This window comes from Sorex fumeus, unplaced genomic scaffold, assembly GCF_029834395.1.
Source record: "Sorex fumeus unplaced genomic scaffold, SorFum_2.1 ptg000080l, whole genome shotgun sequence".
Taxonomy (NCBI): Eukaryota; Metazoa; Chordata; class Mammalia; order Eulipotyphla; family Soricidae; genus Sorex; species Sorex fumeus.
Window position 1 is genome coordinate 662,562 of NW_026606137.1, and position 72,089 is coordinate 734,650.

Sequence of the window (72,089 nt, forward strand, 5' to 3'; positions counted from 1 at the left end):
ATGTGTGACTCCATATGAGACCTTAAATAAGGAATGAGTTGAAGCTCATTTTGTTTAATTCCTGAAACAAAAGGGAAAACAGACTGTTAGTATATGACTGTCATTTTTGAATACCATTAAGTTCTATTGACAAACGTTTGACTTATAATATCTAATTCACTGTGTATTTTGCTGTCAAACTATTATTTCTAAAGCATAATTGTTACGCTTCTTTTCTGCTTAAAACTCTTTGTACAGCTTTTCTTTTTGTATAATTAAACTTTTTAGTTTGATATGTTGTGACTTCTCAAGTCGATCATGAACTACGTTTCGAGCTGTTTATCTTCCCAGAGCAGAATAATGCTATTCTAAAAGATTCCCTAAAAATAAGCGTCATTTCTTCTTGCTGTAGTGCCCCAGGCTGTCTCATTTGCCAAGACATCAAAAATCAGATGGGCTGGACACGTAATGAGGTTTACAGACAACCGCTGGACTAGAGCCATTACTGATTGGATTCCACGGGACATCAAAAGATCACGTGGACGCCCACCTAGAAGATGGCCAGACTTCTTCGTCAAGACCCTGAATTATCGGTTTGAGGCTCTGCATGTTCCTAGAACGAACAGATACCATTGGGCTACGCTAGCACGCAACCGGGATGAATGGAGACGTTACTGGCACCCGCTCGAATAAATCGATGAATAACGGGGATTAAGTGATAAGTGATTAAGTAGTGCCCCAGGCTATACCACTTCATGTCTGAAAGGAAAGACGTGATGCTTTAGCTTCTTTTTAGAAGCAATCTCAGAAGAGTAAAACATAGCTTGTATTTAGTACATACCAGTGACTATCTCACTTAGACATTTTAGTAAAAAAGCTCTCAGGACACTGAGCACCCTCACAAAGGCATTTTTGTGAGAGCTCTCATGATTTTCAGGAAGGAATTGGTAGCAAAATTTCTGTCACTTTTCAGTAAATTGAGTTTGAAAAAAAAAAAGAAAATATGAAATGAATTGTCCAAGTCATCATTTAACACATACAACCAATGACCTTCAGTCTACATTTTTTTAACAGCAAGGTGTGCTTTTTGGTTTTGATTCTGGAAGTGCTCAGTGTTTATTCCTGGCTCTGTACCCAGGGATTTCTCCTTGACAGGCTCAGGAATTACTTGGCATGCCTGGGATTAAACGTGCTTCAATGGTGTATAAGACAATCACTCAACCTGCTATGCTGTCATTCTTCCCCCAAGATGTGCTTATTTTGATGAAATACTGACCATAACTTTAAAAAGCATGAGTTTGCTTGTTTTTAAAAGTACACAAAATAGGCCGCTATCGCGGCCGCGCGACATCATTTTATTCTTAAACCAAGTTGTAGAAAGCAAATCATTTCACAAAGCTGTTTCAGCATGTCTGATTGTGGGGGGTGGGTCGAAAACTCTAAACAATAATTGTGCATCTTCTATCGAAATAATCTATCTAGTCAAAGTAGATAGAGTATTAACTAGAACTCATCTGCCTCACAAGAATTGGGAGGGGTGGGAGGTGGGGGTCTATTGGGGTTCGGGGTTAAAAATGAGTATTGGTAAAGGGAAATGTGTTTGGTATCTACATGACTGAGACCTAAACCCGAAAGCTCTGTAACTTTTCCCACAGTGATTCAATAAATAAATAAATTATAAAAAAAAATAAAAAAATAAAAGTACACAAAATCATATACCTCTTAAATCTGAGATATGTTGCAGAGATAACCTATACATTTCCTAACATAATTAGAGCATATAATTTCAACATAGATATTTTAATTAATGTATTCATTTTATTAATATCAATGAAATCTTGTATCAACCATTTAATATATGCTATACTTTTATGTGTATATATATGCAAGACCAGACTTTTAAATTTTGTTTACTTCATTAACAAATTTCATTATTTCATTCACTCAGCAAATATTTATTCCAATATATATTTAGTGCTTTTATGTGTCAGACACTGTTACCAACTCTAAAAAATTGTAAATATTGATTATATTTTGTATATAATTTATTTTACTTAAAATCCATTAAAAGCAAAATATATTTGATTGTATTTTGTATATATTTTGTATAAAAACATGTACACAAAAATACCCCTTTAGAGCTAATATTCTAATGGAGAAAGACAAACAATTATGGAGCTAAATTAGGAAAATATAGGCTGTATTTCACAGTACAGAGCTGTAAGTTGAGTTAACACCGTGGCAAGTAGAAGAAATGAGAACAGAGACATAAAGGGTAGGAAGAAACCACCTTGGGTCATGTGGGCTTTGACTTATTTCAAGAATGAGATGAAAGCTAGCAGAATTATTGTTGGAGGTGTTAGTGGGATGTTTGAGAAGGACAATCTGTTATTCTAAACAGAAGCTAAAGCATCAACCATATATAAATATCTAGTGATATTTAATTAAATGCAGGCAACAGCTGGAGACAGAAAATAGTAAACTAGTAAATATTGTAAGTGAGATGAAAATAGCTAGACAAAGATGGTTATTGTGTAATGATGAGAAAGTTAAATATTCTGAATATATTTTGAATGAACGACATCAATATTTCATGATGGGCATAATACAGAAAGAAAGTAAGAGAATGGAAGAATCATGGGTCTCAGTGAAGTTTTATTATATCACTATAGCAAACTTTGAATAGTATGATTTGTCACGACCTCTGTCATGAGTTTTACAAATTACAAAGTATTACTAAAAAAATCTTCTAGATTTTATATGACATAAACAAATTATTGAACTTCACCGATAACTAAGAAACTGCATGTATGCTTTGCACATAAGAAGCCCCACCCAGTTCAATCCCTGGCACCTAATGGTCCCAGAGCAACACAGGACAATCCCTGACCACAGAGCCAGGAAAACCTCTTAGCACGATCAGGTGTACCATCATACACACACAAAAACTGACAACCATATATAAATTATTCCATAGAAGGAAAATAATACTAGTAATACTAGTTTCTCTGGTGGTTATTTTCACCCTTCTTTGGATTTTAGGCATCCATCTAATAAACATTATATATATACATATATATATATATGTTTTTTCTTCCATGTATACTACTTGTCAACAAGTTCACCATTCCTGAACCCAGAAGCTTCTATTATAATTATGATTATTGATTCATGTCTCCTGAAATTGAAAATATTTAGACTTGGTCAAAATTCTAACAAACACAGGATTTTAAAACAGAAAGGTTAAAAGTTAACATTTCACATGAAAACATAAAGGTTACATCATCAAAGCAGTAAATGATTATAATAAAAATATCTAATATTTTCCAAGAGTTGGTGGAGATACCATCTTTCAAGGGACGTATTATTGGTAGTGTTGATAGTATAGTGGAGAGCATAGCTGCCTTCCAAGAGAAGTACTAAGTAATAATTCACCAGATAATTAACAAATTGAATGATGCATTTAGTTACTCTGTGAGCGTCTTCATTTATGAACTTTCCTGATTTCCTTTTTTTTTTTTTTTTTGCTTTTTGGGTCATACCCAGCAATGCTCAGGGGTTACTCCTGGCTTTGCACTCAGGAATTACTCCTGGCAGTTCTTGGGGGACCATATGGGATACCAGGGATCGAACCCGGGTCGGCTGTGTGAAAGGCAGACACCCTACCTGCTGTGCTATCGCTCCGGCCCCATCCTGATTTCCTTTATCTAACCCTAACACAGAGTTAGGCATAGCTGAATGACAGTTATTATTTCTTTATAACATACATTTTGCCATAAAAGATATATGAGTCAGTAGATTTTGCATAAAATCTAGATTTTAGTGTTCGATAACATGAAAGTTTTGTTATAAAGAATTTGTTCCAAGTTATTAAAACTAGTTTAAAAGATATTAAAAGAATCAATGTTATAATATTTCCATTATTTACTTTATTTACTTCCTTCAACATAAAGCTTAGTTATCTTTCCATTTACTGTCTCTGGGCTGGAGCGATAGCACAGCGGTAGGGCGTTTGCCTTGCACGCAGCCAACATGGCCGACCCGAGTTCGATTCCTCCGCCCCTCTCTGAGAGCCCTGCAAGCTACTGAGAGTATCTTGCTTGCACGGCAGAGCCTGGCAAGCCGCCCGTGATGTATTCGATATGCCAAACACAGTAACAACAAAATCTCCAGTGGAGACGTTACTGGGCCCGCTCGAGCAAATCGATGAACAACAGGAAGGCCTTTACCCTTTTTTACTGTCTCTATTTCACATTATTCACCCTTTGTCCGTAAGGTGACTTTTTCAGAACTGTCTGCTGCTCCTATCTTTGAAATAATTCCCCTCTAATAACACCTCCTACAACTTTTTTCTAGTATCACAGTAATTTTCTTGTTTTCTACCTAATTCTTCTCCAGATTCGCTAAAGTATAACTCATCTAAGAATGCGTTGATTAATATAAGAAAACCATCTTCACATTTGCATCTATAACACAATGCTACTTCTTTTATATTTACTATTTTCATTTTGGGCTGGAGCGATAGCACAGTGGGTAGGGCGTTTGCCTTGCACGCAGCCACCGTGGTTGACCTGAGTTCGATTCCTCTGCCCCTCTCAGAGAGCCTGGCAAGCTACAGAGAGTATCTCGCCCGATATGCCAAACACAGTAACACATTTCACAATGTTACAGGGCCCGCTCAAATTTTCATTTTAAAAGTTTAGATCTCAAACCAAGGTTTAATTCTGTCAAAGTATCAAAAGCAGGAGGCAGTGGGGAAGGCACTTAACTTGCATATTGCTGACTAAGGATTCTGATCCCAGTACCACATAGAGTCTCTTGAGCAGACCAGGAGTGATCCCCAACCACAGGGCTATGAGTAGGCCCTGAGCACAGATGTGGATGGCTCTTCCTGAGGACATCTCACTATACATCCCAGACTACAGCCCTCAGGCCAAGTTTAGTTTTTCCTAACCCCAACAGGGTTATTTCTTTTGGGTTATTTCTTTTGGGTTATTTCTTTTGGGGTCAGTCAGAATTTGTTCCATGACCATCACTAGTGTTTTTGAAGTAAAATTATGTTTAGTCACCCCAGCCTTTATGTAATGACAGCATTTTTTCACATCCTCAAGTGAGAATTTATTGATATTTTCAATAAATATTGAGGAATGAATGATCTATTATTTAATCATAAGCAGCACATGCATATAATGTGAGAAAGCCATATATAGATGGAGTTAGTGAAAGAAGGACCATGTCCTCAAAATCATTCAAGAACTCGAAAGAGGGGCCAGAGCAATAGTACAGCAGGTAGGGCATTTGCCTTGCATGTGGCAGATCCGGGTTCCATTCCCGGCATCCCTAATGGTGCCCCAGCTCCGCCAGGAGTAATTCCTGAGTGCAGAGCCAGGAATAACCCCTGAGCATCGCTGGATGTGACCCAAACAGAAAAAAAAAAAACCACCCAAAAACCAAAAAAACAAAACAAAAACCTCCAAAGAAAGGAACCAAAGAGTATAGGGGTTTGTGTGTCACTGAGTTACTGATACTGGTTTAATCTCTGGCACCACATAGACTCTCATTCTTGTTTCCTTGTGGCGTAAATCACCATGCAAGGAAGCCACGGAATTTTTAATCATCTCCATGACTCATACAGATGCTTCTGAAACAGATATTTCAAGACATTGAGATGTCCATGGTCCATCATGATTTTCAAAGTTGTTCTTACTCATTGGGGCAAGCATGTAGATCCACATTGATTATTTGATATGTACATCATTTTCTACTAGCCTTTCTCTTAATAGAGAAAGTGATTATCCAAAGGTTGGGAAGTTGTTCAGTAGCAGAGCTCCTGCCTCATGCTAAGAGCCCTAGGTTGGAAAATTAAATAAATAATAAATGTATTTTGGCTTCTCTTCTAATTTTGTATTTCTTTGAACCCTCATCAAGCTATCTAGGATACCTAGTAAATTAATAAACAAAGACAAACTCAACATTCTCAGTTCTTTCTGTTGTGCAAACTGTTTAAGATGAGACCATCTTAAACACTTAAACACTGTTTAAACATCTTAAACACTGTCCCTGAACTTTCTAAAGACTGGGTGAAAGTCATCATTTTGGAAATGGTTACCAAACATCGTTTAGCTGCTTATTTTTTGGATAGGGTGAGAAGTGGTATAAGACCTGACTGAAAAATTGAGTCTGTATCATCATTGGTATATTGTATCAGAGATAGTAGAAAGTCACTCACTTACTTGTGTTAGTTCACTGATAAAAAGCAGTGGTAGTTACCCTCCCCACAGCAACCAAAATATACCTTCCAGCCTCCTCCCTTAGGAAGAAACTGTCTGAACTGAGTTTTAATCATTTCTTTAACTCACATTTCACATACAGGCTAACAAATTATGTTGGCTTTCCCTGCAAACTATTACCCCGGTTTAATTAGTTTCACTCCATTTCTGTTATCATAAACTGAGTAAGCCAACATTATCTCTTGAACGGTGATTAGAAAAATAATTTATTGGGGATGGCTCAGTGCCATGAGAGCATGAGGTAATGAATTCAATCCCTAGTGCCACCCACATGAGCCAAGTCTAGACTTTGCTGTCTAGAACTTCCCTATTCCCAACATGGTGTCCAAAGTCCACACTTAAGCAATTTCCTTGCCTCAGAAACCAGTTAGTCATTTTATTCAAATTATTATGGATCATTTTTATGGAGTTCTGATTATTCATGCAGTAAAGTTTTAAGAGACCAAAATGAGAGCTAAATTGGAAAAACTTGCTTAAAATATTAGGCATTAAATGTTTAAGCAATCACATTTTAAAGTAATTGATTATTATCATCATGACCAAATATAATATCCATAAAGCAAGTGATTTACACTGTGCTTTCATCTGAACTACAATTTTCTCTGTCTTTGGGGTTTTTGTTTTTTGTTTTTGTTCTTTTTTTTGGTCTTTCCCCTCTTTAGTTTATTTCAAAAATCTATTGTCCTTTTCTTTATTACTTAATAACAGCATTATGACAATATATTTCCAATAATTTGTATCCATACTTATTTATTCCAACAGTATAAATAACTTTTTACTCAGTGCCAAGTAATCTAAATGTTTAGCATTACCACATGTGGTCTGCAAGTAAGGTATGGTGATACTACATTTTATCAAATAAATTCGAGCACTAACAATTACTTACTGCAGTGTCAATATATTTTTCTTAGGTAAGAAGACTCTGTCCACGTGTTTGCTCTATCAACCTTATTACCAAGCATCGTATCTTACTGAAATTAGACTGCCTAAAGACCTGTAAGCTTCAAATCAATGTAAGGAGTAGCAATTTATGACCAAAGAGAATGAGACACTGAAGTAGAAATCACATAGCCCTGAATCAAAGAGCATTAAAAGGGTATGCAAAAATTTAAATACCAAAGGAATCCTAGGATTTGGTCAGTAGCGCTGTACCATTGTTGTTCATCGATTTGCTCAAGCAGGCACCAGTAATGTCTCCATTGTGAGACTTGTTGTTACTGTTTTTGGGATAGGAACGATAGCACAGCGGTAGGGCGTTCGCCTTACACGCAGCCAACATGGCCGACCCGAGTTCGATTCCTCCGACCCTCTCGGAGAGCCCGGCAAGCTACCGAGAGTATCTCGCCTGCACGGCAGAGCCTGGCAAGCTCCCCGTGACGTATTCCATATGCCAGACACAGTAACAACAAAGTCTCCAGTGGAGATGTTACTGGGCCCGCTTGAGCAAATCGATGATCAACGGGAGGGCCTTTACTTTTTACTTACTTAAATACAGCACGGGGAGCTTGCCAGACTCTGCCATGTGGGCGGGATACTCTCGGTGGCTTGCCGGGCTCTCTGAGAGTGGATCTTAGCGCACTGACCCAGAAGTCCTGGAAGACGCCACAGAGTCAGAGATATCTCTGGGCTCCACACCAAGTCAATTTCACCAGGGAAGCCCAGATAGTGCAGAGGCAGTCTCCCTGCTTATTCCAGATGAAATGCTGGTGGCCAAGAGCTTCCACAAGCAAGGCCCAGGTATGCGGGTTCCAGGACTAAATCTCCAGGCTATATGGTGACAGAGGACGTGGGGTATCTCTCCCCAGCCCACCACCTGCCTAGCAGACTAGATGTCACTACCACAATTTGTCTCCAGGAGTCATCTTAGCGCACCAACAGCCCTGGCCCAGATACACAGCAGCAAGTCCCTGAAGACACTACAGCACCAGAGATTTCTCTGTGCCCCAAACCAAGTCGATTTCACCGAGGCACCCCAGATGTAGCAGGTTCAATCTCCCCGTCTACTCCAGATGGAATCCTGGTGACCAAGAGCTTCCACAAGTAAGCACCACCCACTCTGGTATGTGGGTTCCAGGACTAAATATCCAGGCCACATAGCAGAGGACCTGGGTTATCCCTCCCCGGGTCCCCACTCTCCCAGCAGACTGACTGTCATGCCCACAATTTGCCTCCAAATGCCATCTTAGTGAACCAACAGCCCTGGCCCAGAAACTCCCATTGAATTCCAAAATGTATTAGTGCCATACAGAGATGTCTCCGGAACCCAATCATTTATAATCTAGAAATTTACACTTAAAATCGCTGCTGTGTGAGCTCTCATGATATTCAAAATAAAAACAAACAAACAAACAAACAAACAAAAAACCTGTCCTCCCGTTGTTCATCGATTTGTTCGAGCCGGCCCAGTAACGTCTCCATTTTGAGACTTGTTGTTACTGTGTTTGGTATATTGAATACGTCATGAGGAGCTTACCAGGTCTTTGTCTTGCGGGCAAAATACTCTTGGTACCTTGCTGAGCTCTCCAAGAGGGGCGGAGGAATCGAACCCGGCTCAGCCAGGCTGGCTGCACACAAGGCAAACGCCCTACTGCTGTGCTAAGCAATGGAAAATAAATTATCTGCCCTTGGGAGGTAGGCTTGAATGATCGTGGGGAATTTTGAACTAAACATAAAAAAAGGCCCTCCTGTTGATCATCGATTTGCTCAAGCGGGCCCAGTAACATCTCCATTGGAGACATTGTTGTTACTGTGTTTGGCATATCGAATACGTCACGGGGAGCTTGCCAGGCTCTGGCGTGCGGGCGAGATACTCTGGTAGCTTGCCAGGCTCTCCGAGAGGGGCGGAGGAATCAAACTCGGGTTGGCCATGTTGGCTGCGTGCAAGGCAAATGCCCTACCGCTGTGCTATAATGCCCAAAATTAAAGAGAGAGCATTGAGGAAATTGCCTGTCAAAGAGGCAGGATGAGGACTGGGATGTGTAGGGAGGTGGGGAGAAATACTAGGGATATTGGTGGTGGAAAATGTGCGCTTGTGGAGGGATGGGTTTTCCATCATTATATGGCGTAATCTCAAACATGAAGGTTTTGTAACTATCTCACTGTGAAACAATAAAATAATAAATAAATAAATAGATAAATGTCGATCCTGGGTACTGCATGATCCCTAGAGTTGGAGGTTGTCACGAGTAGTCCCGCTGCCCATGGGAAAAAGCACCCTCATCACCCCCATTCAGAGAATTGTTAATCTGCTAACCTTCGGGATTGGATAGAAGCCATTGTAATGAGGTCTGCAGTGAACCCTGGGCCTTCTTATTATTCCCTGCAAACAACAATGGAACACCCCAAGGGAAGCAGCTGATCACTTCCCTGTGAAAATCTATAGGACGGACTTTATAATAGCAGGGATATTTATTCTTAAATATACTCCTTCTTCAGGACATGGTAAATGCTGTGATTAAGGAGTTCCCATTCCACATGGGCCCTGTAAATAAAACCCTTATTCCAGGGGCCTGAGAGATATTAGAACATGTAGTAGGGGTCTTGCATTGCATGCAACCTAAAAGAATTTGATTCCTGGCACCACAGGATTCTTGCTTTAAGAATGCCATCAACTCTAGCACCATCACTCAATAGTGAAGATATGACTGAGGTTGTTATTAGATTGAGAGAACATAAAAGTACAGTTGTTTATATGATCACTAAAATTAGGGAATTCATATAAAAAAAGTTGGATTATCTTTTCCTGGATGTTTTATAGAAATGGAAATGGAAATGCAGGAGAACAATGGAAACCTGTCCTATTAAAGAAATACCTCCAGGGGGCATGACCCAGTGGAATGGCTCATTCATGGTTCCTGACAGAGTCCTATTGAAATCAAAGTACTTTAAACCTAGACATTTGGATTCCCATTAAAGTACCCTCCCTAGTTGTAAAGGTAACTAAGGTCACAAAACAGATATCCTGGTGTACTTGTTAGCAATGACCACATGGATACATACAATGAGTGGCCATTGCAATGCAGAGATGGGCTGAATCAAGACAGATTCCTACATCCTAAGGTACAAAAATACCAATTAAAAATTATCCTGAACATGATTGCCACGCAATGTCTCTTTTGCAAACCACAGCAACCAAAAAGAGAGAGAGAACAAAAGGGAATGCCCTGCCACAGTGGCAGAGTGGAATGGGGTGGAAGGGGGGTGGGAGGGATACTGGGATCCGTGGTGGTGGGAAATGGGCACTGGTGGAGGGATAGGTACTCAATCATTGTATAACTGAAACCCAAGCACAAAAATTTGTACCTCATGGTGTTTCACTAATAAAAATTTAAGGGAAAAAAAACAAAACAAAACAAAACAAAAATTATCCTGAGGAGACACACACAAAAATCTTGGACCCAAGCACCTTGAGGCAGAGATGGCCCGGGACTTTGCAATAGGCCTTCTCCGCTGGGCCGCTCCAGACGGGGTCAGATGCTGCCCCTCCTCCTACCCTCTAAGAGCTCCAGCAGTCACCATTTTCTAGAAGCCAGCAAGAAGCAGCAGGTACAAGCAGTGGTGCCGGTAAATCCCAAATCTCTTGGGACAGGGGAGTAATAGGTCGTCCTTCCCTATGCCCTGATGGGACACAGAGATGATACCACATCCGTCCACCGTCTACTTAAGCTTCCACGTGGCCACGATCCAGAGACACACACAGGAATCTCGGACCCGAGCAACCTGAGGCAGAAATTTCTTCTGACCCTAATTATTCAAATCTTAGAATTTTAATAATTTATTCAGGCCCTGCACTGCACTGTAGTACTGTCCTCCCCGATGTTCATCCATTTGCTTGAGCGGGCACCAGTAACGTCTCCATTGTGAGACTTGCTGTTACTGTTTTTGGCATATCGAATACACCACGGGGAGCTTGCAGGCTCTGCGAGAGGGACAGAGGAATAGAACCCCGGTCGGCCTCATGCAAGGCAAATGTCCTACCCACTGTGCTATCTCTCCAGACTCTAATTATTAAAATCTTAGAATTCCTAGAGCGAGAGCAGCAGTGTGACTTTATATTATATCCATAACAAGCAATACAAAACACATTGTTTAGCAATTGTATTTTCGGCAGGTATGAGGGAGATAGGACTGGCATCGAAATATTAAAGGTAACTAAAGTAGAAAAAGTACTGTCACAGTCACTGTCCTCCCGTTGTTCATTGATTTGCTTGAGTGGGCCCAGTAATGTCTCCACTGTGACAATTGTTACTGTGTTTGGCATATCGAATACGTCACGGGGACCTTGCCAGGGTGAGATACTCTTGGTAGCTTGCCAGACTCTCGGAGAGGGGCGGAGGAATTGAACTCAGGTCAGCCAGGTTGGCCGCTTGCAAGGCGAACACCCTATCCGTTGTGCTATCGCTTCAGCCTAAAGTAGAGAAAGAATACTTTGCAAATTGTCTGACACACAGGCAGTGAGAGAAATGGGGCTGGGCGGGGGGAAATACTGGGAATTATGGTGGTGGAAAATGTGTACTGGTGAAAGGATGGGTGTTTGATGACTGTATGATCAAAGTTCAACCATGAAATTTTTGGTACTGTGTCTCACAGTGAATTAATAAAAAATTTTAAAGGCGGGAACAATTATCCTGAGGTTTGCTCCATGGTTTGGAAGCCTGCCTCATGCACTGGGGAAGAAGGTAGTTGAACTAGAGAAGGACTAAGTACCTTCTTAGAAGGGACTAAGCCAATGATGGTTGGAGGGATCCCTCAGGATGGGAGACTTTTGCTGAAAGTGGACAAAGGACCAAACATGATGTCCTCTCAGTATCTGTATTGCAAACACCTAATTCCCAAAAGTAGAGAGTAGGAAGGAAGGTGCCTGTCATAGAGACAGGGGGTGGGGTAAATTAGGGGTGGCAGAGGGATTCTTGGGACATTGGTGGTTGGAAATGTACACTGGTGGAGGGATGAATGTTCAATCATTGTCTGACTGAAACTCAATCATGAAAGCTTTGTAACTGTACCTCATGGTGATTCAAGAACAAACAAAACAAACACTGTCCTCCTGTTGTTCATCGATTTGCTCGAGCGGGCCCAGTAACGACTCCATTCTGAGACTTCTTGTTACTGTGTTTGGCATATTGAGTACGTCACAGGGAGCTTGCCAGGCTTTGCTGTGCGGGTAATTCAATAAATAAATAAATAAATATATAAAAAGAAAAATTATTCTGAGGAGCTGTAGCGACAGTAGAGCTGGTAGGGCATTTGCCTTGCACCTTTCTAAACCCAGTTCCATCCCAGGCATCGCATATGGTCCCCCAAGCATCACTAGGAGTAATTTCTGAGTGCAGGATCAGGAGTAACCCCTTGAGCATTGCCGGATGTGACGCCATCCTCCCCCCGTGTGTAAACACACAAAAAATAAAAGGCCGGCGGTCTTGCCGTTTCCCCACTCCAGGGAGGTCGATGGCGATGGTCAGGTGAAGGAAGGAAACGAGGCCAAGCTAGTTGGTCTTAGTAGCCGTTTATTACATGGAAGAGATGTATGTCATGGAGGCCTCAGGAATCCTCGAGCACGTGCGCCTTTGTTCTCTCTGCTTCTGTCCTCAGCCCCATCTTCCCAGGTTCTCTGATGCACGTGTCCCCCCAGAGAGCCCTGAAATCTCCCTTATATAGATCATAGTACCTCTAAAAGGCGCAATATAATGATGTCATCAAAAGGAGTTACAGAAAGAACACTGAGGCAAACATACATTGTTTCCTTACATCCGCAGGCCAGTAATCCTGGCCTCACCTTTTCACAAGCTACAAGCACTTAGATTAGCACAACAAAGACCAGTCTGCTAGAGCTTGGAATCTACATCTCCAAAAAAGCGGTCTCATCCAAGCTAGTCAGGACACACAGAAAACTGCTTCTAGGACGGGTTTCTCCTCTCCTTGTCCAAACAACATATAAGCATACATAATATTAATCATTTCGTATGGACACAGTAAGAAATACTTTGAGCTTATAGAATTGCTCTCCTAGGGCCATCTCAATCTCAGACTGCAGTGCTCAGGCCAGATATCTTTCCTATTCCTAGCAGCAGGGCCCTAGTCTCGTCGTTACTTTTGGATCATGACATCATTTGCCTATGATCAAACTCTTAACTTATAGTTAAGAATCGTGGCACCTTGGCCTGGCCCATCGCGATGCCAGGGTAGCACATAACTTACCGGCTTGCCCTGGTTCCATACAGTCCCACATCGGGACCCTGCCCTTGGGGTGCTAGGAAGTGAGGGCAACTGAGGCTTAAGTTGAGAAGGCAGATGCCCAGGAGTGAATAACATTCAAAGCCAATCAATTCCTAAGTTACAGAGCATATTAATTAATTGTCTTCCTGTATCTATACAAAGGACATTGCATTAAAGTAAACTGCTCAAAAGACATAAGGAGAGGAGAAAGACAATATTAACTTACAGTACAGCTTCAGTGTCTAAGAAGGATGAGACCTTACAAATTGGTTGGGGAAGAGAGCATAGAAGTGGTTACAAGCAGACAAAGTAATGGGAGTGACTCGGGAGCATGTGATGAGTACAATCTGATAAACCCAAGCTCCGTGTACTCCAACACCCCCGGGCCCGCGCACACACACACAAAGCAGGAAAACAAAATAAATAAAAAAATAAAATAAAAATTATCCTGAATGCAAGTACAAGAGACAGAGAGTACAAGGAATATGCGGCCAGTTCCTTGATAGGAAGGCCTTGAACAAACAGGCATGTGGTCCTGGAAGGTGAGAAATGTGTCCTGATGAGAACAGTTCTGACCTCTCGTGACTGGGCTCTTCTTACCTATGATCACTGCACATGTTCAGTGTTACGAAAGAATCAGAATAGAATACACTGCATCAGTTTGAAAACCAGTGACGGATGTTTACAAACACAAAACACAGCTGATTATCCGTAATATTGAATGATGGACAGAAGGAGATGATCCTTAGAGTAACAGTTTAATAGAGAATTAGACTGGGCACTTAAAATATTTTTTGCCCAAAACAAGGCAGGAAAAGCTTGAAGGGATGATTTGGGCACCTTCATAAATGTGTACTTCCAGTCCGAGAGTGGGTCTGCAGGAAGTCTCTGTAGGTTTCTGATTTTTCTAGTGTATCTGGTGAAGATGGATGGGGAAGGATGTTTGTTCACTTTTTTATGCGAATCTTGTCAAGAAGGTAGAACACTGCTCTCAAAGACTGTGCTGTTGTTTTTGTTGTTGCATGGTTGTTGTTTTTTTTTTTTTTTTTTGCTTTTTGGGTCACACCCAGCCGATGCTCAGGGGTTACTCCTGGCTCTGCACTCAGGAACTACTCCTGGTGGTGCTTGAGGGACCATATGGGATGCTGGGAATCGAACCTTGGTCAGCCACGTGCAAGGCAAACGCCCTACTCGCTGTGCTATTGCTCCAGCCCCTGTTGTTTTGTTTTTAACTTTTTTACATATCACCTCAGCCTCTCCCCTCTACCAGATGCAGTGATATTGGACCAGAACTGCAAACCGCAACTGAATTAAAAGATACATCCTGAGAACGAAATGAATGGATTATATAATGAGAGACATACAATATTAATTTATTTCTCCAAAAAGGGTGACAACAATCGATGATTTTTTACTATAGTCGACAAAAACTATAGCAAAGTAAGCCCATATGTTATCAAGTACATTCTTTTTTTTTGTATTTTTATTTTTTAATTAATTTATTTATTAGTGAAACACCACGAGGTACAGTTATAGACTTACAGATGTTTGTGCTTGGGTTTCAGTTATACAATGATCAAGTACCCATCCCTCCACCAGCGCCCATCCTCCATCACCACGGGTCCCAGAATCCCTTCCACCCCCCATCCCCCCATCCCACTCTGCCTCTCTGGCCGGGCATTCCCTTTTGTTCTCTCTCTCTTGCATTTAGAAATTGACAAGATAAATAGTCTATGTGTGTTTATAGACATACACACTTGTTTCTATTTCTCTGAATGGTAGCTCAGAGTCTAAGAACACCAAATTGCATTTACCAAAGAAAAAAGCATAACAGTTGCAGAATTGGAGAATCTCTGCATTTTAATTTGAGAGAAAAAAAATTGTCCTGTTGGTAGGGATAACCTCGGATGTTATGTAACATAACTCTGGCTGTCAGGTGGTTTCTGGGCATTCTCAGTTGTAAAGTAACAATAAGAAACACATCACCTTGCTAGACAGTTTGAAAGATCCTAAGTAGCACGGGTAAAGAGCTAGCCGGTGTCAGAAGCCCATGGGCATTCGAACCGCCACCAAACACTCCAAAGGCACAGCAGAGTCTAAAGATCAGCAAGCTGACGGGGGCTGATAAGCAGAATGATAACAAGTGGTGCTGCAGAAACGCATCAAGCTCTGGAAGGGAAAACGGGGAGCTGTCTCGCTTTCTGTGAGGCCCTTCAGCTCTGACCTTATCTGTGGAAAGCAGCTTGCTCTAGGCTGCTAGTCCAGGAGACTTACTTCCCATTTCTTTCAGCCTGGTACTCCCAGGGGCCCAACTGCCAGAAACTAATCTGGTGGGCGGGATCTCCCTGCAACCCAGAAGCCACCTTCTGCTCCTAAAATTCCTCCTCAATGACTCCCCCTTTTTTTAAAAAAAAATCTTTATTGTAATTGAGTAAAAACGGTTTAGCAATTAATAGTGAATTTAGGGCATACTACCCAAACACAGTAACAACAAGTCTCACAATGGAGATGTTACTGGTGCCCACGCGAGCAAATCGATGAACAACGGGAGGACAGTGCTATAGGACAGTGCTACTTTTCTTGAAGTGACATAGTTATAGGTGTAAAATTTTGTGCTTTTGCTGGCCAAGTTACTGCACCTCCAGAGCCACCCAAACGTCCAAGATTTCCATCACTGCTCTGTGTCAGTTCTAGTTGGGGCCCTCCCACGGTTGGAACGCCTCTCCTTCCCTGCCATTTTGCAGTCTCAGTTCCAGAATCCATCTCTATTTGCACTGATTCGATTCATTCTCTTGGATTTTTTTTTTCTTAAAATGTGCCACTTATGAGTGAGACCTCTCAAACTTATTTTACTTAATGATACACTCGGGTTCCATCCAAATTATAGCACAAGCAAGATGGTATTCCATTGTGTATATCACAATTCAGTGTTGAGAATGTTGTAAATAAAAGTATTATTAGAAGGACTTAGGATCTTTTCCGCCAAATAGAAACCACAAAATTTGGTCCTTTTATTATATCTCGAGTGGGCCCAGTAACGTCTCCATTGGAGACTTTGTTGTTACTGTGTCTGGCATATCGAATACTCTCGGTAGCTTGCCGGGCTCTCCGAGAGGGGCGGAGGAATCGAACTCGGGTCGGCCATGTTGGCTGCGCGCAAGGCAAACGCCCTACCGCTGTGCTATGGCTCCAGCCATTATATCTGTTCATATCTCTCACAGTGAGTCATGATTGACTATATTCACGGTTCCTACTTTAATGATACTATTTATTATCCTACACCTTTCTCTTTTATTATATTGTATCAACTTTCAACTGGTTTCCTGAATATTTTTATGTATTTTTATTTTGTATATTATAAGCTCTTTTGAGAATATTCAGGGGCTTTAACAGGCTGACCAAGTATCCAGGTTACAAAAATGGTTACAAACGCTGTTTAAGCAATGGCCTTAGCTTTAATTTTTTTTTTTTTTTGGCTTTTTGGGTCACATCCAGCAAGGCACAGTGGTTACTCCTGGCTCTGCACTCAGAAATTACTCCTGGCGGTGCTCAGAAGACCATATGGGATGCTGGGAATCGAACCTGGGTCGGCGGTGTGCAAGGCAAACGCCCTCCCCGCTGTGCTATCACTCCAGCCCCACGGCCTAAGCTTTAAACAGTTGCTTGGGGTTTGCTGGTGCTCATCGTTCAGCTCTTGTAACCAAGCCGGAGGTGGGCGGGGGGTGGGGAGGGCTGGAGTACTACCAACCGTGAAAGTCGAAGGGTCAAATCCTGAAGGGGAACAGTGGAAGGCCCAGAGCATTCAAAGACAGATTTGAGAAGTGGAAAAAGACTTTGTGATCATGCAGAAGGTATTATTCTTCACGAGATAACTAAATGACAACAGAAAATGTTCTGATCTTTCTATGTCTTGGGAAACAAAGGTCGACAGAGAATTACTCCAAATAAAATAAAACCCAATGTCTCTTTTATAAAGAAAACATTAAAGAGGGCCAAAAGGAGGGTGCTGGAATGGATACCCAATATGGCAGCTGCTAGATGAGCACTATTACTGTAGCACTGTCCTCCCGTTGTTTATCGATTTGCTCGAGCGGGCCAGTAACGTCTCCATTGTGAGACCTGTTGTTACTGTGTTTGGCATATCGAATACGTCACGGGGAGCTTGCCAGGCTTTGCTGTGCGGGCGAGATACTCTCGGTAGCTTGCCAAGCTCTTTGAGAGGGGCAGAGGAATCGAACCTGGGCCGACCAGGTCAGCTGCATGCAAGGCAAACGCCTTACCCGCTGTGCTATCTTTTTAAATATCTTAAATCAATTGAGACAATTTTATATATATGTATATATGCATATATATACATATATATATCGTGTAGTTGATTAAATGCAGTGGATGAACACCTAAATTAATGTCTAGGGCTTAGAAAATGTTTAAAACACTTTAGCACTTTTTTTTATGTAGGAGTACTGCTATTTATTCAGCCACTGATTAGGCTGATTGAATTGTGCATGAACTCCACCTTACTTTTTTTCCCCATTTTTTAATAATTTTATTTATTGAATCACCGTGAGAGCAGTTACAAAGCTTTCAGGTTTAAGTCTCGGTCATACAACAAAACACCCATACCTTCACCAGTGCCCATTCTCTACTACCAAAAAACCCCAGTATACTCTGATCCCACACTCTTCCTCCACATGTGGAGCAGATGATTTCTAAAACACTCTCTCTATACTTTGATCACATTCAACATTTCGACACCACACTCACCATTATTATTTGGGATTTTACCCCAACACTCAGATCTGCCGAAGGCAAGAGTAGACAATTTGTTTTCTATTGCTGGTCACGAATAATATATGATATCTCGTGGTTGCAGTAGTGGCTGCACAATTTTGAAATTCCGAAATTCTAACAATTAAATCTGGAGAGATTTCCTGAGAGAACCTGACAGGTTCCAAGATCCGTTCCTGAGTCTCTGGGATCATGGACTTTAGCATTTTTATTCTCCAGCACTTTAGTTCTATTGTAGATGTGCAAAGGTGAAGAAAATAAATCATTTGTCAATTAATTTTTAAATAGTTTTATTAAATCACCATGAGATACACATTAACAAAATTGTTCACGATTGTGTTTAGTCACAAAATGTTTCAATACCCATTCCTTAACCAGTGTACATTTCCTGCCACCAATGTCCTGTTTCCCTTCACTCCTGGTGGTGTCAAGAATCTGGTCCTACCCCATGAGAAAACTAGTTCCCCAATCAATTCCAAGAGTGAAAATTTAAATGTTTAGGTAATCATATTTTAATTTTTTTCTTCTGTATTTGGGGGATTGGGGGGGGGAGAAGTGTGTGGTTAGTATGATTTATTGTTGTTGTTTTATAATATCAGGGATTGACCTCGTGTCTTCTGAATACTAAACCACCCCTGTCTATCCCTGGCCCTCAATATCCTTAAAAACACAAGTAAATACAAATTAAAGTTCCTATTAATAGCTGTCACATCATTTTACACATATCCAGAAGTTAAGTGAGGAAACCGTGTCACTTGCATGGGGCTACACAGAAGTTACTGAATCAATCTTGGATGAAAATACTTGTCATCCATTCCATGATACTTTTAGATTTACCTCACCTACTCTAAATCTCTTAAAGTACTGAAGAAATCTGTCTCTAAGCTTCGACTCCTTAGAAGACCCCCACACTACAGCTAGTCTCCTTGGAGACAAGAACTGTAAAATGGTTGGTTTTCTTTTAAAGGTTGTTGGAGTAGGCAAGGTCATGCTAGCATTTGCCTTGTGCTGAGTTTGCCAGCTTTCTGGTTAGACGTTTGTCCTAGTTTTGTCAAAGGCACTTGTATCCTGAAAAAGCTCTCACTGCCTGAAATAGGAAGAGAACATATAGGCACACTGATGTTAATATTGGGATCTATCTATTCATGGAACGTAAAGCCCAGGGGTATGGCTCAGAATGATAGAACACATGCTGTACACATGCAAGACCCTAGGTTCAGTTCTTGCTACCACAAAGTCCTCAGAGCATTGCCTGGTTAGGGGTCAGAGTGATAGCACAGTGAGTAGGGCATTTCCCTTGCATGCGGCTCACCCAGGTTCAGTCCCTGGTCTCCTGAGCACCACCAGGACTAATTCCTGAGTTCAGAGACAGGAGTAACCCCTGCGCAGTGCCGGGTGTGACCCAAAAAGCTAAAAAAAAGTTTTTAAAAAAAAACATTGCATGGTTAGACTGGGTGAAGACCACTGGGCACCACTGTGTGTGGGTACCCATAACAATGATGACCACACACACACACACACATGAGCAACTTGTTAAGATAAGGATCCCTATTTTTTTATAGACTTATAAATATTTGTGCTTGGGTTTCAGTTATACAATGATCAAGTACCCATCCCTCCACCACCACGGGTCCCAGCATCCCTCCCCCCCCCCATCCCACCCTGCCTCTGTGGCAGGGCATTCCCCCTTGTTCTCTCTTTCTTCTTTTGGGTCCTGTGTTTTGCAAGAGAGGCCTTGAGTGGCAGTCATGTTTGGTCTATAGTCTACTTTCAGCATGCTTCTCCCACCCTGGGAGGATCCTCCCAATACCCTTTATTTGGTGCTCTCTTCTCTATCTGAGCTCCCTTTTCCCCTAGCACGTGTGGCTGGCCTCCAAGTCATGGAGCAAAATTCCTGCTACTAATCTCAAGGGCTCCCTATTCTTTCTCTCCTGTTCTTACACCACTTGAATTACCTTTTGAACTTTTTCCTCCTTGAAAACTGCCCTTAATTTAATCCTCTGGTGACATTTGGCAGTTGTCCTCTATCTGTTAGACACTGGATTGACTCCAAATAGTAAGTAAACGCAGCCCACATTTTCAGAAAGCTAACAGACAGCGAGGAGAAAGGCCAACTTGCAAAATGGCATATAGATACTTCACCAATGTAACACCCATAATCAAATATTGCTAAAATAGGAAAGTAAAGACCACCACTTAATAAGAGAGTATAGTGAGAAACTGGCTTAAGATGATGTTCAAAAGAGACTTTTCTACAAAAATGTATAGTTGAAGTGACATCTGCACTTGTTTGTTCATTGCAGCACTCTTTACAATAGCCAGAAACTGGAAGAAACCTGAATGCCCAAGAACAGATGACTGGTTAAAGAAACTTTGGTACATCTACACAATGGAGTACTATGTAGCTGTTAGAAAAGATGAAGTCATGAAATTTACATACAAGTGGTACAACATGGAAAGTATCATGCTAAGCGAAATGAGTCAGAAAGAGAGGGATAGACATAGAAAGATTGCATTCATCTGGGGGATATAAAGTAACAAAATATGAGATTAATACCCAAGAATAGCTGAGATCAGCACCAGGAGGATTACTCCATAGCTTAGTGGTCAGTCGGGCATTCTAGAGGAAAGGGCAGCTCAGATAGAGAAGGGAGCACCAAATAAAGGGTGTCTGGAGGATCCTCCCAGGAGGGGAGATGCATGTCAAAAGTAGACTATGGACTGAACATGTTTGCCACTCAAGGCCTCTTTTGCAGACCACAACACCCAAAAGGAGAGAGAGAACACAGGGGATTTCCCTGCCACAGAGACAGGGGGGATGGGGGGGGATGGGGGTGGGAGGGATATTATCCATGGTGGTGGAAAATGGGCACTGGTGGAGGGATGGGTATCTGATCATTGTATAATCAAACCCAAGCACAAAAAATTGTAAATCTACAACTGTACCTCATGGTGTTTCACTAATACAAAAAAAATTTTAAAAAAATTAATCCATAAAAATTAAGGTTAAAAAAAAGAGAGAGAGACTTTTCTGAGGAAGAAGATTCTTTTTGGAAGTAAGGATGATATCCTAAAGTGTGGAAGAGAGCACGTGGAAAGAGTATACCATTCATAGAGAAGTGCTTGTAAAAAAAAAAGATAAAAGTAACAAATGGTTGTTTTCCCAAATTATGCAGAATTCTGCTTATTTCATTACAAGGGTTATGATTTAGAAGAGTGCAACAAAACCCAAATCTTTTGTACCTAACATTCTCATATATATGGTAATATTTAAATGGGCTGAAGCAATAGCATAGCAGGTAGGGCATTTGCCTTGCATGAGGCCAACCCGGGTTCAGGTTCGATTCCTCCGTTCCTCTCAGAGAGCCTGGCAAGCTACCGAGAGTATGCCTCCCACACGGCAAAGCCTGGCAAGCTCCCCGTGGAGTATTCAATATGCCAAAAAAACAGTAACAAGTCTCACAATGGAGACGTGACTGGTGCCCACTCGAGCAAATCGATGAACAACGGGAGGACAGTGGACAGTGCAGTGCTAATATTTTAATATTTTTCTAAATGGAGTGAAACTACATTGATTTTGATATTTAGCTCTTTCTCCACTGTATGATTGGTTGCTGCAAGTTTGTACATACATTATTAACATCAATCCTTCGCTTTAAAATCCTTTGCTTTAAAATCCTTTTCTGGAGTTTTGATGAGCAGTCCTTGAACCACTGCAAAACCAGAAATCAAAGTATAGAAAGACAGTGAATTCCTGTAGCTAAGTATGTGAGCTTACTCCGGATGCCATTCTGTAAAGAACAATGGAAATAATTATTTTTTAAACCTTTCAGTTACAGGTTAATACAAATAGCAGAGATTACTTAATCTTAGCATCTTAGGCTGTACTGTGGAAAAACATACCAGAAAGGAAAAAAAAAATGCTTCCTTGACAAGAATTTAACTTTATAATAATATTTATAGCCATGTGAAATTAAGTTGTACTCTTCTCATACTTTGCATTGCAAAAAGAATCTTTGGAATGAAATTTAGTGAAGGAAATTTTATTTAACTACTTGCTCTAAGTTTTCAAACAGTGCTCTCTTCTGTTAGGAGAACAGTTAGCGAATACGGGCAAAAATGGGATGACGTGGTAGTTCAAATTGCTTAGCATCTTACTTACATGAGACTTTGTAAAGAAAGGATTAACTATGATTTTTTTTTCAAGGATAAAATGATGAATCCTGGGGCTGGAGCAATAGCACAGCAGGTAGGGCATTTGCCTTGCATGCGGCCAAACTGGGTTCGATTCCCAGCATCCCAAATGGTTCCCTGAGCACCGCCAAGGGTAACTTCTGATTGCAGAGCCAGGAGTGACCCCTGTGCATCACCGGGTGTGACCCAAAAAGCCAAAACAAAAAAAGCAATGATGAATTCCATCATATTTGTGTATTCACTTATTCACACTGATGCAAAGGAAAGAAGGATTCAAGGAAACTTTTGAATAAGAAAACTTGCTCTTGCAGAGCTTAATATTCTTCCATTGTTCATGGGCTCATACCCAACATCTAGCATCCTGAATACTCATTGAATACAAGGCCACTTACAAGACAGACAAATTACAGTTTCGGCTTAGTCATTCCCTCTCCTGTAATTAAGCTTTAATTAACTGATTAATGTTCTTCAAATATGACATATTCTTCTAAGAATTATGCTATTTTTTGGGTTATTCTTAATGCCCATCAAAATTATTTTAGATACTAATACAAAACATGGGGCTGGAGCAATAGCACAGCGGGTAGGGCGTCTGCCTTGCATGCAGCCAACATGGCCGACCCGAGTTCGATTCCTCCGCCCCTCTCGGAGAGCCCGGCAAGCTACCGAGAGTATTCGATATGCCAGACACAGTAACAACAAAGTCTCCAATGGAGACGTTACTGGGCCCGCTCGAGCAAATCGATGATCAACGGGAACGCCTTTACCTTTACCTTAATACAAAACATATCGCTACACTATGTTGTCTTATAGTTTTGTAATCACAATCATATTGACTACCACTTTTATACACTTACTCATTGTTCTGCCTTCTCAATGTGTTCCTTCATACCCTAAAGAAAAGTAGTAGACTGTTCCGTTTTGTTTATTGTTGTGTCCCCAATAGAACCAGGTTTGGGGCCACTCATACTGCAAACATTCAAGAAGTGTTTTCTGATTCCATTTATAGGATCGTAGTTATTTTCATGAAATAGATCGTTTTTGACATTCGGCTTTGTCCAGTCTCCTGCATAATTTTCTAAACAGTGTTTAGATTTAGAGCAACTATTCGATTACAGAGCATAACTCTTTGCAGTGGGCGGGGCGTTTTCACCAGTCTGCCCGTTTCTTTTCTTGTGATGTCATTGGAGTGCCTTGAACATGCCTAATTCCACACAGCAAGCTGCCTCTCTGTTCTTATCAACTTCACACAGCCCGTGAAGGCCTCAGTCAGTCAGCCCCCGGCTTTGCCACAAACATGAGGTTCAAATTTCCTCTCGTAGCCATTGGCCTGGAAGTTGCCATGATTGTTTTATTTCACTTTTTTGTTGAGTATGAAACGGAACAGAAGCCTAATAGCACCAAGACAGGCACCGTGGACAGAACCCTGGAGTTGTATCCTTGTGAGTAACCAATCTACTTCTTCTACATTGGGGTTTCTTGGACTCTCAGAGTGTGAGATCTTTAAACACTGTAGGCACTTAAGCTCTATGTTGAACTGCTCATAAAATATGATAGTTATGAGTACAAAGGCTATCATACATTTGTACTGAGGCATGTGGTCTTTTCTCTGCTATTAATGTTATTAATAATAGCATATTATTAATGTTATTACTATATTATTAATACATTAATATATTATATCATTATAATTATTAATATTAATATTATTAATTTATTATTAATATATTACTAATACTGTTGATTATTATAATTATATTGTTGTAATTATTAATGTTATTAATATATTATTAATGTTATTAATGCTATTAATGTTATTAATAATAGCATATCCTAACAGGATTGGTGTCTATTGAGATATTAGAATAAACCAATTGATAGTTTTTTGTGTGGCCTTCACGTTGCTAGATATCCTTACTTTCCCCTTTGACTGAACACTAATTTTATAAGATATAAAAATGTCATACCTTATTAAAAGAAACTTACTCAGTGTAACTTTAGGAGGGATAATGTAGCAAACATGAAATATTGAGGCTAATATGTATTTCATAAGGCTGCACTAAAGAATATGTGAGATATAGAATTTTAATTAAAAATATGTTCCAGGCTTTATAATATTCTTAAAAGAAAGCAGTTCCTCTGAGATGCAGCAATATGTATTATAGTTTTTAAGTACGAACTTTTAAAAGCAATATAAACTTTCTTTTTTCATGCTTACATTTTTTAGGGAGCTTATATAATGGGTGAAATTCTCGTGTAGAAATTACATCCAGAGTTTCTAAGTGACTCAGCAAAAATGTACCATTACAAGTAAAAGTCAGAGTTAGGACCGTACGTCAGATACATAGACTCCAAATTCAGTCCTCTTTGTACTAGCTAGATGACCAAGAGAGTTCCTGATTTTATAAACTTACAAGAGGACACTAAAGCAAAACAGAATTCTGTCCAGTTCTTTGACATCCACTAAGTATTTTATTAAAAACCAAATGTGTCCCACAGAAAACTTATTCAGAGATTAGAGCAAATTTTGTTTTTAATCTAAGACATTACTGGTCCCTTACACATGTGAAAAACTAGCTGCCATAGTACTGGAAACAAAATGCTAAAATACAAGCTATAATTCATGTTTTCCAAATCCATTTCTTTTAAGAACTTTGAAGCTTCAAAATTTGTTTAATTCATTGTGAATGCTCTAATTTCTCAAGATACAACTTTAAGAATTAGAGATAAAAAGCCAAGTTGGAAAACACCAAATTGCTAAATATGGCTTTTTAGATTTTGGGCCTACCAATCTTAGGACACATACTCCAACACTTGCAGGGACTGTGGAAGTTCAATCACTTTATCATTCACTATGAAAAATGGTACTAAGCTCCCAATTTTGTCAAGCAATCTTTGAAGACAAAGTTTCTAAACAGTGAATAAAACAAAAAACAGACAAAACAAAGTATACGTTCTTATAAAGTTGATATTCTTATAAAGATATTTCAAGTGAGAAAAGGCAAACTAAAGCATATAAACAAAAAACTATTAATGCCACCACATATATGATATCATAGACACATATTATACCAGCTAATATATATACATTGTATATATTACATATAAAATATTGTTATTTATCTTAAATATAAACACTCAAAAACATACATAGTAATCTCATAATAAAATGCCACAGAAATAAAGTAATATTTAGAAAATTGATGCATCTAAATTATCATTGCTAAGTGAGAGCATTAAATCCTAATAGCATATCCTAAGCCCCCCGTTATATATAATTAGTTAACCTCTTTCTTATGCATCTAGAATAGCACCAATTCTGCATGATTTTTTTTCCATTTTTTTGTGCTTGATACAGCTGATGTGTCAGAAAATCCAGATAAATACAGATTTAGAAAAATAATTACAGTCCAAATGTGACCATTTCTTCCTCCTTTCCCATTTCTACCTCTGCTGCCCTGGTTCTCTAAGCAAGAGTTACTCAAACGTTATGCAACTGTGGTTTCCTTCAGATTTTCTTTTCAGATTTTGTCTATTCTAAATAGTGCTGCAATGAACAGGAGAGTGCATCTTTTTTTTTTAATAGATTGCAGGGCATGGGGGAGGGAGAATGTCTTGTGGTAGATGCCAAGAAGAGTAATCACAATAATATCAAGACCAAAATTGTTTTTCACTTCCTTTTAAAATTTTAAACTTCCTCAAAATTGACTAAAAGGTATAGGAGAAAGTTCTCTGCAAATCCAAATAACAGTGAGATGTCATCTCACATCAGTGAGACTGGCACACATCACAAAGAACAAAAACAACCAGTGTTAGTGAGGATATGGGGGGAATGGAACCCTCATCTACTTCAGGTGGAGATGTCTGGTTCAACCGTTTTGGAATGCACATAGACACTTCTCAAAAAATTAGGAATTGAACTTCCATATGGCCCAGGAATTCTACTTCTTTGGCATCTCCAAAGACCCCCCAAAAAATTCTATTCATAAAACTACATTTGCACTCCTGTATTCATTGCAGCACTATTCACAATAGCCAAAATCTGAAAACAACTCAGTGGCCAAGAACAGATGACTAGATGAAGAAACTTTTTCACTTTATAATAGCACTGTCCTCCCGTTGTTACTCAATTTGCTCGAGCGGGCACAGTAACATCTCCATTGCGAGACTTGTTGTTACTGTGTTTGGCATACTGAATACGTCACGGGGAGCTTGCCAGGCTCTGTAGTGCGGGAAAGATATTCTCAGTAGCTTGTTGGTCTCTTCGAGAGGGGCAGAGCTATCGAACCTGGGTCTGCAGGGTGGGCTGCATCTGTACTCTATTATTGTATTTTTCCTGTTTGGAGAGCCACAGCCCATGGTTCTTGGGGATTAGTCCTAGGTCTGTGCTCAGTGATCACTCCTTGAGGAATTCGAGGGACCACATGCCATTCTGGGGTGCCAGGAACAGAGGAACCCAGGTTGGCCACATGCCAGGCAAGTTCTCTCCCACTATGTTATCTCTCTGGCCATTGTACTTTCACATACTTCCATATTTGATTTTTCCCTCTTTTCACTTGCTTCATGGAGGGATTTATTTTTTTTTTCCATGTGTTGGAACCAACTCATCCTTCACCCTACCAATATTGTCATAAAATCTGAACATGCACACTTTTCAATTCATTTTTCTTGGTACCCTCAGAAGGAACTTTCAACACAAATATCTTGTCCGGTCTCATCTAGAAATTATTTCAGACACCGTTGGAACATTGCATAAGAGCTTTCTGATAAACCCTTTGGGCTTACCTTTCTTTCTTATTCTATATGTACAATTAGCACTGTTTAGCACTGTCCTCCCGTTGTTCATCGATTTGCTCGAGCAGACCCAGTAATGTCTCCATTGTGAGACTTGTTACTGTGTTTGGCATATCGAATACATCACGGGTAGCTTGCCAGGCTTTGCTGTGTGGGCGAGGTACTCTCGGTAGCTTGCTGGGGTCTCTGAGAGAGGCGGAGGAATCGAACCTGGGCTGGCCAGGTTGGCCATGTGCAAGGCAAACACCCTACCCGCTGTGCTATTCCTTTATAATAGAAATATCAAATCACAGTTGCCAATGGTAGTTAATAGCTGGAAAATTATATATTCTTCTCATGAACCCAATAAACATTTTATTTGTAGACAGGAACTTTAACACATAGATATGCCTGTGAACACCCACCCCCTCATACACATCCACATCCAGATACATATGTGCACACACACGACCCACAAGGACAAGGAGAATGAGGCCAGAGTGAGAAGAAGAGAGGAAAAATTAAAGCAATAGTTTTTTCCTGAATCCCAGAAGAACATCAAGCAGACCACAAAGTAAAATCATATATGGAAGGCAGTCCTCACTCAAAATGCTGACCACACCCTATTCTATACACAACTGAAAGTTCTTTCTTCTATAAAGTGACCTAAAATTATTGCTGTACTAATCTCCCAACTCAATTGTATTATCTCTGGCTGGACTAGTTTATATAACAGACCCAGATCCATCTAACTGTATTCTACATGTGTTTTTCTTACATTTCAAACAATTGCCTTAAATGAAACTTAAACACTAGTCATAAGTCACTGTATCACTGTATCACTGTATCACTGTCCTCCCGTTGTTCATCGATTTGCTTGAGCGGGCCCAGCGACATTTCCACTTTTTTGGAGACTTGTTGTTACTGTGTTTGGCATATTGAATATGTCACGGGTAGCTTGCCAGGCTTTGCATTGCAGGTGAGATACTCTTGGTAGCTTGCCGGGCTCTCCAAGAGGGGTACAGGAATTGAACCCGGCTCGGCCAGGCTGGCTGCATGCAAGGCAAATACCCTACCACTGTGCTATCGCTCCAGCTCCGTCATGTGTCATAAGTCATTGGAGATAAAATTACTAAGTATTTACTTGTTTTAAAATGTTTAGCCAGGAAGAGAACTGGAATATATGCTTTTCCTGAAGAAGTCCATGGCTTGAACCCTAGCACTGCCTGGTCCCCACCAAATACCTCCAAGGAGTGACCCCTAAGCACCAAGTCTAGGTAGCTTCTAAATGCCACCAGGCATGACACCAAAAGAAAACCAAGTTTCTCAAGATGTAACTCAATAGTATTGGTGGTAGAAAATGTGCACTGGTGGAGGAATGGGTGTTCGATTATTTTATGACTGAAATTCAAACATTAATGCTTTGTAACTGTATCAGGATGGTTCAATAAAAAAAATCTAAAAAGAAATATGCAACCCAATAACACATCAAAAAAATCTTTCTTCCCCCTACAAGTGTGTAATGCTAAAGATGGTCAAGATTAGTTACTAATAATTATCAATTTGGTACCTTTTCCTTCATTTGTGTTAAAGTTCCAGAGTTATATTTTTCACATACTTATATTTTTCACCATCTCTGAAAATAGTAACACAGTGAAGAAGGCAAAATGCAGCTTGGAATGATCAGGGAAAACCTTTTAATATTTCAGATTCCCTGAAAATATCTCCAAGATGCATTAGATATCTGCACATCATATTTTAGGAACCACTGAAGGTAAACCAGTAAAAAATGTGCAAAACACTAGAATTATTATACACAGTTCAATGTTATTAAGGGATAAAGTACAGTCATTTATTTTTAGATCTTCATTTAAGATTTTGTTCTGATGTTTATTCAGGTATCATTAAGTGCATTACCAATTTATATGTTATGGGCAAAAAGTAACTAATGTTCAGTGTAAACAATCCCTACGAAATATTTTGCTGGCATTCTAAGTTTTTCCCAGAATCATTGTGATGCCTTCTGTCATTTCATGTTCATGTACCATCCATGGGCTGGAGCGATAGCACAGCGGTAGGGCGTTTGCCTTATAAGCGGCCAAGATGCCCGACCCAAGTTCGATTCCTCAGCCCCTCTCGGAGAGCCTGGCAAGCTACCGAGAGTATCTCGCCCGCATGGCAGAGCCTGGCAAGCTACCCGTGACCTATTCGATATGCCAAACCAGTAACAACAAGTCTCATGATGGAGACATTACTGGGCCCGCTCGAGCAAATCTATGAACAAGGGGAGGACCGTGACCATGGCTGTACCATCCATAAGACATAAGATTCTTATGTCATAAGACATAAATTTCACATTCTGTCATTTCACATTCATGTACCATTCATAAGACATAAGATTCCAGTAGACTCTGACTGCTGCCTTTTAATAAAAATAGTTTTTTCCTCTTGAAAGATCTAAAAGAAATGAACAAAACTAGAATCCAAATCTTTATTTCTAAATTTCTTTCCCTACTTAGGGACTAATTGGACAATTGTTGATTCAGGACAAAAAAAAAAAAAGCATAAGGTAGGGCTGAAGCGATAATGTAACTGGTAGGATGCTTGCCTTGCATGCTGCCAACCCTTGGTCGATCCCTGGCACGCCAGCTGGTACTCCAAGCAGAGCCAGGATTAAGCCCTGAGCATTGCCAGGTGTAGCCCAAAAACAAAAACCAAAAACTCACCACCAACAGACAAGGACAAGATAAGCACATGCTTATACACCACTAACAAATTTTTTTATTGGAATATGTCACGGTCACAGTCATATTGTTCATCGATTTGCTCGAGCGGGCCCAGTAACATCTCCACTGAGACACTTGTTACTGTGTTTGGCATATCAAATACGTCACGGGGAGCTTATCAAGCTTTGCCATGCGGGTGAGATACTCTCGGTAGCTTGCCGGACTCTCCAAGAGGGGTGGAGGAATCAAACTAGGGTCAACCATGTTGACCGCATGCAAGGCAAACGCCCTACCGCTGTGCTATCGCTCCAATCCCTGGAATACGTCAAATAACAAAGAATGCTGCTTGAAGAAGCACCAATTAGTTCAATTGGGTTAAGTGGACAAGTGGAGCAATGGAAACGATGATATAGTGGTAATAACACATTAAAGGGCTGAAGGGAGAGGACAAAGGGTAAGGCACTTGCCTTACACACAGCCAGCCCTGATAGTGGGTGCAACTCCGAGGGCCCCCAGCTCCTTCAGGGAACCCTGGCACTACAGGCCCAGAGCAGAATCATGTCTTTGGGCCCTTGTCTTGAACCACCAGCCAAGTTAGGAGAATAGCTGATAGAGGTCCTGCATTGTTTGCAGAACACCCTCCCCCCAAAAAAAATTTAAAGAGAATAGTACATAACTTTTTATTATGCATTTTTCCTAAATATTTAAAGTATATAAAAATTAAAAGTATGTAGAACAAAACAGACAGAACTCCAGGTAAGGCGCTTGCTAGGCATGGGGATTTCTTCAATCCCCCGCATGAAGAAAGTGAGGAGTAAGCCCTGAGAACGGGGCTTTGACCTAAAACTCTCTTTTTTTTTTTTTGAATAGGAAGATACCAGTTCTGCATGTTTTCTCTGTCTTTATTTAACATGCCCTCTATCCCAGTTACTGCAGATATAAATAAAGCAGTCTATGCCCTCACGGAGATGAACGAAATGGTATTATTCCCATTTTACAGACTAAAGTAACTAAGGCTCAGGGGGATGTTTTTTGGAAGGACACACATCTAGTCTTGCTCAGGAGACCACTCACAGTGGTACTCAGACCAGGCAGTGTTAGAAATTAATCCCAGGACTCCTGGAGGCAGAGAATGTGCTCTAGCCCTTCAAGCTGTATTCCAGTCTTCTGGGAGATCCTTTCATTATCTAAGGTCGTAGGGTTAGCAAAATTCAGCGAATCTGTTGTAAAGCTAATGCCATCTACTCTTGCTCAGTATTATTTGTAATACTGATTATTTATAACTTGAAATGTGTCACTGTCACTGTCACTGTCTTCCCGTTGTTCATCAATTTGCTCAAGCGGGCCCAGTAACGTCTCCATTGGAGACTTTGTTTTTACTGTGTTTGGCATATCGAATATATCACGGGTAGCTTGCCAGGCTCTGCCGTGCGGGCGAGATACTCTTGCCGGACTCTCCAAGAGGGGCAGAGGAATCGAACTAGGTTTGGCCATGTTGGCTGTGTGCAAGGCAAACGCCCTACCGCTGTGCTATTGCTCCAGTCCATTTGAAATGTGACGAATACAAATTGATTTCAACCAGGTACATAGGAATTAATTATAAAAACCCTGCAGGCATCTAGTATCCTTACATTTCTCCAATTTTTAAATTTTTCAATATATTCCTTTGTTTTCTGTTACCAATTTTCATAAAAATACTTCAAATAAAAGTAGTCTAACTTCGGTAAGGAAGAACAGTGGGGAAGGGAGAAGGAAGCAAGGACCAACTGGGAACGTGGTTTTCTAAAATAAAAAAGGTCCAGAATTTTCTGTGTCACTAGACAAAACTTCTTAAGTATAAAAGTCATAATTTTTGCCCTAGAACTTTTAACAAAACAGGAAAATTTCATAGTAATATTTCCTTAGGGCTGGAGCAATAGCACAGCGGTAGGGCATTTGCCTTGCATGCAACCAACCCGACCGACACGGGTTCTATTCCTCCGCCCCTCTCGGAGAGCCCGGCAAGCTACCGAAATATCTCTCCCTCACGGCAAAGCCTGGCAAGCTACCCGTGACGTATTCGATATGCCAAACACAGTAACAACAAGTCTCACAATGGAGACGTTACTGGGCCCGCTGGAGTAAATCGATGAAATTTCCTTAGAAGTATAACTTTTAATCTCTTTTTTTAATCACCTCCACTACTAACTGTCCCAATTTTGAACCCATTAGTCCTTCTGGGAGTTGAGGCATGTTAAGCAACTTCCTAGTTCCTATACATTAGACATCCAGTAGCATTCAAGTTGTAATAACCAAAAATGGGCTTAGACATTAATAAACATATTCTAGAAGATAAAATAACTTTCTACCATATATAACTGTGTTTTAAAAAAAATTTTTTGGCCACACTTGGCAATGCTCATGAGTTACTCCTATTTCTGTGCTCAGTAACTACTCCTGACAGAGCTCAGGGGACCATGTGTGATGCCTGGGATCGAACTCAGGTCAGCCACATGCAAGGCAAATGCCCTACTCACTGTCCTCTTGCTCCAACCTCGTGAATATTTGATTTACACAAGTCTTTGCAATTCTTAAAGCCTGTTGGAAGACTTCTTAAAAGTTTAAATCTTTTTGAAGTCATGAAATTTACATACAAGTGGTACTACATGGAAAGTATCATGCTAAGCGAAATGAGTCAGAAAGAGAGGGATAGACATAGAAAGATTGCATTCATCTGGGGATATAAAGTAACAAAGTATGAGATTAATACCCAAAAATAGCTGAGATCAGCACCAGGAGGATTACTCCATAACTTAGAGGCCAGCCGGGTATCCTAGAGGAAAGGGCAGTTCAGATAGAGAAGGGAGCACCAAATAAAGGATGTTTGGAGGATCCTCCCAGGAGGGGAGATGCATGTTGAAAGTAGACTATGGACTGAACATGTTTGCCACTCAATGCCTCTTTTGCAGACCACAACACCCAAAAGGAGAGAGAGAACACAGGGGATTGCCCTGCCACAGAGACAGGGGGGATGGGGGGAAGGGGGTGGGGGGATATTATCCATGGTGGTGGAAAATGGGCACTGGTGGAGGGATGGGTATCTGATCATTGTATAATCGAAACCCAAGCACAAAAAATTGTAAATCTACAACTGTAAAAAAGAAAGAAAGAAAGAAACAAATAAAAAAAGATAAAAAAATTTAAATCTTTAAAAAAAGTCCTTTTTTTACTGAACAAAGAGAATTCTTAGTTGCTTTAGGAAAATGGTTTACTCCACAAACTAAATTTCGTGGCATTCTCCTTAGTCCTCACTCAGGAATTCTTAGAGGTGGATGCAAGATCATTCACAATCCTAATTACTCATAAACATTTTATCTATGCCTTTTGATAATTACAGAAGCCCTTTTAATTACAGAAGCATTATTTTTCTTTTTTTTTAATTTAATTTTTATTAGTGAGACACCATGAGGTACAGTTGTAGACTTACACATTTTTGTGTTTGGGTTTCAATTATACAATGATCAAAATACCCATCCCTCCACCAGTGCCCATTTCCCACCACCACGGATCCCAGTATCCCTCCCACCCTCCATCCCCCCCATCCCACCCTGCCTCTGTGGCAGGGCATTCCCTTTGGTTCTCTCTCTCCTTTTGGGTGTTGTGGTTTGCAAAAGAGGCATTGAGTGGCAGCCATGTTTGGTCTAGAGTCTACTTTCAGCACAGAAGCATTATTTTTCAAAAGCCTTCACCACTTTATCAACTCTATCACCCTAAATAATAGAAGAGGTTATTAGGCCCCCTTGTGGCAAAAAAAAATGACAAGCATTAGATAGGCCAAAAATGCTGGCCTCCACATAAAACACTTGGTTGTTTTATTTGTCTCTTTTCCATTAAGGGCTGGAGTGATAGCACCGTGGGTAGGGCGTTTGCCTTGCACGTGGCCAACCCGCTGGACCAGAGATCCTTTCCTCCGCCTTCCATTCTTCTGTCCCTCTCGGAGAGCCCAGCAAGCTACTGAGAGTATCTCGCCTGCAGGGCAAAGCCTGGCAAGGAACCTGCCACGTATTTGATATGACAAACACAGTAATAACAAGTCTCACAATGTTTCTGGGCCCACTCAAGCAAATCAATGAACAACGGGAGGACAGGGACAGTGACAGTGACAGTTTTCCATTAAAAGGAGTAAAGATACCATTTAAATAATTATTAAATCGGAGCGTGTGATATTTGTAAAATTAAATAAAGCAGAGTTTTACATTGGTTGGTTTCTGCTTGATTTTAAATCAGTAGATTTGAGGTCAGGTTATAGTTCAGGGGTAGGATTCTTGCCTTGCATGTGTGACACCCTGAGTTTAATTCTTAGGACAATAACAAAAACAATTAATATATCATAGGAGGAATATGAGAGTCCTAGGAGGGAAAAATGAATATTTAGGAAAATAAATTGCTGGACTTAGTTGAACAATAAAATCCATAAGAATAAATTCTAACTCTTATCTTTATTATGACTGTTAGTAAATGAATTTTAGAGCTAGGCAAGATTTAGGGTTTCATCATCCAAACCATTCTTTAATAGAGATAGAACTGAATCCCATAATAGCAAAATCATGTTATCCTGTTCCGTTAGTTCCACTCCAACTCATCTGATATTCTAAACCAAAGTTTTACCTATAAAAATTAGATGGTGTTTCAAAGCAACTTGCAAAATAAAAGAAATATCTGTCAACACTTGTATATCAAAAACATCAAATCAGCATTTGTTAGCTAGAATTTTTAAAATTTTTTTTTATTTTATAAGGTAGTTCACAATATTTGGTTATGTTTAATATTCAAACACCAATCCCATCACAATTACACCTTCCCACCACCAAATTTGGATGTTTTCATCTCAAGCCCCAATCCCTGTCCCAAAGCAAAACCGAAATAATATATTTTGTATTGTCTGTTCTGACGAACTGCTGAGAATGCTTAAAAAAAAGTATTCATATAGGAAACAGTGTGAAGATTATTCTATTTTGGCAAGGGCCATTAAGACATTCTTTAGGATATCACTAACATGTTGTTAAAGGTTGAGTGATGTGAACTTTTGTGTTCTCGTCATATACATATATATGTATATGTATATGTGAACTTCTGTGTTCACATCATATACATATATATGTTCATATACATATATATGAAAATAGGTATATATGCATATATATATATTTCCCTCTATGATTTGTTGCCTACTATCTGAACCCCATCAAATATGGTGTGGTATTTATGGAGAATGGGTAGGGAGTGTCTGATGATGTGTCGTTGGGCCACAAATGCGGCCACATGGTCCAAGAATATGTTTACTTATGCGTGAGGCTCGGCCCGAGGATGTGGGAAGCGTTTTTGAGCATGGTGGGGGTGGGGTCCTGGAGGTTTTTGGCTGCCAGAGCTGGGTCCCTGGGGGTGAGGAGGGCTCTCACTCGACCCCTTCTGGGGCATCGCAAGTAAAACAGCCTGGCATGGAGTCTGGTGGCATGGCTATGGCAGGCTTCATGTTATGCTTGGAATTTTTTTTAAGACCATATTGCAGTCTTCTCTCTGAGACTTCCCTCCAAGCTGCCAGTGAGGAATGTTTTTACCTCTTGACCTTCTTCTCACTCTCTGTCTCAGAAGGTAATCCCAATAACCATCATAATTTCCAAAGGCCCAGAGAATAGTTAAGGTGAAAAGAGGGAATGACATTAGTGTATGCCTGCATCATGGAAATACTGGTCTTGATCATGAACTTGGCTCAAAGGACTGGAACACACATTGTGCAGTGGTCTCCTGAGCCTTGCCAAGAGGCTACCTTCAAGCAATCAGCTATAAGTAGACCTAGAGCACTGCTGGGTGTGTTACAAAAATAAACACCCAAACTCTTGCTCTAGTTTTCTCATGCTCTTTCTTCTTATATTGATAACACACAAATACAAAATTTAGACTGAAATTTAGACCACAAAAGACCTTACAAGCCAACTCATGATGCAACCTATTATGTGTCTATTCTGTGTTTGTCATAGTGTACAAATTTAGAATTATTTCCTTTCAAGACTCCCTGTTTTCAATGTTAAGTACCATCTTCTCTCTTCTTCTTTGTTTTTTTTTTGGCTCTTTGCGATGCACAGGGGTTACTCCTGGCTCTGCACTCAGGAATTACCCCTGGCAGTGCTTAGGGGACCATATGGGATGCTGGGAATCGAACCTGGGTTAGCCGCGTGCAAGGCAAACGCCCTACCCGCTGTGCTATTGCTCCAGCCCCCATCTTCTCTCTTCTGAGTAACATACTGTCACACATTCATTTATCATAGGTAATTTTCAAAATCTTTTAATTAAATGTAGCATGCAAGTGATGTCAGGGGAGAACATTGGGTGAGCTCTGCAGAGAGGGGTGAAGCAGCAGAGTGGAGGTTGCTCCAGAAACAGACTCAGGCCAAAGTCAGCTTCAGACCTGCAGGAGAAATCAAGAGAAGAAGGCCTCGGTGAACCCCGACCCCCACACCCGGAAGCTCTGAAGCTGGTATTACTCAGCTTCAATGGCTCATTCCTGAGGCCTGAGGATGCTCGTGTGAATTAGCAAACTATCCCGAAAAAAATATTGACTTCAAAAAAGAAAGGAGCATTTCTCCCCAACAAATGGATTGCCTAGATCTGTCATCTGGCAGCACTCCCTGTGGAAAGGAAACAGAAAGAAGAAGATCCTCTGTTCTAAAGGGAAAGATACGGGTGTGCATCATGGCATCTACTGTGGTAGACAAGCCGGAATGGAGTTGCACACGCGCCCACCCTCTGACATGCTAGCTCTTTAGCTTGATAAAACAACAGGAGAGCCAAAGTCTCTGAGGGCTGAGAGTGCCAAGTTGCTACCTTGGCTACCTTTCCTGTCACTGTCACTGTCCTCCCCTTGTTCATCGATTTGCTCGAGCGGGCCCAGTAACTTCTCCATTGTGAGACTTTGTTGTTACTGTGTTTGGCATATCCAATATCTCATGGGTAGCTTGCCAGGCTTTGCCGTGTGGGCGAGATACTCTCAGTAGCTTGTTGGGCTCCCCGAGAAGGGGGGAGGAATCGAACTCAGGTCGGCCATGTTGGCTGCTTGCAAGGCAAATGCCCTCCTGCTGTGCTATCGCTCTAGCGGTATCTTCCCTATATTTATCAATAGATGGAGAAATTGGCTGGGTCAGGTTGGAATCTATAGTCTCACTGCACCTGTTGAATTGCACTCCAACATCAGTTTCCTCTGAGATGCATTCCCTAAGCATGGTCTTCTTCCTTCATCCAGCTTCACTAAATCCTCTGGCCACAAACAAATCACAAATCACAAATCATCCTGTTATTCATCAATTGCTTCGAGCAGGCCCTAGTAACGCCTCTTTCATCCTAGCCCTGAGATTATATTCAAGGCTCTTTAGGAGAATGAGACCCATCATTGTTACTGGTATTTGGCATATTGGGTACGCCATGGGGAGTTTGCCAGACTCTGCCGTGTGGGCAGGCTACATTGGGTAGCCTGCCAGTTTGTCCAAAGTAGGAATGAGATAATAAGATGTCATAATAAGATGTCGCGCGCCACACGGTTCCGGGAGCTGGTTTTTATAGTCTCTGGGTCTTGGCCGCTGATGGGATTACATGGCGCCAGGGGGCCAGTTGGTGGGTGTGACCCCCGCCTACTGGAATTTGGAGGATCTGGGTGTAGGATGCTCAGCCCCAATCCGAGTAGGCTTGGAGATCTCGGCCCAGGAACCCGCATGGCTTTGTCCCTCTGCCAGTACCTTCATGTGTGCGGAGAGTGGTCTCAGCATGGTGGTGGCTGGTCCTGGAGGTCTTCAGCTGCCGGAGCCCTGGTCGGGGCAGGGAGGAAAGCTCAACCCGCTCCCCTCCAAGGGGCCCCGGTGAGGACAGCCAGGCACGGGGGCAGGAGACTGCCTCTGGCCACAGTGATTCATATAAGTTGAACTTTAAAAGTGTTATGTTCATAATATGAGACTGACACCCAAGGACAGTAGCAACAAGGGCCAGGAATACTGTTCCATGGTTGGAAGCCAGCCTCATGAGCTGGGGGAGATGGCAGCTGGAATATAGAAGGGATCACTAAGTCAATGATGGTTGGAAGCATCGTTTGGGATGGGAGATGTGTGCTGAATGCAGATAAAGGACCAAATGTGATAGCTTCTCATTATCTGTATTGCAAACTATAATGCCCCAAAGTAGAGAGAGAGTATGGGGGAAATTGTCTGCCATAGAGGCAGGGGGAGGGTTGGGATGGGGGTTGGAGGAATAATGGGGACATTGGTGGTGGAAAATGTGCACTGGTGGAGGGATGGGTGTTTGGTCATTGTATGATTGAAACTCAAACATGAAAGCTTTGTAACTGGAGCTCACAGTGATTCAATTAAAAAAAAATTTAAGTGTTATGTTACTTCTCTCCTTGGTCTTATATCTGTTCCCAATTTAACCCCATTTGCTTTGTGTATCTACTAAGTTGAACAATATGAAATGGTCACTGTCACTGTCACTGTCCTCCCATTGTTCATTGATTTGCTCGAGCGGGCCCAATAACGTCTCCATTTTTTGAGACTTGTGGTTACTGTGTTTGGCATATTGAATATGTCACAGGTAGCTTGCCAGATTTTGCCTTGCGGGTATGATACTCTCAGTAGCTTGCCAGGCTCTTCGAGAGGGACAGAGGAATCGAACTCGGCTTGGTCAGTATGACTGCATGCAAGGGAAACACCCTACCGCTGTGCTATTGCTCTTCAGTCAAGGTCATGAAATGATCAGTAGCCAAAATATTTTCACTGGGCCCAGAGAGATAGATAGCACAGGAGTTAAGGCATTTGCTTTGAATGTGACTGAATCCAGTTGGATTCCCAGCACTGCACATGGTCCCTTGAGCATCATCAGAAGTGATGCCCGAGCACAGAGCCAGGAGTAGCACTTGTGTACCACTTGGTATGACCCCCAAGCAGAGCAAACCAAAACGGGGGGGAGGGACATTTTCATAGCCAATTTCAATGCAACAGCAGTAGTTTCTTGCAATCCAAGTTTCTATATGTCTCACAAGCTAAACTAAATTTCTTGAGAGAAGGACCTATCTTATACTTAATGATATGTTTTGTGTGTGTGATTTATTGCACATTCCCTTCCACAAGGCAATTCCAATCAAAATACCTACGTGATCAGGGCCTTGTTATTACTGCAATTGAAACAAATGGAGTTACAAGGAATAAGTGACTCACCCATTAGTATACAATTGCACTATCCATTTGGGGGACCTGAACCTATATCTCCAGATAGCAAGTCAGTATTTATCCTCTAAAAGAATTTAGCCTTTCTTAAGCATTTGTTTAGCATTTCCTTATTTAGAAAACTTCCGATGAAGGAAGCTAGGGAGATAGTACAGAGAGTAGGGTGCTTGAATTGAACACAACTGATACTGGTTTAATTCCCGGCTCCATAGATGGTCCACAAACATCTCATTACCGATACAAAGGAGTGATCCCTGAGCACAGAACCAAGTGTAATCTCTGAGTACAGTAAAGTGTGGGCTAAAAACCTTCACTCCCTTCCCACAGAAAGAAAATTTTATGAAAACGTTATCCCATTTGTCTCAAGAAATAATCTGGTAAGATTTCCAGAGTTGAAATTAATACATATATTTGATATTTGGAGACTGTAGCAGATTCATTTCATTGTTATTACATTTTTAATTTTTTTCTTATTTTTCTCCTTTTTTCTTTTTTGCATGCTTTTATGGCAAATTCTGGGTAATGAAGAATGAACACAACCTTCATCATGAAATCACAGTCTAGTAGAAAGGATGGGTTCCTCATAGGCTAACTATGGCAGTGTGATGTATATGAGATAACATTGTATAAATTGCCCATAAAAAGGTATATACAGAAAATTAAATGCTGAACAAGAAAAAATAGTCCTGGGGCTGGAGCGATAGCACAGCGGGTAGGGCATTTGCCTTGCACGCGGCCGACCCAGGTTCGATTCCCAGCATCCCTTATGGTCCCCTGAGCACCACCAGGGGTAATTCCTGAGTGCAGAGCCAAGAGTAACCCCTGTGCATTGCCAGGTGTGACCCAAAAAGAAAAAAAAAACAGAAAAAATAGTCCTTTTTCCTTTTATATTTGGAAAGTTCCCAAGAGCGAGTGATGCTTGTTATGTGCTTTGCAAAGTTTTCCTTGGGTGGAAAGTCATGAAAAGCTCTTCAGGGAAGGAATGAAAGACAAGCTTTTTTAAAAATTTTTTTATTTTATAAGGTAGTTCACAATATTTGATTACATTTAATATTCAAACACCAATCCCACCACCATTACACCTTCCAACACCAAATTTGGGGTGTTCCCATCCCAAGCCCCAAGCCCTGTCCCAAAGCACAACCGAAATAATATATTTTTTATGTCTGTTATAAAAAAAACAGTTGAAAATGCTACCAAAAAAAAATCCACAGAGGAAACAGTGTGAAGATTGTTCTATTTTGGCAGGGGACATTAAGACATTCTTTAGGACATCACTAACATGTTGTTAAAGGTTGAGTGATGTGAGCTTTCATACATATACCTGAAAATATGTATATGAAAGACAAACTTTAATGATAATATGCAATGTTCTAAGAACAACTGATTAACTTGTCTGCTGTCTCATGGTCAACTTGTTTCTGAAACCCAATATTTTGTGGCAGTTAATTGTTTTCCCTTTTGAATGTTTCTTAGAAGGAACGGATCATCCCCTCAGTGCTCAGGAAACCTCAGGAGGGTCATTTCCTGAAGTGCTGACCATTAGGACAAGAAGCCTCAATGTCAAGGACCAGTGAAATAAATACTGCTTGGGCCCTTTGTTTCTGAAGGCCACTAGGACCACCTCAGCAATGCTTGAGAAGCATGAAATGTCAGGAATCAAACTCGGGGCCTTTTGCACCATTGGCTCCTGAGCTGCCCCTCTAGATTGTCCTTTTAACAGTGAGCTAGAGTATGACTAAATATTTATGATTTATAGTCCCCTAATTCAGATTTTTTTCTTCTGTTCCTTCCCAGTATTCCAAGATGTACACGTCATGATATTTGTTGGGTTTGGCTTCCTCATGACTTTCCTGAAGAAATATGGTTTCAGCAGTGTGGGCATCAACCTTCTCATTGCTTCTCTGGGTCTTCAGTGGGGTACACTTGCTCAGGGACTCCTGCACACTCATGGAAAGAAAATGCATATTGGAATCAAAAGGTGCGCTTCCATGTTTTTTAATCATTTTGTTTTCAACTGTTTCTCTTCTAAGTCTCTCATCAGCCAACACCTGATCTGGTTGCCAAATCCTTTCCCTTAGGCAAGAGAAGATTGTTGGGATCTAGAAGTCCAAACCAATGCCTTGTTCTACTGAGCTATATCATACACTGATGTCTAGATTCTTTCTGCTTCACCATTGGGATATAAGAAATATATTGGGACTGGAACGATAGTACAGTGGGTAAGGCATTTGCCTTCCATGCAGCCGATCTAGGTTTGATTCCCAGCATCCCATATGGTCCCCCAAACACTGCCAGGAGTAATTCCTGAGTGCAGAACCAGGAGTAACCCCTGAGCATCACCGAGTGTGACCCAAAAATGCAAGAAAAGAAAAAGATTAAAAGAAGTTTTCTTTGATAAAATTAATGTTTCATCACCTCATTCATGGGGGGTGGAGACCATTTCTATGATTTATTTTCCTAAGATCATATTTGATGTGTAAACACATGCTCTTGTTATTGTTAAATTGTAAATACTCCTGGGAAAAAATTCATCACATCAACAAAACAAATCCCTAAATGAGATCAAGAATAGGTACTTTGGGGCTGAAGTGATAGCACAGCAGGTAGGGTGTTTTGCCTTGCATATGGCCGACCCGGGTTCAATTTTCAGCATCCCATATGGTCCTCCGAGCATCACCAGGACTAATTTTGAGTGCATGAGCCAGGACAAACTGGCAGGCTACCGAATGTAACCTGCCCACACGGCAGAGTCTGGCAATCTCCCCGTGATGTACCCAATATGCCAAATACCAATAACAATGAAGGGTCTCATTCTCCTAACTCTGAAAGAGCATTTAATATGGCACTTTTTTTAAAAGTCTCAGGGCTAGGACGAAGGAGACGTTACTGGGGCCTGCTCGAGGCAATCGATGAATAACAGGATGGTTGTGATTGTGATTGATTGAGCCAGGAGTAATCCCTGAGCATTGCTGGGTGTGACCCAAAAAGAAAAAAAAAGAATAGGTACATTAAAAATGAAGAAAATAATAGCATGGCTGTGGTGATATCGGCTAATACAACAGGGCTCTTTGAGCAGCACTTGGGGGAACTCCCCCACCGCACCCCCTTAAAAAGTACATAGTGAGTGGAAGGAAGTTTGAGTATGGACGTGTAAAAGGATAAAAGTAGGCCTGGGGGAACCGCCTGGTGGAAATGTTAGAGAAAGGGTCCTGGATAAAGTGAGGCCCTAGCTCATAGCTACTCAAAGCTTTATCTCAATGTGCTCTTACTCTTTGACATATTTCTGTTTGTTTTTCTCTTCAGCATGATAAATGCAGATTTCAGCACAGCCACAGTTCTGATTTCTTTTGGAGCTGTCCTGGGTAAAATAAGCCCAGTACAAATGTTGATTATGACCATTTTAGAAATTACGGTCTTCGCTGGCAATGAATATCTGGTTGTTGAGAAATTTGAGGTAAGTGGCAAGAGAATTAATCCTTACCTGCATTTGTACATTAGTTCTAGTCCTAACACGTAACAGATACCTACTACAAATGGAGAAAAAATTGTTGAAAGCATCACCATAGTACACAGTAACTATAGTCATCATTTGGGTTTCTTTGGAAATAATGAGTTTTACAGATATTCATTTTATCATCCATCACAACCTTAAAAGTAGATATTATTTTTGTTCTATAAACTATAAAATTTATGATAATAAATTTTAAATTACGTTCCTGAATCTGAATATCAAAAGCACATTTTTCTAACTTCACAACTGTTTTTATTACTTTATATTTCCTACCAATGATTGGTTTCTATTTCACCAACTAAGTGAATCTTCCTTTCAAAGACTTTCATGAACTCTAGGCTAAATTCTTTCTCTTCCATGAAAATCTCAGTGATTTCCCAAGGATAATAAATAAAATATTTTTAATATATTGTGCATGCTTTTATAACTGTAGAGCAAATATTTTTGCAACTTCCTGGGTGCCATATTTTGGTGACATAGTTACAAATAAAATAGCTAAGGTCCCTGTCTTTATAGAACTCATTGTTCAGTAGGGGAGGCAGACATCAAACAAATAATTTACATTCACCTACCCAATCATAGACACACAAAAATATGACTATAAATTGCATGCTATAAAAAATAACTGGAAAGGACTATGAGAGGGTGTAAAATGCAGACCTAATTAAATTATGGGATAAAGAAAGGGCTTTGAAGAAGAGACTAATAAGTTAAACCTGAAAAGTGTGTAAGAATTTCCATCTAATATTTTTTTAAAAAAGCAGAATCTCGGGGCTGGAGCGATAGCACAGCGGGTAGGGCATTTGCCTTGCACGCGGCCAATCTGAGTTCGATTCCCAGCATCCCATATGGTTCCCTGAGCGCCGCCAGGAGTAATTCCTGAGTGCAGAGCCAGGAATAACCCCTGTGCATTGCCGGGTGTGACCTAAAAAGCAAAAAAAGCAAAAAAAAAAAAAAAGCAGAATCTACTTAAACTGTATTCACTGAAATTACTAAATTTGTATAACTGACCTACCTTTCTCAGTACACACCAATGCCTTGGGTTTGGCTCTCTGAAATTTTCTTCTAAGAGTAGGAAATACAGAGAACTAAATCAAATGTGTGCTGCCATCCAAGGGAAGCTACGATATTTCTTTTAGAACAAATCTCGGATCTCAGCCTATTTTCATGCCGTCATAGAGCAGAATGAAAAGATATGGGGAAGATGTAGGCTTTTCAAAACTTCAAGAGTTAAGAGAACTTCAATTGCAATGTGAACATACACCCCCCAAAAATCATTTTTTGTTTAGTATCAAGTGCCAAGTACAGCGTGTAACTCTGCATCTTCCTAGTCTAAAGAATTAATGAAAATGTACTGAGTTTCCACTGAGGACCTGGAATGTTCCAAACATGGGCTCAAGTAAGTCTCACCACCAGCTATGTTACAGGCACTATTTCCCCACTTGACAAGACTTGAGATTAAGAGAAGTATATTTATCCAAATCCACCTCACAAGGAAATGCTTGATTTAGGGTTAAATGTCAATCAATTCAATGTCTCTGGATGGCTGTGAAAATTATTTTTCATTTAATTTCATAATCCTACTATAACCCCTGTTCCCTGACACATTTTTTCCCTTTCTCTTGATGTGTTTATTGTTTAACCAATGGAGCATTCTTTCATTGACTTCGCCCCAGTGCTGACACCTAGCTTCACCTCTATTTACATGAATGATTCTATCTTAGGCATCTGATGTTGGAGCATCAATGACCATCCATGCCTTTGGAGCTTACTTTGGCTTGGCAGTAGCAGGTGTCTTATATCGACCTGGCCTGAGAAGGGGGCATGACAATGAGGAATCCGTGTACCATTCAGATTTGTTTGCAATGATTGGTGAGTAGATATAAACTTCCCTGATTTTTTTGACTATCGATCAAGGGAAAGCTGCCCCCAGAGCAGGTGTGAAGAGGGAAAAGAAAGGACAGAGACAGTACAGGAGCGAGCAAGTGTCTTGCACTCAGGTGACCCTGGTTCTACCTCTAGGGTCCCCCAAGCATGCCTGAGCATTACGCCACAGTCGATCCTGAACACAGTGGAGTGCAACCCAACTCTCTATCCCCAGAATGGAAGGACTGAATATTTCTCCGGTTGGTTTTGACTCTGTGCTTCTTTTTTTCCCCTAACTCTTTGCAACTGAGGCTGGAAGTAGACACAGTGTCAGTGTTTAAAACCCTCAGTTTCTCCTGGACTGTTTCCCATATTCTGAACCACAAGTTCACAAAATTATATGACCTACCTTCCCCATTTTCAGAAAAAGTGATTACTCAGCACCCACCACATCAATCTATTGGCATCAATAGACAAACAGAAATCACCTCCCAACTGCACTCAAGACTACTAACCTCTTAATATAAGCCCCTCCTCCACACATACCACCCACCCCCTCCCTGCATCATTCCAGGGGCCACGCCACCCCCCAAACGCAGAAGGCAGTATCACCCACTTTTGAAAACACTGTGCTAATAGCTTTCTTTTTGATTTACTGCAGGAACCCTTTTCCTGTGGATGTTTTGGCCCAGCTTTAACTCAGCCATTGCTGAACCAGCAGCAAAACAGTACAGAGCCATTGTAAACACCTACTTCTCTCTTGCTGCCTGTGTGCTAATAGCCTACGCATTCTCCAGTCTTGTGGAGCACCGAGGCAAGCTGGATATGGTAAGAGCCATGGGAAGTCCATGGAAAGTGTCATGTTAAGCGAAATGAGTCAGAAAGAGCGGGATAGACACAGAAAGATCGCATTCATCTGGGGAACATAAAGCAACAAAATGGGAGACTAACACCCAGGAGTGGCTGAGATTAGTACCAGGAATTTTGCTCCATGACTTGGAGGCCAGCCACACATGCTGGGGGAAAAGGGAGCTCAGATAGAGAAGAGAGCACCAAATAAAGGGTGTTTGGCGGATCCTCCCAGGGTGGGAGAAGCATGCTGAAAGTAGACTATAGACCAAACATGATTCCCACTCAATGCCTCTCTTGCAAAACACGGGACCCAAAAGAAGAGAGAGAGAACAAGGGGGAATGCCCTGCCACAGAGGCAGGGTGGGATGGGGGGGTGGGAGGTGGGAGGGATGCTGGGACCCGTGGTGGTGGAGGATGGGCGCTGGTGGAGGGATGGGTACTTGATCATTGTATAACTGAAACCCAAGCACAAAAATTTGTAAGTCTATAACTGTACCTCATGGTGTTTCAATAGCACAGCAGGTAGGGCATTTGCCTTGCACACGGCCGACCCAGGTTCAATTCCCAGCATCCCATATGGTCCCCCGAGCACTGCTACGAGTGATTCCTGAGTGCATGAGCCAGGAGTAACACCTGAGCATCGCCGGGTGTGACCCAAAAAGCAAAAAAAAAATTAAAAAATTTAAAAAATAATAATAATAAAAAGAGCCATGGGAAGTCCATGCAGATTTCACTAAGTCTTACTGATGGTTGCTACATGAGTGAGTCCTTTCTGCCCCAACAGATCACAACACTGCAGACCACAAAGAATATTTTGAACATCAAATTTGTGTTTTGCAATGCAGGTATTTTTTCTGAGGTTTATTTTTTATGAGCGAAAGATATCTCCAAGTTCTTAGAAGATCCTCCTTAGAAAGAGATCTTGTCAACAATAGCAACAACAACAAAAAAATTGAGGTGGATCAAACTGGCTCTATTTTCCAAAATGCAAATAAAAAATTCAAATTTAAAAAAATGCAAATAAAAAAATTGGGGTGGAGCAAACTGGCTCTATTTTCCAAAATGCAAATATCCCTGTCCAAGAACTAACAACTAAATGTGATGCAGGATCCAGACCAGTTTCTGGAAAAGAAACGGAGCGATAGCAGAAATAACGGCTAAGTTCAAATAAGTTATCTAACGTATTATATTCATTAGCAATTGACAATGTTAAACGCCCAGCTTTATGATTATATAAAGTGTTATCTTTGGGGGATCTGGGTGAGGTATAGATGGAAACTCTTCTCAATATTTTTGAAACCTTCACCTAAGTCTTTGATAGGCCAAGCACAGTAACAACAAGTCTCACAATGAAGACGTTACTGGGCCCGCTCGAGCAAATCGATGAACAATGGGAGGGCCTTACTTAATTGGGGCCCAGGAATGTGACTTAATTAATGGGCGAGCACACACCTCGTATATGTAAGGCTATGAAGAGTGCTCCCACATTACTGATTCCAATTCCCAGCACCACTGGATGTGGTCAGAGGTACCACAAGTGCTACCACCAGACTACAAGGTAACCACAGGGAAAAAAAAACAAAAACCAAAAAACCCTAGTTAGTCATTTGAGCTTCTTGTATAAAAGCTTCAGAAAAGGCAACAAAGGAGTAATCCTCATGTCAATGACTCTTTTCTGACTTGACAGAAATATATATATATTTATAATATATAATATATAAATATATATCAGAGTCTGGCAAACTTCCCGTGTTGTACCCAATATGCCAAATACCAGTAACAATGGTGGGTCTCATCCTCCTAATCCTGAAAGACCCTTGAAATGGCTCTTTTAAAATCTCAGGGCTAGGAAGAAGGAGACATTGCTGGTGCCTGCTCCAGACAATCGACGAATGACAGGATGATCATGATTTATAATATAAATATATAGTATGATTTTGTTTTAGCAAGGATGTATTGCTAAGGATGTATTCTTATAATTTTTCTACAAATTGATTCCTGATACAAAGTAGTAAACAGTTCAGAGGTTTTACGGTACAAGTACTGCTGACCTGTCCTGGGTCAAAACAGCCAGATAGGATGTTTCTGGTTATAGCATATAGTAATCCACTTCTCCCTCCTCTTAAATGTCTTCAATACAGCAGCACTTGCTAAAGCTTGTCTTTAGTAAACAGCACATCCATTTCGGAGTCTCATTATTTCCTCTTCGAATTTTGGAGTATGATAGACTCTACAAAACATACAGCAACTGTAGACCGCTAGGAACATGTAGTAAACACAAATGTGTTTTTAAACATCAATAGGCAAAACACTCCTCAATATCATCCCATTCTTCCACTCAGCCTTCTTTGATTTTTTTTTGTTTGCTTATTTGTTCTTGGGTCAAAGCCAGCAGTGATCAGGGGTTACTCCTGGCTTTACACTTGGGAATTACTCCTGGTGTTGATCAGAGTACCATACGGTGTGCTGAGGATCAAAAATTGCAAGTTGTGTACCCACTGTACTATATCTCATCTCTCTGGCCCCACTTTTTCAGATTTCTTCCTATCCCTTCCTTCGCAGGACTCACTCAGAAACACTACCACTACCCTGTCAGGCCACACAAGAAATGTCAACTTCTGTTAATTTACAAAAGAACGGCCTCCAATAATAACTAAGAACTCTCATTTTGAATTAATCATCAGTAGCCCCCAGGCCTGAATGTCAGTACAGCAGGCTTTTAGCCTTGCTGGAGGTCTACCAGGTTTAATCCCCAGACCTCTTTATGATCTTCCACCAGGAATAACCCCTAAGTTTAGAACCAGGAATAAACCCTGAGCATCCACCGCTGGGTGTGGTCCAAAAAAAGAAGAAAAAAGAAAAAAATCAGCAGCCTTTTCAAAAGATTCCCAGACTTGTATCACCTACTGGCCACTTTTCAGAGGGGGAAAAAAAATCACTCAGCACCCAGACCCCCTAAAAATCGAATATCATTAAGAGAATAAACAAAAAGCTCCCCTCAATTGTATCTCTCCTCCCGCTTCCCAGCACCTCCTGATAACCCCCACTTTGGGAAAGACTGAGTCTTTGGTCTTCTAAAACGTCCACTGAGCTCCGGATTCCTTCTGTGTTTCGGACCCCTGTCTGGCTGAGCTGACCCCATCCTTGTCTCTCTTCCATGCAGGTTCACATTCAGAATGCAACTCTTGCCGGGGGTGTTGCTGTGGGCACGTGTGCGGACATGGAGATCAACCCTTACGGGTCCATGATCATTGGAAGCGTCGCAGCAATGATCTCTGTGCTGGGGTTCAAGTTCTTGACTGTGAGTGTGCCAAGTGCTCGAAGTCAGAATTGAGTCTGCGACCTCGGCTTCTCGTACTCCACTAGCTGAGAAAAGCCAGGAAAATTCCCTTTGTTAAATTTTTTTTCTTTGTTGGAGGATCACTTGTCTTGCAGTGAGCCACAGCGGCTTCTAGTCTTTTTTAATGTATGTAGCAGGAAAGAATACCACATTATTCACAACTTAGTCTGAGTTGAATTTAAGTATTTGGTTTTATTTCTTCTGATGTTTTTGCTTTTGTCATTTATTTAAAATATCTTAGGGGGGGCTGGAGCAATAGCACAGCGGGTAGGACGTTTGCCTTCTAGGCGGCTGACCCAGGTTCGATTCCCAGCATCCCATATGGTCCCCCAAGCATCCAGGAGTAATTCCTGAGTGCATGAGTCAGGAGGAACCCTTGTGCATCCCTGGGTGTGACCCAAAAAGAAAAAAAATTAGGATGCTAAGGAATTTTTTTTAATTTAGGTTATCAACAATAGATAATAAGCATAGGATTTGAATTCACTCTTCTTCACATCCACCTTCTAAAGACAAAAAACATTTTGCCACCCGGGCGGGAGCGATAGCACAGCAGGTAGGGCATTTGCCTTGCATGCGGCAGACCAGGTTTTGATTCCCAGCATCCCATATGGTCCCCTGAGCACCGCCAGGAGTAATTCCTGAGTGCATGAGCCAGGACTAACCCCTGTGCATCGCTGGGTGTGACCCAAAAAGCAAAAAAAGGAAAAAAAAAAGATGTCTCAGAGACTCTTAAAAAAAAAAAACATTTTGCCACCTGTGTAGTCAAATTCTTTCACGTCGGTGGACTTTATGGACACTTGATTAAATTGTCCTGCGTAGTCATTCAGTTTACTCACAGAGTTCTGCATATTCAACAAAATAACAAACCTTTTTCCTTGTATGTAATTGCAGCCGTTTTTTGCTACTAAACTGCGGATCCAAGATACCTGTGGGGTCCACAACCTACACGGCTTACCGGGTCTAGTGGGCGGCGTTGCGGGCATCGTGGCGGTGGCTATGGGCGCGTCAGACACGTGAGTAAAGGCCTGCTTTTTCCTGCCGTCCACCCTGATGCCCCCACTGCCTCATCTGTTCCCCGTCATCTGTTCCCTGACTCTGCAAAATTCGTCAGTGAAAGTTTTCTCTTATCAGGAGAAACGGTCGTTTATAAGTATTTGTCCTTATTAAAGTCAAAGAGGCACAACCAAAAGAACAGAATGGCTTTGGAAAAATAGATACTAAGGGTTGTTGTTGTTGTTGTTTAATGCTGTTGATGTTTTGTTTAATTAACAGTCCTGTAGCACTGTCCTCCCGTTGTTCATCGATTTGCTCGAGCGGGCCCAGTAACGTCTCCACCTTGAGACTTGTTGTTACTGTGTTTGGCATGTTGAATACATCACAGGTAGCTTGCTAGGCTTTGCCCTGAAGGCAAGATACTCTCGGTAGCTTGCTGGTCTCTCCAAGAGGGGTGGGGGAATCGAACCAGGCTCAGCTGGTCCAGCCACGTGCAAGGCAAACGCCCTACCGCTGTGCTATCGCTCCAGCCCTTAATTAACAGTATCAGTTAAAAATTTTTGTGCTATATGCAACTGTATGCTATTAGTGAAATTCAGTGATCAGGGGCTTCCCATCTTACTATATTGTGTCTGGATGCACTAACATGAAGAAAATGCCAAACCAAGAGGTCATTCTTCCCCCACCGCACAAAGGAAACCAAGTTTCCTGATGTGGAGAGTTATTTGAATATGGGAAATTAGGCTGACATGTGGCTTCAACTTTGCTCCTTACTATTCATGTAACTTTTGAATGTCACCCAATCTTTCTGGTTCTCGGTTTTCTCTTCTTTTCTTTCCTTTTCTTTTCTTTTCTTTTTTATGGAAGAATTGTACTATTTATACTCTAAAATCTCATTTAGTTCTAAAACACCTATGTTCTTTCCAGAATAGTATCTGAGTTTATCTACATAGACAAAGAATAGCAGGAAGGGTTCTTGCCTTGTATGCGGATTTGATTCCCAGTATCCCATATGGTCCTCTGAGCCCCACCAAGAATGATCTGTGAACACAGAGCTAGGAATTAAGTTTTGAACACTACCTGGTGTGGCCCACAAATCCAAACCAAAAACCAAAAACAAGTTCTCAATTTTAGTAGATTTAACCTCTGCTGATACCAATAATAATAAATATTTGCAAAAGTTCATATTCATATTTTCTAATGGAAAGTGTGTTTCCTTTTTCAAGTCTATAATTAATCTAATTCTTCTACCTTTTTTTTTTACCCTTTTTGCAGATTCTGAGGGCTATCCTCAAATAGCTACATTTTTATTTTCTTTCAGTTTTCTCTGGGACCAAACTAGATGTAGAGACCAAATACTAAAACTATTTTAAAGCAAATCAGATTTTAATATAAATCAAGACTCATGATACAATTATCAGTGAATGAGCTCAGCTTCTAGGTATTATAAGAGCCTAATCATTATGTAAACATTCTGAAGAAGTAGTTTAGGATGAGGAATAGAGGAATTCTTCAGCCTCATGCCTAGACTGGTTTCATAGATGCAGCAAAACAAGTCTATCTAGCTCTGGAAGACTGGGTCTCACTGGGTGGCCAGATTTGGGGTAGATTTCACTTTGGAGAGTCTAGTCCTTGTATATACAGTTTTAGCATCAACTCAATTTATTCTTAGGGAACTGGCAGGCGGGTACCCTGGAAGACTCATTCACGTAGGTAAGAGACCGCTCATGCATGAGATAGAATATGTCATGCAAAAAATCAAAACTATTCATTTACATGTGTGCACTCAGTGGTAAAATGCAAATTTTCTTGGTAGCATAGAAAAAGGAGAAATTATTCTAAAGGGACATTTTGCAAATCACAGGAGTTTAACTTGAGGTTACTAATTTTCCTTCATCTACTGTTTTTCTAGTCTGTTTTATCATAGAATGCTTTTCATTCACAGAACTTTTTAATGATGAACAAAAAGTTTGGCAGATTCTAGAAAAATGGGAAAGCAGTGTAGGGCCTGGGAAGGTAGCTCGGTGCTAAAGCTTCTGCTCTAGGGTTTCATGATTTATGGTTTCATGGTTTCATGAGACCACAAAATCAAACCCCACCCCGCATCACCTATGGTCTATGAGCATTGAGCATATGAGCATATGAGCATAGAGCATCACGTATTTATTCATTTCGTGATTTATGGTTTCATGGTTTCATGAGACCACAAAATCAAACTCCACCCCGCATCACCACCGAGTGCCAATCCCAACTCAGCTGTGTGATTTCTTAGCCGTGTCATCGAGTATGCAATGCCCTGGCACGCCTACACACATTCACAAAACAACCACAACAACCAAAGAAGACCATGAATTATTTTCAAAATAAACATTGTCTTTTTAAAAAGTCTGTTTACAATAATGCAAATCAATTAAACGTATGTTAATAAACTAACTTCACTAGAAAAGAAAGGGCTGGAGCGATAGCACAGCGGGTAGGGCGTTCGCCTTACAAGCGGCCAACATGGCCGACCCGAGTTCGATTCCTCCGCCCCTCTCGGAGAGCCTGGCAAGCTACCGAGAGTATTCGATATGCCAGACACAGTAACAACAAAGTCTCCAATGGAGACGTTACTGGGCCCGCTCGAGCAAATCGACGATCAACGGGAGGGCCTTTACCTTTACCTTTACCTAGAAAAGAAATGTAAATAATTTACAAATCAGCAGGTTTTTTTAGTTATGAAGCTGACAGTTCAATCTAGTACTAGTGTTTATAATTAAAGAATTAAAGTATAAATTGTATAATTTTTTATTTGGACAGGGTCGGAAGAGGTATATTACCATCTACTAATCATAATTTCTTTTTTTTAATTATTTTATTGCTTTCTACACACAAAATCCTACCTTATTCCTTTTCTCCAGACCATTCTACTTAAAACCTTAGCTCTGTTACCAGTGTCCACTGATTTGTCTTTTTAATTTGTCTGTTCATCAATTTTGTAGCTTTCTATAACACAGATAGGTGGACTCATCTAATACCTGTCTTTTTCCTTTTGGCATTTTACACCTTACATAAGTGGGATTACTGCTTCTAGCCTTCCCTATCTGAAGAACATAAAAAATAATCTGAAAAGATATAAACACACATGTTTACTACAATAACATTTACAATAGCCCAAATTTGGAAACAAACCTGGTATCCAACAGTAGTTGAACTAATAAAGATGACATTTTGTTTTGTCCACAATATATCTGATATTGGGAATATCTTACTAAGTGAAATGAGTCAGACAGAAAAAGACAAATACCAGATGATCTCACTCACTGGTACATAAAGAAGCAAGATAAAGAAATTGTGCAATGATTATCCAAAACAAACCCTAAGGCTTAGACCAGAGATTTGAGATTACCAAAAGGTAAAAGAAAGTAGGAAACCTTTGAAGAGTGGTTGAGTGAGATGGTCGTGTGATAATATTATATCCCTAAAACATATCATCACCGGGGCTCCCAGATTTAGACAGCCCTTAAGGTATGCACATCTAGTTGCGTTCCATTCCAGGCATCATTAGGTGTGGTCCCAAATCCAAAACAAAAAGAAAAACATAAATACACAGTTGTAAACTTATGTTACCTAAACAATTTAAATGCACATATATTTTAAAGTGGCTAAGTCTTGGGGGGTCGAGTGGTAGTACAGTGGATAGGGTATTTGCCTTTTATGTGGCCAACCAGAGTTGAATTTCTATCCCCACGTACATTGCCCTGAGCCCTGTCAGGAATAATCTCTAAGCAGAGCCAGGAGTTTAAGCCCTAAGCAGTGCCAGGTATGGCCCCCCCAAAACAAGCATAGTGACTTATTCTTTTTCCTCCTCCTCTTCCTCTTCCTCCCCCTCCTCCTCCTCTCTTCCTCCTCCTCTTCCTCTTCTTTCTCCTCATCCTACTTCTTCTTCTGATGCTCAGGGCTTACTCCTGGCTCTGGGATCAGGGATCACTCCTAGCAAGCTTGGATGACTATATGCGGTGCAGAGAATTAAAACAGGATCGGGTATGAAGGCTTTATTGCATGTGCTATCTCTCCGGCCTATCTTTAACTTCTTAAAAAAAAAAGCCTCCTGATGCTTTCTAAAATGCTTAAACCAGTTTAAATCCATAATATAATCTCATTTTTGATAGGTTTTATTTTAGGGACGTTAATGTATGTTTTCAAGAATGCACGTAAGAACTTGTCCTAACAGTATTTTCAAAATTATGGAACACTGGGAGAAACGTAAATATCTAATGTAACTATGATTAGTTTTTGCATAATGTAATAGTCTGTAGTAATTTAAACTATGATCCCAACCTATTAATATAGGACATGAGAATTTAAAGGAAAAATCAGTATTATAGTGTGATTGTATTTTTATAATGCATGTTTATATTTTGAACTGATAGAATTTGAAAGAAATTGGATGCCTTTTCTCCACTCCTCGCAACTCCTGAGGAGAGGACCACACCAGCAGTGCCCGTGGATTACTCTAGACTCTGTGCTCAGGGATCACTCCTGGTGTTGCTCAAAGGACCATACATAGTACCAGGGGTTGAGCTGGGGTCCACCACATGCAGGCAAAGACCTTAATCTGTGTATACCATCTCTCCAGCTTCCTTCTTTTCTTTTTATTAATTAGTAACTTCTAATTTTTCACTGGTCATGTGTTATGTGTACAATAAATATTTTCTATACTGAGTTTTTTAATTTTCCAAAGTAAGCAATAAAAGGAAATCTGAGTTTAGTGCATTCATTCTCTTGAATTAAAATACCAACAACTTTAGTTGTTATTGGCCTTCATTTGTTTTCTTGGACTCACTCACCCAGTCTTTCAAAAACCAATAGCCAAAAGTGACACAATATGAGACCCTATCTTTCTAGTTCATCTTTTTCACTCCTCCTATCTTTTTCACTCCTCTGACACCCTTACACTTTTCAATCTCTTTTTTAACCAAACTATTCCGATCCAGAGTGCAAAGTATTTTAAAACTCATTTCATCTTTAAAGTACGTACTTCTAAGATGACATATAGATACATAGTCTTGTCTGTAGTACATGGTAAAATCAGATTTCCTGACCTTGGGTGATTTGGGGGAAGTTTTATCAAAGTTGTTTCTTTAGAGATGGGGTGAAAAAGAAATAAACAAGAAGTTCTTGTTTATTTTGTGTGCTATCATCAGAGCCTACAGAAGAATTCGGCATGAGCGAGTACTAGGTGAATAATTGTTGAATGAACCAAACCAACAATCAAGGACAATGCTTCTAGAAAACACGAGGCTCAGAATAAGATATGAGGTCGAGACACATGCCCTGCGTGCATGCAACTGACCCTAGTTCGATCCAGTTACACGTGTCCTCTCAATCTTCCCGCTCCCCCCAATCCTCTCCTCCCCCCACCCCCAGCGCTCCTCAGCACCTTCAGGTGTGTCCCTGGAAGTCCCGGGCACAGCCTTGGTGAAGGTCTAATTCCTAGCAGCGACATAGCATCCTTTGGCCGGTGTATTGAAACCAGACTGGTCTAGAATTTTTTGGAAGAGACCCGGGGGTCCCCCTGAGCAGGATGCGGGAGCATCCCAGTACCTGTCACCCCACCCCCCCAAAAAAATTAAGCCCTTTTTCATGGAAAGTTGTGTGTATTTTGTTTTGTTGTTTATTGCTGTTGTTATTCCTGAAGGGGAAAAACCTGATTGTAATTTAAGTATTTGTAAGTTGGGGTTTTATTTTTTCAAAAACCTCTCAGGAATATTTGCCGGCATGCAATATTGCACTCCGTCCTGTAGATGGCAGGCGCCCACACCCTCAGGATAGGTTCTGCATGAGCTTACACTGTTCTTTTCTTCCTTTTTCTAGGTCTAGCGTGACCATGCAGGCAGCTGCTTTAGGTTCCTCGGTTGGGACTGCGCTTGTTGGAGGGCTGATAACAGGTCAGTGTAAAAAAGTAAAGCCTTCTCGATATCGAATATTCCCATCATGATAAACTAGAAATGTGGTGAGTGCTCCATTGATAAATTTGAATTTGGAATAAAATTGGTAAACTCAAGGGGCTGTGGGTCAGAGAGGTAGTACGGAGGGTGGGGCAATTGTCATGCATGCATGCACGCATGTTCCTAGCATCTCATACTGCTCCCAAGTTCTCCAGCAGTGATCCCTGAGGACATAAAGTAACAAAATAGGAGACTAACACCCAAGAATGGCCGAGATTAGCACCAGGAATTTTGCTCCATGGCTTGGAGGCCAGCCACACATGCTAGGGGAAAAGGGAGCTCAGATAGAGAAGGGAGCACCAAATAAAGGGAGTTGGGAGGATCCTCCCAGGATGGGAGATACATGCTGAAAGTAGACCATAGACCAAACCCTGCCACAGAGACAGGGTGGAATGGGCAGGAAGCGGGGTGGGAGGGATACTGGGATCCATGGTGGTGGGAAATGGGCACTGGTGGAGGGATGGGTATTTAATCATTGTATAATTGAAACCCAAGCACAAAAATTTGTAAGTCTACAACTGTACCTCATGGTGTCTCACTAATAAAAATAAAAAATAAAATAAAATAAAAATCCCTATAGACATAGAAAGATTGCATTCATCTGGGGGATATAAAGTAACAAAGTATGAGATTAATACCCAAGAATAGCTGAGATCAGCACCAGGAGGATTACTCCATAACTTAGAGGTCAGCCGGGTATCCTAGAGGAAAGGGCAGCTCAGATAGAGAAGGGAGCACCAAATAAAGGATGTTTGGAGGATCCTCCCAGGAGGGGAGATGCATGTCGAAAGTAGACTATGGACTGAACATGATTGCCACTCAATGCCTCTTTTGCAGACCACAACACCCAAAAGGAGAGAGAGAACACAGGGGATTGCCCTGCCACAGAGGCGGGGGGGGGGGGGGGGGGATGGGGGATGGGGGGGGGGATATTATCCATGGTGGTGGAAAATGGGCACTGGTGGAGGGATGGGTATCTGATCATTGTATAATTGAAACCCAAGCACAAAAAATTGTAAATCTACAACTGTAAAAAAAAATAAATAAAAATAAAGGGAAAAAATAAAATAAATAAATAAATAAATAAAAATCCCTAAACAAAGCTGGGTGTGACCCAAAACCAAAACAATACACACACACACACACACACACACACACACACACACACACACGCGCGCGCGCAAGCAAGCCCAGGGGCGTTGATTTAATGAATATGCTGGTAGATTCTCATATTCAGTATCATAACCTGATACATTCCCACCACTTTCTCAGGTTTAATTCTAAGGATACCTATATGGGGACAGCCATCTGATCAGAACTGCTATGATGATTCTGTTTATTGGGAGGTATGTATTCTGTTCTAAATAAGCTTACAAATGATGACTCAAGGTAGGTGTCTGCGTGGAATCCATGCGATGAAATTGAATAAACTCCCTATCTATAGAAAAAAATAAAAATAATGTGTCCAGATATTTAGAGGTTGTTTTTTTTTTACGTGGTTTCCAAAGTAGAAGCCATATGAATAAAACACAGAATTTAGGTATCAAATAAACTTAAGAGTGATAGTTGCTTGTGTATTCAATGAGATTTTCAGAGAGAATGAGTTTGGGAAAGAGAGACTGTAGTCAGGAAGAATGGAATACTTCTGTTCTTTTGTTTTTCACCAACTTGGGTCATTTTTATCCCCAGTTCTTTCTAAGCCTGGATACAAATCTCTGAGAGGTGCAGGTAAAGATACTTCCAAGTATCCTAATCATATTTTCTTTAAAGGTCCCTAGGTGGAGAGAACATGACCATCATTTCCAGGAACATGAAGGTCATCGCTATCTGCAACCTGAAATCTAAATACCATTCCTGAATTCAGTCTTCTCTTCCAAAATCTGGAATCAAGTTTAAATGCAACATCAAAGGAGCAAGAGAACAGATAAATCCTGCGTTCATAATACGTAGTATAAAATATCTTAGCCTGATTCCTCTCTTGATATTCAATGAGATTTTAGTTGAAGGAATGTTGTCCATAATCCATGGTCAAATGAATTCTATTCACAGTTCCCAGATTACAGGTTAATATGTCGTGTATATTCATCTTTTTTCTTCCCATGGATGTAGTTTTACAATGATATTGGTGCTTTCTAATCACACAGATTTCTTGATGTAAATATTATACATCAATTCCAAAGATTATAAAACAGAAGCTAATGCAACAATCTATCTTAAAAACTATATAGACAAAATTATGTATGTAAAGTAGTAACAATATTGTTTTGGGTAACTTTTTTTTTTTACTTTTAAGGTAATATAGTTAATGTTGTTACATCTTTTCTTGAGTATTCTGGTGTTTGGTTCCTTTTGCATATTTGCTATTTGCAGCAAAAGATTGAATGTTACCGAAACAAAGTTTATTTTGTATTGAACTTCAATAGATAAAATGTAATTTAAAAAAAAAGCTGGAGAATGTAATTCAGTGGTAGAATGCATGCCTCATATATGCAAAGCCCTGGGTTTTATCCCCAGAGCAAAACTAAATCAAAATAAAATAATTTCAAACATTAGTCTTCGGCTTTCCTTGCTTTTGTTGGTAGATATGTAATAACATGCACACACATACACATTTCTTCTATTTGGTCCATATTGAATCTAAATAAATCATAATATCATTTACTAGAAATATCAAACAAATGGTTTGCATTGTTGAATACGTTTTAGATAGCTGAGTTTTAGAAGATAATTAACATGGGTTTTCAAAAACATTCTTAGGAAAATTGAATAACTTTTTTCAATATAAATGAAACATTAATTCACTATCAAAAAAGTATAAAATCCCTTAGCAATCTCGGAAAAAACAGACCTTTCTTAATCTTATAGAGGCTATCACAAGCACAATGAGTGCCACATTTAAATGGCAAAGTGCTAAGAAGTTTGTCCTGTCTTTTAAAGATCTTTTAATACTTCTTGCAAAACTTGTTTTAGGCTATGAATTCCCCATGCTGAGTAGTTTGTCCTTGTTGCCTATCTATGAAGCTATGTATTTTTCCCTTAAATCTGAATGATATTCCAGATGGATAAAGTGTTCTTGGTGAAGTTTTTATTTCACTAAGGGTTTTATTTGTTTGTTTGTTTCTATATACCATCATTTCTTTTTGGTTCATAGAATCTCAATTGATCTGTTGAATTAATCTTTGAATCTTGCTTTCATAAGTTCCTATTTTTGGTCTTGCTGTTTTCTGTAGTCGCTCTCTATCCTTGGATTTTATAATTCTGATTATAATTTATCTTGAAGTGTTTCTATTTGGTTCTATTTTCTCTGGAACCTTTCTGGTTTCTTGGATCTGGATGCCTTCCAACTTCCACACTCCTCCAACTAATCATTCTTCATTGAATTTGCTGATCTCATCTATAGGGACTTCAGTGATTCTTCTAGTATTTCACTTGACCTGATGTGTGATCTGTGTTTGAATGTGCTGGTGACCTGATGTTCTCTGATGTGCTATTCATTTCCTTTCCAGCTTTCTTCCGACTTCTGTTGTTCTCTAAAGATTCCCAGCGTCTCATGGTGGAGCTCCTTAATCTTTTTTCTGCTATTATTCTGCTATTCCAACCTTCTATTGTGTGTTTTATTCACTAACCATAGTCTTCATTTCTGTCACTTCTGAATGTAATTTTCTTATTTTCATTCTTATGCTTTCTTGGGCCTGGCTGACTACCTGTGCTATCACTTCTTTGAGCTCCTTAAACATCCTCAACTGGGGTGAGTAAAATAACTCTCTCTGAGAGTTCCGGGACTGGTTACAACTGGTGGGGTCTTCTGTGTTATTATTATTTTCTCTCATTGAGCTTCGCTGTTTTCTAAGCATCTTTCTCATTGTGTTTGCTGGGTTCCCTCTGTGCAAAGGGTAAATATTTGTAGTTAATTCCCCTGGGAGTCTCTGAGCAAATAGTAAGCGTGTTGCTCTTTTCTTACTCTACCTGTTTTCTCCTAAGGACAAAATGTGTAAGTGTGAGCTGTGTGAGGGGCAATGAGTAGAGCTATAACATGGCCAAGAGATCAAGGCAGAAAAGTTTGGGCATGGAGGCTACTGGGACCCAGGTGGAAGGGAGAGGAATCTGCTTCCAGATTGGAAAAGGCTTTGGGATGTCACCTAGGAGGTTTCCCTCAACTGGAGGGTTGGAGGTCCAAGCAGTGGTCCAAGAAATGTGGAGGTGGCCTGTTGGGAAGATGGTGCAGGGGTTAAGCCCAAAGAACGCTTTGACCCTCTTTGAAAAGTTTAGGAACTTCCCTGGATTATCACTATTTCAAAATATTCCCTGGGTGTGTCTAAGTATCTATGAATAAATCAGTCCTAATATAATTAACAAAACTTTAGATCCTGAATGCTAGAACATAAAAATTAAAAACTGGATAATATAGTGTTGGTTCTACTGGAAAAGTACTCCAAGAAGAGATCCTAAATGTTTTATGAGGCCGATGAAATATTTCAATATGCATCAGTTTCTCTTCCAAGTAAGTTTTCTGAAACATGTTTTTTACAAACATAAAGCTCACTGCCATCTCCCTTGATGATCCTCATGAAGAATCGTCTTCAGTATCAGAATATCCCCAGACTTTCTCATTCCCTGCTGGCTTTAAGGTAAAGTTTGGAAGGTCTTCAGGGCTGGAGCGATAGCACAGCTGTAGGGCATTTGCCTTGCACGCAGCCAACATGGTCGACCTGAGTTCGATTCCTCCGCTCCTCTCGGAGAGCCCGGCAAGCTACCGAGAGTATCTTGCCCGCACGGCAGAGCCTGGCAAGCTCCCCGTGATGTATTCGATATGCCAAACATAGTAACAACAAAGTCTCCAATGGAGACGTTACTGGGCCCCCTCGAGCAAATCGATGAACAACGGGAGGACAGTGACATAGCTATACTCAGATACTTTTTGTTTTGTTTTGTTTTTTATACTCAGATACTTTTAAAAGTCTATAGTTTTATGTGCCAAGGAATTGAGTTGTGATGGTCAGATATCCCTGGTTGGTGAATACTCTTTTGCTCGCTTCTTTCTTCTTGCTATAATACAGTCTGGCTCCGGGCACATCTCTTTGATTCCACTGTTCTTCCTGCATTAACATACGCCTCAGAGACCTGGGCCCTATGCAAACAGGATGAGAACGCTATTTGGGTCTCCCAAAGAGGAATTGAAAGAGCTATGCTTGGAATATCACGTTTCACTCAAATGAAAGAATCCGGAGTTCCGACATCCCTCGACGATCAAGAATCAGGGACGCTGTCTCGTTTGCCAAGGTGTCGAAAATCAGATGGGCTGGTCACGTAATAAGATTTAAAGACGACCTCTGGACTAGAGCTGTTACCCACTGGATTCCACGGGATGTCAAAAGACCACGTGGCCGCCCACCTACCAGATGGTCAGACTTCTTCGTGAAGATCATGAACGATCAGTTTGAGGCTCTTCAAGTTCCCAGAGCGAACAGATGCCATTGGGCTACACTAGCACTCGACAGGGACAAATGGAGACGTTACTGGAGCCCGCTCGAGCAAATTGCCGATTAACGGAAAGTCAAGTGATCAAGTGATAATACAGTCACTCTCCACCCTGAGAAAGTGTATTTTACAATGTGTCCTTTTAAAAATCACTTCTGAGTGTTGAAAGTAGGTAAAGCAATATACATGATAAAAGTTCAGTGTCTGTGTTGCAAAATGTAATGTCTAAAAGTGTGTGTGTGTGGGGAGAGAGAGAGAGAGAGAGAGAGAGAGAGAGAGAGAGAGAGAGAGAGAGAGAGGAGAGAGAAGGAGGAAGAGAGATAAGTTCCTGCTATAGAGGTTGGAAGGGGGATTGGAGGGAGGGATATTGGGATCACTTGTGGTGGAAAATGTAGACTGATGAAGGGATGGGTATTTGAATATTATATGACTAAAATCCAATCATGAACAACTTTGTAACTGTGTAATCTCATGGTGATTAAAAAGGAGAAGAAAAGAGAAGAAAAATCCAAGAGCAAGAAAAGAAACACTAAAGAAGACAGTTAAGGCATTTAATCTCCCCTTTCCAAAAATCAGTGATCATCTTCAGGATATGGTTGTTACTTTTCCTCTTCTAGTTCTATATTTTTCAAAGACTGATGCAACATGGGAAAGAATTCATAGTATATGACATAAAAAATAACAAGGAAAAAAACCCGTTCTTCCTAGATTACTCTTGACCCCAAAGCATAGGGAGAAGGAAAGACAAAAGGACAATGGGGGTGGAGGGAGGAAAAAAGACAGATGAAAAGCAACAGGGGACAAGGGGCAAGTGGTTTTAAGGAATTATAGAGCTAAATACCTGAACCACAGAGTCAGCAACACTGAAATCCTGAGACCAAACATTTAATCACCAAAGTTACAAAGGTACCTGTCAAGGTGGCAGGCTGGGAGTAGGTGGGTAGGAGAGAGAACCCGAGAACACTCCTGGAAGGAAGTTGTCACTGATGATGGAATGAGTGATGGATGATGGAATATTGTATATCAAAACTCATCTATGGGGCCGGAGGAATAGCACAGCGGATAGGTCGTTTGCCTTGCATGCAGCTGACCCAGGTTCAATTCCTGGCACCCCATATGGTCCCCCAAGCACCGCCAGGAGTAATTCCTGAGTGCAGTGCCAGGAGTAACTCCTGAGCATCGCTGGGTATGATGCCCCCCAAAAAAACTTTAAAAAATAAAATAAAACTAAACTATGAATAACTTTGTAAATCATGGTGCTTCAATGAAATAAAATTTAGAGGGAAAAAAATATATCCTAGAATTAAATGAAACCTTTTAATCTGAATAATTGAGCCTGGCTAGCTACCGAGAGTATCTCACCCGCACGGCAGAGCCTGGCAAGCTACCCGTGATGTATTCGATATGCCAAACACAGTAACAACAAAGTCTCCAATGGAGACGTTACTGGGCCCGCTCGAGCAAATCGATGAACAACGGGAGGACAGTGACAGTGACTCAAATAAACTTCCATTTAAGAATTTTCTTTTTTCTATTCTGTTATTCACATGGAGAGTTTACTGAGTCTCGTATTTAAATGTGATATCATTTCAATTATTATTTCATGATTACAACAGACATCCTGTGTTGCTTCATGTACTAATTTATTTGCAAGTTATTGTCATTTTTAGATGTCCAGAAAAATTCCAGCAAAATTGTGTATATGTGCTATTACTTTTATGGTTTTATTTTTTATTCAAATTCAAATTTTAACTTTAAGTTAGCATTAGTTGTACTTTATCTGTCCCCAAAGTATTCAGATCAAAAGTATTAAGTATCAAAAATATCACTTATATTTTATAATTAAATTATTTTAGTACATATTATAATACCATATTACTATATATCCTAATCCTAATCTGGTGATTTTAATATTCTGTTTAGGATGATCAATTTCAGGAAGTTTCACTTAAGCTTTGTTTTTGTTTAAATCTGAAAAATTGGCTTATAACTACTTAGTGCAATTTTATAGTTTGGTGAAATCTAAGATATGTTCAGGTATTTCTCACCCTTGTTTACAAAGTCTCTAGTTACTTGATACCCAAGATAAGAGCTCTGGTGATTCTAGATGGTAGAAGAATTTTTCCAATAGCTTGAATTTTGCTAGAAAGCATTATTTTGTGGATTCTCTTGATTCTCTTCAGCCAAGGTGAGGGTGTAGTGCCTGTAATGTTTATTGTCCATTTAGTGATTTCTCTGTAAAAGTATAAGTTTCAGCTACTGAGGTATTCCATCTTTCTTTGACTTTTATGTTCTCAAGATCATCTTTTTTCAAAAGATCACTTTTGAAGATGATAAAACCTTTATTTTATTATATCTCCCTAATATGAGTCTGGTGTTTCCTAATGAGTGGATCCAGGCTTGGCAGCTTTATCCCAAAAGTGAACCTCTTTGTTTCTCATTGCCTCTCAAAGGGTGAGACTTTTGAGCTTGTTCCAGTGAGTCAGAGGGAGGCCTGGTTTCATTCACTGGCACCAAATGGTCTCCCATGGTAAAGTATCATGGTAGCAAGCCCAGTGCTACCAAGGATTAGCCTACAAGTACAGCCAGGTGTGACTTCCAAAGCAAATAAAAACAAACTAAATTTCCCTGCTTCTAATGAGATTCTACCTACATTTTCTTTTTTTTTTTATTAGTGAAACACCATGAGGTACAGTTATAGACTTATAAATTTTTGTGCTTGGGTTTCAGCCATACAATGATCAAGTACCCATCCCTCCACCAGTGCCCATCCTCCACCACCACGGGTCCCAGCAACCCTCCCACCCTCCAATCCCCCCCCCCCCCCCACCGTCCCACCCTGCCTCTGTGGCAGGGCATTCCCCCTTGTTCTCTCTCTCTTCTTTTGGGTAATGTGTTTTGCAAGAGAGGCATTGAGTGGCAATCATGTTTGGTTTATAGACTACTTTCAGCATGATTCTCCCACCCTGGGAGGGTCCTCACAACACCCTTTATTTGGGACTCTCTTCTCTATCTGAGCTTCCTTTTCACCTAGCACGTGTGGCTGGCCTCCAAGTCATGGAGCAAAATTCCTGGTACTAATCTCAGCCATTCCTGGGTGTTAGTCTCCCGTTTTGTTGCTTTATGTTCCCCAGATGAATGCAATCTTTCTGTGTCTATCCCGCTCTTTCTGACTCATTTCACTTAACATGATACTTTCCATGTAGTACCACTTGTATGTAGATTTCATAACTTCATCTTTTCTAACAGCTACATAGTATTCTACCTACATTTTCACATTCACCCTAGATGCTGTTATAAAAGAAACTGAAATACATTTTTTTAGAGTTTCTTTTCTTTTTTTTTTCTTTCTTTTTTTTTTAGCAGAATCTCATGATGGAGACATTACTGGGCCCACTCAAGCAAATCGATGAACAACGGGAGGACCGTGACCATGACCGTATATATTTGAATCAGGTAACACCAAAGGAGAAATGGTTAGATACATTTCATGAAGAGGAGCTTGGGGAAAATCTTCTAAGAGAAAAGGAAGATAGAAAATAAGGAAATTAGTGATTGCAACATAAAACCTGACTGCCAGTTTGTGATTTGCTACCTTTAGCATTTTGAGTTTAAAACCTAGAGGTATTTGCAGGCTTAGATTTTTTATTTGCTTATATAGATTGCCATGATATTAAAACTGTACTAGTATAATAGCCTCCCTGTTAATTTACTTTATAGATTATATCTTATTTTTGTCTTGTATACATTGCCACGGGCTGGAGTGATAGCACAGCGGGTAGGGCGTTTGCCTTGCACGCGGCCGACATGGCCGACCTGAGTTCGATTCCTCCGCCCCTCTCGGAGAGCCTGGCAAGCTACCGAGAGTATCTCGCCCACACGGCAGAGCCTGGCAAGCTCCCCGTGACATATTCGATATGCCAAACACAGTAACAACAAAGTCTCCAATGGAGACGTTACTGGGCCCGCTCGAGCAAATTGACAAACAACGGGAGGACAGTGACAGTGATACATTGCCACATTCTTCTTTCCAAAAATTCTTGTGAATTTTAACCTGATTTCCTTTGATAAATGTAACTCATAATCCATATAGATTCAAGTACAGTTTAATGTGTTATTTAAAAAAGTCTAGATTTAGAAAAAAATGTTCAAAACTATTCAGACTATTGCATAGAGAGAATGTTAGTTGTAATAATGTGTGCAAATGACTACATTTATGTCTTACTCAGAAGGGGATGCATTCTCAGACGTTTTTCCTTAAGGTGATTTCTTTATTTATGTCATAGAACGTAATTACATGACTATAGATGGCAAAGCCTCTGATGTCATAGCCTTGCTATAGCACATGTATGTATCTTAAATCTTACCTGGTTTGAGATATATGTGCTATCTCATATGAAAGTAAGAGACCTTCCTATTATTTTCAGTTCCTGTTCACCTAAACATTGCTGTGGCTACACAGTGAAGAGTAATCAAAGCCAGAATGAATAGGGCATGTATTTATTCAACAGCATTTTGTTGTAAAGTCAAAGATTTTTCTTTGTGTCTTCTAAATGAAAATTTCTATCTTCCTCCTCACATTAACTACTCCAAAAATTGATTGTCTAAAGATGTTCACCTTTAGATTACTTAAATAACAAAAAGAAATTTGACAAGTCATCTGAATGGAGAATATAGATTATTGTGCTTATTTTCAGTTTTTATTTTTTCAGTAACTGATAGCCCTAATATACCCAATTTTTAAATGATCATTTTAATGAATTGCATTTATGAAATATAAATGAGCATAAATTGGATGTTTTAGAAAGCTCCATGTAGAAAAGTTACGAAAATTGCATGATTCAAACAAATATTAAATAAAATGATAACCTGTCATTGTTTGAAGTCTGGCTTTTACTCTCAGCTTCTAGGTGGTAACCTCAACCTTGGGAATGTCCTTTGTCTGATAAGATTGTATTTGTTTAACCAGTTTACTTGGATCACGCTAGTCTATGCTAACATTGTGAAATATGGTGTGATACCAGATCATGCAGTAGCAGCTCAATTTCTGAAGGGATGGAGGCTTGGGTCAGCCATGGTATGGCTTACCATGTCCATGTAAAATAAAAGCTCTGAAAACCAAAAGTTGGGGCTGTAGCGATAGCACAGGGGGTAGGCCGTTTGTTTGCTTTGGACGCAGCCGGCCTGGGTTCAGTTCCCAGCATCCCATATGGTCCCCCAAGTACCGCTCGCCAGGAGAAATTACTGAGTGCTTGATCCAGGAGTAACCCCTGTGTAACGCCAGGTGTGACCCAAAAAGAGAATAAAAAAAATAAAAAAGAAGAAAACCAAAAGTGGTAGCTTTTCCTGGTTGGCAGTCTTACGCATGTGGCCATGCATCATTGTTAGAAGAAAATCTTGTTCACTTCATTCAACTAGGAGAGGACAACTGGAAAATTATACCTGGAACTTTCCTCAACCCTGTCCTACTTTCTTCTCTTGCCTGATTTTAATGCACTATTTCCACTGTGCATTTTCATTGTCCCAGCCACGGCCATGCTGGGACCACTCTCCACACGTCCGGACAGGCCTCATGCATGAAAGAACTGGCAGAAGAACCCAGGCATGCGGGCCCCGGGGCTGAGGTCTCCAAGCCTGCTCGGATTGGGTCTGGGCCTTCTCCACCCAGACCCCCCATCTTCCAGTAGGTAGGCATCACACCCACCAGCTGCCACCAGTGTCAGGTTGGTCACATCAACGGCCAAGACACAGAGACTATAAAATCCAGCTCCTGGAAGCACGCGGCCACATTCGCGGCCATGGGACATCTTATTATCTTATTTTTCCTTTGGAGAATCTGGCAGGCTACCAAAAGTATCCTGCCCACACGGCAGAGTCTGGCAAACTTCCTGTGTCGTACTCAATATGCTAAATACCAGTAACAATGATGGGTCTCATTCTCCTAATCCTGAAAGAGCATTGAAACGGCCCTTTTAAAATCTCAGGGCTAGGAAGGAGACGTTACTGGTGCCTGCTCGAGGAAATCGACCAACAACAGGATGATGGTGATCGTGATTTTCATTGTAATAAACCATACTCATTAACATAATGGCCTTCCCGAATTCTTTGAGTCTTTCTAGCAAATGATTAAACATGAGGGAACCCTAAAACTTTGCACTCTTTGTAGATTCAAAATAGAGGCTTCTACTCGTATAAATCACTTATTTACTTATTCATTTTCTTCAAGTAACATTACATTATTACATCATATAAGTTTTATGTGTGCGTCACTGAAAATCAACATACGTATATGCTACATTAAGTTCACCATTAATGCTCAGTTCTGTCCTCTACCATACAACCGCCTCCCTTGTCCTGATTTACCCAAGTGTCTTCTTTCCCCTTCACTCTGGTAACTTGAGTCTTACAACTCTGGTTTTATCATCTAAAAGTTTGACCTACTCGATCAGTTTGTTTTCTCGACATGCAACATATATAAATGAAGTCATTTTTTTTTTTTTTTTGCCTTTCTTCAGTTGATCAGCTAAATTGTTGAAGCCTTGGTTCTCTTTTTATGTGATCTCTTTTTATGTGATTTTCAGATAAAAATATTGCTAAAGTATTTTTTTTCCTTTTGGGTCACACCCAGCAATGCTCAAGGATTACTCCTGGCTCTGCACTCAGGAGTTACTCCTGGCAGTGCTCAAAGGACCATATGAGATGTCAGGGATTGAACATGGATAGCACTGTAGCACTGTCATCCAGTTGCTCATAGATTTGCTCGAGCGGGCACCAGTAAAGTCTCCATTGTGAGACTTATTGTTACTGTTTTTGGCCTACCAACTACGCCACGGGGAGCTTGCCAGACTCTGCCATGCGGATGGGAAACTCTGGTAGCTTGCAGGGCACTCCAAGAGGGATGGAGGAAACGAACCCTGGCTTTGCACTCAGGAATTACTCCTGGCGGTGCTCAGGGGACCATATGGGATGGTGGGGATCGAACCTAGGTCGGCCATGTGCAAGGCAAATGCCCTGCCTGCTGTGAAGTTGCTCCATCCCCGGAAAAGCTCCAAAATATAAAATCATTTTTAAAAAATTATGAAAGTAAACTTTAAAAAAATAATTCACCACTATAGCAGATAATTCAGATATAAGCAAAGGAGTATCCTCAACACTAAACAAAAAGGGGAAATAAATGAAGAATGCCAAGCATTGAATTTCAGTATACGTTAGGAGCAATATGTCTATTTTTAACGTGTCACAAAAAAATGTATCTATTGCTATCATTTCCTTCAGTTTAAAATAAGGAAACCAAGGTACAAAGAGGACCTTGGATTAACCTGCTAAATCCAGAAAGCATTTTTTCCCAATGCACTGAGACCCTCCTGAAATTCTTCTAAGGGGGTAAAAAAGAAATGATCTTCTTCATTTACAATAATCTTGATATTTATTCTTTAAGAGGAAAAAACTTAATAATAATGTTTGTGCCAGACATATAATAATTTTAGTTCCCCGTGGCATATTCGATATGCCAAACACAGTTACAAGTCTCACAATTTGTTGTGAGCTGTTACTGGTGCCTGCTCGAGCAAATCAATGAACAATGGGAAGACAGTGCTACAGTGCTATATAATAATATCTGTGACATATTTATGGGTATAATATAGTATGCAGCTTATATGTAATAATAATATTTGTGCCATACATTGTATATATGTGTGTGTGGTCCTTATATACATATAAGGTAATATAGATTTTATATATATATCTAGGTCGAGAAATCAGCACGATGAATGACCTGGCACCTGAGTTGCGCAGGAGGAAGAGAGCGGCTTGGAATGCCTTCAAGAGAGTTGAAGAAATAACTAAGAGGACAAAGAACCTCCAGCTATGAGCACATCTCTTCGATTCCACTGTTCTTCCTGCATTAACATATGCCTCAGAGACCTGGGCCCTACGAAAACAGGATGAGAATGCTATTCGGGTCTCCCAAAGAGGAATCAAAAGAGCTATGCTTGGAGTATCACGTTTCACTCAAAGGAAAGATAGAATCCGGAGTTCCAACATCTGTCCACGATCAAGAATCAGGGACGCTTTCTCGTTTGCCAACGTGTCAAAAATCAGATGGGCTGGTCACGTAATGAGGTTTACAGATGACCGCTGGACTAGAGCCATTACTGACTAGATTGCATGGGAGGTCAAAAGATCGCGTGGACGCCCACCTACAAGATGGTCAGACTTCTTCGTCAAGACCCTGAATAATCGGTTTGAGGCTCTGCATGTTCCTAGAACGAGCAGATGCCATTGGGCTACGCTAGCACGCAACAGGGATGAATGGAGACGTTACTGTCACCCGCTCGAGTAAATCAATGAATAATGGGGTATCAAGTGATCAAGTGATACATATATATGTATATACATATATATATATATATATATATATATATATATATGCTACCCAATATGCTTCTGTGCTCCAGCTATGGTTTTAAAGACATTTCCATTGATGATAGGGGAGGAGAGGAATGTCAACTCGGGGAGGTTATCAGGGAAGCACAGTACACAAAGGTAAGACTGTTGTACACACTTAACAGAACCTTGAATTTCATTGTGTAATATTGTTGTTCAGCCACCCACACAAACCACGCTGTTTGATATCAAACAGTGCAACTAATTGGATTTTCCAAGTATAGATTTCACATTGAAGATTAAACATGCTATGTTTCTCTGAAATTTAAATTTCTCTGAAATTCTAACTTAATCTTCAAATACAAATCCCTGATTTTACAACAATCCCTCCTGTTGTTATTGGAGGAATAAAACAGATTGAAGTGCAAAGGGATCAGAGGGGAAAGAACTTAAATAAGACAAGCATTCTGCATCAGGTTTAATTCATTTTAACTGCAATAGCGTAGGAGTTGAGTGTAGGTTCAAGTAAATGTTATTTGTGATGCCATCATGTTATGAAATACTTTGAAAGAATTGTTTTGCCAGGTTACAAGCTCAAAACTTCCTATCGTTTTAGTAATTACTTGTTCTTTTAAAAAAAATGAGTGACTTTGGTTGTTTGGTCATTCTTCCAATTCTGAGCCTAATCCTTATTTTAATTTTAAATATTAAAAATTTTATGACTAACGTTTCCAAAGGACATTTTCCTCCAGGACCCAGACCTTTGCCTGTCATTGGAAATCTGCACATCCTCAATCTGAAGAGGCCACATCAAACCATGCTGGAGGTAAAAATATAAGTAATGGTTCCTTTCATGCATATTTATAATTTCATAAATCATTCTTACCCTCAGGTTAATTAGCATGCATGTACTTACAGCTGGTTCCTATACGGATAATGAGGTAATTAAGGGTGACTCAAAATGAATGGAGCTGTCATAAACTTAATATTTTAGTTTCTTCTTCTAAATTCAGATTTAATTTCTTCTAAATACATAAATAAATATATTTCTGTTTTAAATGTATTTTCTGAAATATTTACGATCTGTAACCTTTACCTTAGTCATTTTGTTCAAAGTATTTCATGAATACCTTACTACAAAGGAGCTGAATTGTGGTCATAGGCTTACTCTGGAGCCTTTTAATTAATTGTTTATAGAAAAGGCACAATTAAGAGTCTTAACCCCCGATATTGAAACCCAGGATTAAGCTCGAATATAATTTATTGTAAATATGATTGGAAATGACTGACTTATTAATAATGAAAGAATACAGGATTTGAATTTTTAATCTTATAATAATATTTTATGGCCCTTTCTCCTATACTCAAAGGTCAAATGACAGGTTAATTCTCTACTATTATTTCTCATTGTTCCTCAATTCTACCTTAGTGCTAGTGTACTAGGACAATTTTACTAATGAAAGAAAACTTATTCACTTGTTCTTAGCCTCTCCCTCTTTTTTTTTTTTTTTTTTTTTTTTTTTTTTTTGCTTTTTGGGTCACATCCGGCGATGCACAGGGGTTACTCCTGGCTCTGCACTCAGGAGTTACTCAGGGTTACTGGCGGTTACTGGCAGTGCTCAGGGGACCATATGGTATGTTGGGAATCGAACCTGGGTCGGCCGTGTGCAAGGCAAACGCCCTACCCGCTGTGCTATTGCTCCAGCCCCAACCTCTCCCTCTTTTTGCTCCCTACAATGTACCTCCCTGAGTTTTGTATACCTCACTATGCCATATTTACTATACAGGTAGGACATAGTCAGATAAACTTTGGTTCTACCTTAAAGACTTTCCTCACAGCCTTCAATTTCCATTTTAATTTTCATTTCCTGTAGTTTTAATCACATTATCTTACTAAAGTGCTTTACTCTTCTGCAATTCTTATCACAATTCTAATGCTGCCTTTTAAGATCAGGTTTATTATACAAAGGAACATTAGAGATTCCCATTTTTTTTCTCTACCTGAACCTCAGTCAGGCTAAGATTACAGTCGTACAACCAGCAATATAGAACATGTATGTCTTACTGACATTGCCACGTCAAAGCAGGATGATTTCTCAAAGCCACAATCCCTTGCCATTACAAAGGAAATCATGGTAACATTTACTTCGGTGTTTTGTTATATGCTTTGATGAAGATAATCATGCTAAAAAAATATGGTTAGGAGACAATAATTGTTGGGTTTTTGTTATACTTCAATTAGAAATAGAAGTGAAATGCTAACATATTGATGTTTCACTATGAAAATGCATAAGAGTTGTCACAAAGTAATGCAAAACTAACTGGGGCCTACTTTAATCATAATACATCCCCCAAGGGACAAGGCATAAATGAAGTGATCAGGTGGTGAGTGGGGTAGTGAAAAAATTATTTCTCTCCCATGAGTCCTGGGTGGACATTTTTTTAAAATTTATTTATTGAA

At 40.4% G+C, this 72,089-nt stretch overlaps 2 protein-coding genes across 2 annotated transcripts in view; both read left to right on the plus strand.

The window, feature by feature from the left end:
• The first annotated feature begins 23,763 nt into the window (after window positions 1–23,763).
• On the plus strand, window positions 23,764–57,628 carry RHAG (Rh associated glycoprotein). Its single transcript, XM_056130632.1, has 10 exons — window positions 23,764–23,908; window positions 41,005–41,188; window positions 42,514–42,664; window positions 44,446–44,593; window positions 45,249–45,415; window positions 48,603–48,740; window positions 49,671–49,792; window positions 55,629–55,702; window positions 57,035–57,108; window positions 57,533–57,628. Exons 1-10 carry the CDS (start codon window positions 23,764–23,766, stop codon window positions 57,605–57,607), a joined length of 1,278 nt encoding a protein of 425 aa, XP_055986607.1. The 3' UTR covers window positions 57,608–57,628.
• A 12,640-nt stretch (window positions 57,629–70,268) lies between these two features.
• Window positions 70,269–72,089, plus strand: part of LOC130038824 (cytochrome P450 2K1-like) — an 18,912-nt gene continuing 17,091 nt past the window's right edge. The window contains exon 1 of the mRNA XM_056130634.1: window positions 70,269–70,454. Within this exon, the coding sequence (XP_055986609.1) occupies window positions 70,269–70,454 (186 nt within the window). The remainder of the gene's footprint in view (window positions 70,455–72,089) is intronic.

Bases quoted from the DNA above. Each gene is read 5' to 3' on its own strand.
- RHAG (XM_056130632.1), top strand. From the start codon at position 23,764: ATGAGGTTCAAATTTCCTCTCGTAGCCATTGGCCTGGAAGTTGCCATG. The intron at 45,416-48,602 runs GTAAGAGCCATG...TCTTCCATGCAG, and splicing joins ACCGAGGCAAGCTGGATATG to GTTCACATTCAGAATGCAAC. The intron at 49,793-55,628 runs GTGAGTAAAGGC...TCCTTTTTCTAG, and splicing joins GCTATGGGCGCGTCAGACAC to GTCTAGCGTGACCATGCAGG.